Source organism: Nicotiana tabacum, chromosome 6, assembly GCF_000715075.1.
Source record: "Nicotiana tabacum cultivar K326 chromosome 6, ASM71507v2, whole genome shotgun sequence".
Lineage (NCBI taxonomy): Eukaryota > Viridiplantae > Streptophyta > Magnoliopsida > Solanales > Solanaceae > Nicotiana > Nicotiana tabacum.
Window position 1 is genome coordinate 7951464 of NC_134085.1, and position 52314 is coordinate 8003777.

Genomic DNA, 52314 nt, shown 5'->3' on the forward strand with positions numbered 1-52314 from the left:
GTAATTGAGATCAGTCCCGACGGCTAGTTTCCTGAAGCAAGGGTTCGTCAAATTTGGAGCCAATGTCAATACTTAGAAGCCAATACTTGTGTAATGAATCAGGCAAAAGGGGAAGTTTCGCCCGGGTATCAGGCCTGGTACAAAGGGGAGACATCATCTGGAAGACCGACCAAAAGACCTCACCTGCAAGAATTTGCCAAATCTTCACAAGAACAGTGGGGCTGGTTGGCCAAAGAGTAGGAATATCTTGTCAAAGCAGGCAAACTGAAGCAACAAGTTCAGGATATGAAGTTTGAGTGCCAATTACAGTCTGCTGCCCACAAGGGAGAAAAGAACAAGTTAATCAGAGAAGGCGAGATCCTCAAAGCTCAGATCCGGAGAATGAAAAAAGAGGCTAATAGCCAGCTGAGAAGCCGAGCAGATAAAAGATTGATAGCAGGGTTAAAGGATCAGGTTGCGGAATGCCAGGAAGATTTGGAAAAAGCCAGGGCCAGCACAGCAAAATTGCGAACCAAGTGGGCAAAGGGTGCGATGGCTCGGAGGCAGCGCCTGCAACAAGTCATAAGGGAGTATGAACTGAGCATCGGGACATTAAGGGAAACGAAGGCCTCTCTTCGAGAAAGGATCCTCAAGCAAACACGAGATGCCCAAGCCGACAGAAGGCAATATTACGATGCAATGACCAGAATGGAAAGGCAAATGGAGATGTTCCAGGATCAGCTTGCCAACAATGCGCAAACACTGGGATTGAAGAACCAACAGATAAGGCATTTGTTCGCAGAAAGGGACAACATCCGGGGAAAGATCGACGAGATTGGGCATTACATCTACATGAGATGCCTGGCATGCGAGCAAAAGCCTCGAAAGACCCTCCTTGTTTCCATCATGGGTTGCGTCCACCGAATCATGAGTGAGTTGAAAAACTTGCAGAGGGACCTCACACCAAGGGCCGCGGAAAGGCCGAATGATGCCTCGCGGGTCCCTAAGTTGGAAAATTAATCTTTGGTTGAGTCCTGTTTATTTGGCTTTGTCGCTTTTCCATATGTTGTTTTCCTTTCTTTTAGTCAAAACGGGTTAAGAACTGTGGAGTCTGTACTATTGCTATTCCTTGCTTGATGTAATTTGTAATAGCAAAATTTTGAGAATGAATTTAATGATTTCACAAGAATTGTGTGTTTCTTTACTTTAAGGCAGAACTACGCCTGGTCTGATTCACGCGGGGACGTGATACGTAGGCAATCCCCATAAGATTCGACCGCTTTTAATAAATAAAGAAAAGAAAATGTAAATAGAATAAAATGCAGGGTTTCGCAAAATACTTTAAAGAGACGAATGAGCAAACCGGGATGACGCATGTTGATTGAAGCAAAGCATGTAGAAACGGTTAACTGCCTAGGTGCATCACATCCTCTATGTGTTATGATCAAATCTGTTAAACTCTAACACTAACAAAGTTTGTTGTTGTCTGACGTCAGACAGTTAGTTGTTAAAGAATTCTGGCAACACATTCATACCAAACCAGATCCAAAGGACCGGTAGCAACGAGCATGACTACTTCGGAGAATAGCAATGAGGAAGAAAGGCCGATGAGCCAGTTGTTAAAAGAAGCGATGGAAAAGATTGAAAGGATGGGACTAGAAATGAATGCAATGCAACTAGCCCTAGCCAAAACGCAAAAGAGTCCTGAAACACTGGGACACATGCCGGAGTACCCTCACTCTGGCCCTTCCACAAGCCGCCCAAATCCCCTCTATCATCAAGAAAGAAGCCCTCATGATTCCCAAGCTCCACAACCCCATCAACCTCTCCCAACACTCAATATTCCCATTTTTGTGGGACCTACATCAGCCCCTTTGTAGCGAACGACCAGTGAGCCATTGTTTCAGGCTCACGATACCCAATACTATCCCCCTGAGCCTACATTCCATGCACCCGAACCACAGGCTTACAATCCACATTTGGAAGTACCGGCAGAAGTTGAGAAGCCGGTAAAGGCCCCTGAACAGGATGAAGTGTTGAGAAAGTTCAAAAGCCTGGAGCAATCCTTCAGGAACTTGCACGGGCTGGGCAATCAAGTCAGCGTGGCATACAAAGATCTGTGCCCTTTCCCGGATGTCCAACTCCCGGCTGGGTTCAAGATGCCCAAGTTTGATTTATATGAAGGGCACGGTGATCCTATGGCACATTTACGGGGATTCTGTAGCAAAATGAGAGGGGCATGAGGCAAGGATGAGCTTTTGATAGCTTATTTCGGCCAAAGTCTGAGTGGATCTGCGCTGGAATGGTATACCGGGCAAGATTTCAGCAGGTGGTACACGTGGGATGATCTAGTGCAGGCTTTTGCAGGTCATTTCCAGTACAATCTGGAGATAGTCCCTGACCGTCTCACGTTATTGAGAACCGGGAAGAAACCCGCGGAAAGTTTTCGCGAGTTCGGGTTCCGCTGGAGAGAACAAGCATCTAGAGTCGATCCTCCCATGAGAGAGGGAAAGATGGTGGACTATTTTTTGCAGACATTGGATCCAACCTACTTTGGTCACTTGGTGACAACGGTTGGAAAATCTTTCAACGAGGTGGTCAAAATAGGGGTCATGATAGAAGAAGGTTTGAGGTCGGACAAGATTTTGAACTATTCGGCACTCAAGGCCACAACCCAGGCTATTCAAAGCGGCACGGGAGGTGCATTGAGAAGAAAGAAAGAAGAGGTTGCCACGATCGAGGCAGGCAGTTGGTCCCGGGCTGGCAGGCCGCATTACAACCAACCCAGACCTCACAGGTCAAACTACCCATACTACCCACCACAAAATTTCTATCCACCTCGAGAACCACATTGTTCCGTACACCAAGCCCAGGTATACACTCAGCCTCCGGTTCGCCCACAATGGCGCGCACTGGCTCCCCAGAACATATATACACCACCACAAAACACCTACCCTCCACCAAGGGCATATAGAAACCCTTCAGGGGCAGGTTTCCGGGGAAATCTAGATGCTAGGAATGATAGGTTGCGGAAGCAAAGAACCTTCACCGAACTAGGAGAAACCTACACCGCTGTGTTCCACAAGCTGCGGCAATTGGGTTTGGTTAGTCCTGTCCAGACTCAGGAACCAAATCCCCCACCTCAGAATGTAGATCGATCGATCAGTTGTGAATACTGTTCAGGGATGCTCGGGCACGATACCGAGAAGTGCTGGAAGTTAAGGCATGCCATACAGGATCTTATTGACACCAATAAGATCGAGGTCCAGACACCGGAGGCTCCTAACATCAACCAAAACCCACTGCCAGTGCACCACGAAACTCACATGATTGAGTTGGTGTGTGAGGGAAGAGAATTAAGAAAACCCTCACAAACAGTGATGATGATCCAATCCGCCCCGAAAGAAGTCTTAACCAGTGGAGGAACAAGTGTACAGTCGCAGGGAGAAGGCGTCAAGCCGGTAGTGATATTGGGGAAGAGCCCGTCCATCATAGCAAGCAAACCCGAGCCAAGCAAGTTGGTAATACCAGGGATCCTGCCCACACCGACAGTCGTGTTGAAAGGGGTATGTAGAGAACGGGTGACCATAAAGCCTGTGGTCCAACTGCCGATGATTGACAGCAGGGCGGTGCCTTGGAAATATGAAAAGGCAGTGGTGACGTACCAAGGAAAACAGGTGGAAGAAGTCAGTTGTGAAGCGCAAGGGCTGACTCGATCAGGTCGATGTTTTGCTCCGGTGGAGCTAAGAAAAACCAACCCAGTGGCAACCAAGAAGCCAGTATCCGAAGAAGAGGCTGAAGAATTTCTGAGGAAGATGAAAGTACATGACTATTCTGTGGTCGAACAGCTGAGAAAAACACCAGCCCAGATCTCACTGTTGTCGTTGCTGATCCATTCTGAGGAGCATCGTCGGGCCCTGTTGAAGATATTGAACGAGGCTCATGTACCCAGGGAGATTTCTGTAAACCACCTGGAAACCATTGCCAGCAAGATTTTCGAGGTAAACAGGGTAACATTCTCAGATGATGACCTGCCGGTGGAAGGTACGGAGCACAATAAAGCTCTATACCTAGCTGTCAAATGTGAAGACTCGGTGGTAACCCGAGTATTGGTGGATAACGGCTCAAGCGCCAATATTTGTCCATTATCCACCCTGGACCAGTTAAAGATTGACCGTGGAAGAATCCGGGAGAATAGCATCTGTGTCCGGGGGTTTGACGGAAACGGAACAGCCACTGTGTGGGATGTTGTACTTGAACTGACCATTGGGCCAGTCCTATTTACCATGGAATTCCAGGTGTTGGATGCCACAGTTTCTTATAACCTGTTGTTAGGACGACCCTGGATTCATGCAGCTAAAGCGGTGCCTTCCACCCTACATCAGACAGTGAAGTTCGAGTGGGAGAGACAAGAGGTCGTGTTACATGGCGAGGATACAACATGCACCATGGGCGGAACCATTGTGCCTTTCATAGAGACCGCTGCTGACAAAGGTCCTTGGGTCTACCAGATTCTCGATACGGGGTCGGCCAACAAAATTTCTGAAGGAGAAATCATCCCGTACCCTAGGGTAGCTGCCGCAACAGTCATGATGGTCTCAGAAATGCTGGGTAATGGATTTGTGCCGGGAAAAGGCCTGGGAGTCGAGCTTCAAGGGATAGTCCAACCTGTCTCCCTTCCTACAAATCTGGAAAAATTTGGATTGGGGTTCAAACCAACCGCAGCAGACAGGAAGCAAGCGCGAAAAATGAAGAAGAGGGTCTGGTTTTTGCCTAAACCAGTACCACGCCTCTCAAGGTCTTTTGTTAAAGCAAGTGCCAAGGGGTCAGCGATCCCGAAGATTCGAGGACCTTTGATCGGTATAAATGAAGAACTGAATCAGAGTTTTGAGAGGCTATTCGCGGATGTCAGTATGGTGGAAGCTGGAGAAGGTTCCAGCAAAGCAGAGATACAATTTGTGGGGCCTGAGGCCAAGACCAACAATTGGACGGTTACTCCTCTTCCTGTCCGAGGGGAGTCTTAGTAGTAGGCTTTGATTAATGTTTTGTTTGTGTGTTTTGTTTTGTCCGGATTATTCAAGGGTGTAATCCAAATTTTTACTTTCGTTTTTGTAAAAGTGTGAACCCTTTTATCCCGCAATGTTTAATAAAGTTCTTTTCTTTTGTTCCATTTTAATTTTGTTTTGTTCTTTTCTTTCTGAACAGTTCTCTTTTTACTGGTCCTAATGACATGGCATGCACAGCGGATCTTCGACCTAGTCTAATAAATCAATCTGAAACCGACTCAATGATGTAAAAGGTCGTTTGTGACGATGAATCTGAATGTGACGAAGGTGAAGCCTTCGAAGAAATAAACAGAGAACTGTGCCAATTTGAAGAGAAACCCAAGCCTAACCTAAATGACACCGAGGTTGTGAATTTAGGAGACGCTGATAACGCCCAAGAGACCAAAATTAGTATCCACATTGAACCGAATGTCAGAGAAGAATTGATCAAAACCCTCATGGAATTCAAAGATATTTTTGCATGGTCATATGATGATATGCCTGGATTAAGCACCAATTTAGTGGTTCACAAACTACCCACTGACCCGGCATACCCTCCGGTCAAGCAAAAACTAAGGAAATTTAAAACAGAAATGAGTGTAAAGATCAAAGAAGAAGTGATTAAGCAGTTGCAATCAAAGGTCATTCGGGTCACTCGATATCCCGAGTGGTTGGCCAATGTGGTACCAGTCCCAAAGAAGGATGGAAAAATCAGGGTGTGCGTCGACTACCGCAACCTCAACAAAGCAAGTCCCAAGGACAATTTTCCGCTACCTAACATTCATATCCTTATCGACAATTGCGCTGGGCGCGAGATCGGATCCTTTGTGGATTGTTACGTGGGTTATCATCAGATCCTAATGGACGAAGAGGATGCTGAGAAGACAGCGTTTATTACGCCATGGGGAACCTAATGCTATCGGGTAATGCCGTCCGGGTTAAAGAACGCTGGGGCAACGTACATGCGAGCAATGACTGTTGTATTTCATGACATGATACACAAAGAAATAGAGGTGTACGTCGATGATATAATCATCAAATCTTGGCGTCAGGAGGACCATGTAGCAGACCTGAGGAGATTTTTCCAAAGACTCCGCAGGTATGATATGAAGCTTAACCCGGCCAAATGCGCATTCGAGGTTCCATCAGGAAAGTTGCTGGGATTCATCGTCAGTCGACGGGGGATTGAGTTAGACCCATCCAAAATTGAATCCATCCGAGATTTGCCACCGCCAAGGAACAAAACAGAGGTAATGAGTTTGCTGGGTAGACTCAATTACATCAGCAGGTTCATCGCTCAACTCACAGCAATCTGTGAGCCCATATTTCGGCTGTTGAAAAAGGATGCTGCGGTAAGTTGGACGGCAGAATGTCAGGAGGCTTTTGATAAAATCAAAGGGTATCTGTCTAATCCACCCGTATTGGTCCCGCCTAAGCCCGGGAAGCCTTTAATTCTTTACCTAAGGGTCTTGGAAAATTCATTTGGTTGTGTACTGGGGCAACATGATGACACATGAAGGAAAGAGCAAGCCATCTACTATCTTAGCAAGAAATTCACAGTGCATGAGGTCAAGTACACTCAACTCGAGAAAACATGCTGCACCTTAACTTGGGTAGCTTAGAAGTTGAAGCACTACCTGTCTTCATATACTACTTATCTCATATCCCGCTTGGACCCACTGAAGTATATCTTTTAGAAACCTATGCCCACGGGAAGGTTGGCAAAATGGCAAATTCTGCTCACAGAATTTGATATCATCTACGTAACGAGGACGGCCATGAAAGCCCAGGCACTGGCAGATCATTTGGCAGAGAATCCCATTGATGAAAAATACGAGCCCTTAAGAACGTATTTTCCTGACGAAGAGGTAATGCACACGAATGATTTGGAATTACCTGAGGAACCAGGTTGGAAGCTTTTCTTCGATGGAGCTGCAAACGCAAAAGGGGTTGGAATAGGAGCAGTACTCATTTCTGAAACAGGACGGCATTATCCTGTTACGGCTCAACTACGCTTCTATTGCACCAACAATATGGCCGAGTATGAGGCTTGCATTCTGGGTCTGCGCCTGGCTGCCGACATGGATGTCCAAGACGTCTTGGTCTTGGGAGACTCGGACCTCTTGATACATCAAATTCAGGGAGAATGGGAAACACGAGATCTAAAACTCGTACCATACCGACAATGCTTGCATGATCTGAGCAAGCAATTTCGATCGGTGAAGTTCAAACACATCCCTAGAGTTCACAACGAGGTTGCGGATGCTTTGGCCACCTTAGCATCAATGCTGCACCATCCTGACAAAATATATGTTGATCCTCTACACATCCAGGTCCGTGATCAGCACGCCTACTGCAATGCCATAGAAGAAAAAGCAGATGGCAAACCCTGGTTTCATGATATCAAGGAATACCTCAGAATGGGGATATATCCAGAACATGCCTCCGGAGACCAAAAAAGAGCCCTTCGGCGTTTGTCGAATGGTTTCTTCCTCAGTGGAGGAGTATTGTACAAAAGAGCCCCGGATTTGGCATTGTTGAGATGCATAGATGCCAGTCAAGCAACGACGGTTATGGCAGAGGTAGATGCGGGAGTTTGCGGACCGCACATGAGCGGATATGTATTGGCAAGAAAGATCCTTCGAACAGGGTGTTATTGGCTCACCATGGAACACGATTGCATCACTTTTGTGAGGAAATGCCATCAATGCCAGATACATGGGGATTTGATTCATTCTCCACCAACAGAGTTACATACGATGTCAGCACCTTGGCCGTTTGTAGCATGGGGCATGGATGTCATTGGGCCCATCGAGCCAGCAGCGTCCAACGGTCATAGGTTCATCCTAGTGACCATTGATTACTTCACCAAATGGGTTGAGGCTAAAACCTTCAAATCGGTAACCAAGAAGGCGGTGGTGGACTTTGTTCACTCCCATATCATCTGCAGATTTGGGATCCCAAAAGTGATCATTACGGATAACGGTGCGAATCTTAATAGCAGCCTGATGAGAGAGGTATGCCAACAATTCAAGATTACACACCGCAATTCCACCCCATATCGTCCCAAGGCGAATGGAGCAGTCGAAGCAGCCAATAAGAATATCAAGAAGATACTGCGGAAAATGGTGGAAGGGTCCAGACAATGGCACGAGAGATTACCCTTTGCTTTGTTGGGCTACCGCACTACGGTTTGAACTTCCATAGGCACAACTCCTTATTTGTTGGTGTACGGAACTGAGGCCGTGATACCAGCGAAGGTCGAAATTCCGTCCCTCCGAATTGTCGCTGAAGCCGGGATTGATGATTATGAATGGGTAAAAGCTTGATTGGAACAGTTGAGCCTGATAGATGAGAAAAGATTGGCAGCAGTGTGCCATGGTCAACTGTATCAGAAGAGAATGGCAAGAGCATATAATAAGAAGGTGCACCCCAGGAAGTTTGAGGTAGGGCAGCAGGTATTAAAGAAGATCCTCCCACATCAGGTCGAGGCAAAAGGCAAATTCGCCCCAAATTGGTAAGGGCCTTATATCGTGACCAGAGTATTGTCCAACGGCGCTCTGTGTTTGACAGATGTCGAGGGTAGATGTGTCGACATGGCTATCAATTCAGATGCAGTCAAGAGATATTATGCGTAATATTTTAATTATGGCAATTTTTGGTTTATTTGTTTGTATTTGGCATTTGTTGAATAATGAGATGACGGAGGCAATTCTTTCTTCTATCCAAACACTTTTAACCTTTGCTTCCCCCTTCGAGCCTAAGTAATTCTTTCATACCCCTCTTTTGGAATCACTAATGGAAAAGACATGAAAAAAAAAGAGAAAGAAAATGAAAAGAAGGAAAAGAAAAAAAAGAAGAAGATAAAATCATAAGAAATACAAAACCGTGGGAACTACATTTGACCTGATTCCTCGAAGAGGATACGTAGGCGCCTCACGGCTCGGTCATAGTATGCATCATAGTGAATATAGGATGCATAATGTACATAGTGTGCGTAATAGGCACAGTGTGTGTAACGCACATAGCACAGCGTAAGTGTAAAAAATAAATTCCCCAAGCAAGAAAACTAGGGCAGAGGTTATGTTTTAAGTTCCAACAAGGGGTTGATTCCAAAAGTTGTAACACATCACCCATCAAATTATTTTCATTTTTATAGCCTTTCTTTAACTCCACACCAAAACCAACATCAACGTCCAAAAGACCTCCCGATCAATGTTCAAGAGATGTCGAGTCAGGCAAATGAGGCCGAGAATAATACACCGATCCCCAGCAAAGAAGAAGATCGTAAGACGAGGAATGAATTGATAGTCAAAGGAATCTCCAGAAGAGAGGGTCGTATCTACAACGCCCCGATTCCTAGAAAGAAATAAAATGAGAGAGTCTTATCGGTGAAAACCTTCACAGGCGCCGAGAGGCGATGTAAGATGAGGGATATGAAATGAGAGAGTCTTATTGGTGAAAACCTTCACAGGCACCATAAGGCGCCGGGAGATGAGAGAAAAGAGAGAGTCTCATTAGTGAAAACCCCTCGAAGGGCACTATGAGGCGACAAGACAGATCAACAAAAAGCGACCACATTTGCAAAGAAACGGACAATCGTTTATCATCCCAGCAAGTCAGACCATCGGGCAAATCGATTGATACAAATAGACTGGGTCGGGAATCTATGGCGCACGTCATGATCACGGGGACCAGTCATATCCTCCAGATAAGTTCTTTTGAGTTTCTTCTCCCACCAAAATATTGGTTCAGAAAGATCTTCTCCTTCTTCTACCTTTTGCTTCTTTTCCTAAAATGTGTCTTGAAAGGATTTTTCAAAGCTTACTACCAGAAACTGGAGGGGAATTCATCCAATGCAGGATAATACAAACAGTCCTAAAGGCCGATCCCAGGCAATGCAGTGATCATGCCCGGCAAATTTGGAGGAAGTAAGCTCATAAAGGGAGTGGTTTCAGGAGTTAAGAGCAGACTCCCACAGCATGTGCTTAAAGAGAAAGCAGAAAAGGGGATTAATCGAAAGCCAATCCCCAGCAGGCTAGCGACCCCCAGCAGGCAACTCTGCCCACTAATCAATTACGGGACATAGAGCAAGAAAAGAGAAGAAAGAAAAATCATCCGCCAGAAAGGCACCCTCTACTACCACGATGAAAACTAATTAAATCCCTTTGTCTGCTGCAGGAAAACAAAGGATTGATGATGGCAGCAAGATGCAACGCTAGGGAAGTCACCAAAAACCGGGGCAGAAAATTTTCTGCCGATTGTCGAAAATTTTCTCGGAAGAACGTGGAAGCAATTTTAATACATTTAAGTTCTAGGTCGCCCACCAGTATAATGCGGGAATACATTTAAGTTCTAGGTCACCCACCAGTATAATGCGGGAATACTTTTAAGTTCTAGGTCGCCCACCAGTATAATGCGGGAATACATTTAAGTTCTAGGTCGCCCACCAGTATAATGCGGGAATACATTTAAGTTCTAGGTCTCCCACCAGTATAATGCGGGAATACATTTAAGTTCTAGGTCGCCCACCAGTATAATGCGGGAATACTTTTAAGTTCTAGGTCGCCCACCAGTATAATGCGGGAATACATTTAAGTTCTAGGTCACCCACCAGTATAATGCGGGAATACATTTAAGTTCTAGGTCACCCACCAGTATAATGCGGGAATACATTTAAGTTCTAGGTCGCCCACCAGTATAATGCGGGAATACATTTAAGTTCTAGGTCGCCCACCAGTATAATGCGGGAATACATTTAAGTTCTAGGTCGCCCACCAGTATAATGCGGGAATACATTTAAGTTCTAGGTCGCCCCCCAGTATAATGCGGGAATACATTTAAGTTCTAGGTCGCCCACCAGTATAATGCGGGAATACATTTAAGTTCTAAGTCGCCCACCAGTATAATGCGGGAATACATTTAAGTTCTAGGTCGCCCACCAGTATAATGCGGGAATACATTTAAGTTCTAGGTCGCCCACCAGCATAATGCGGGAATACTTTTAAGTTCTAGGTCGCCCACCAGCATAATGCGGGAATACATTTAAGTTCTAGGTCGCCCACCAGCATAATGCGGGAATACATTTAAGTTCTAGGTCGCCCACCAGCATAATGCGGGAATACATTTAAGTTCTAGGTCGCCCACCAGTATAATGCGGGAATACATTTAAGTTCTAGGTCGCCCACCAGTATAATGCGGGAATACATTTAAGTTCTAGGTCGCCCACCAGTATAATGCGGGAATACATTTAAGTTCTAGGTCGCCCACCAGTATAATGCGGGAATACATTTAAGTTCTAGGTCGCCCACCAGTATAATGCGGGAATACATTTAAGTTCTAGGTCGCCCACCAGTATAATGCGGGAATACATTTAAGTTCTAGGTCGCCCACCAGTATAATGCGGGAACACATTTAAGTTCTAGGTCGCCCACCAGTATAATGCGGGAACACATTTAAGTTCTAGGTCGCCCACCAGTATAATGCGGGAACACATTTAAGTTCTAGGTCGCCCACCAGTATAATGCGGGAATACATTTAAGTTCTAGGTCGCCCACCAGTATAATGCGGGAATACTTTTAAGTTCTAGGTCGCCCACCAGTATAATGCGGGAATACATTTAAGTTCTAGGTCGCCCACCAGTATAATGCGGGAATACATTTAAGTTCTAGGTCGCCCACCAGTATAATGCGGGAATACATTTAAGTTCTAGGTCGCCCACCAGTATAATGCGGGAATACATTTAAGTTCTAGGTCGCCCACCAGTATAATGCGGGAATACATTTAAGTTCTAGGTCACCCACCAGTATAATGCGGGAATACATTTAAGTTCTAGGTCGCCCACCAGTATAATGCGGGAATACATTTAAGTTCTAGGTCGCCCACCAGTATAATGCGGGAATACATTTAAGTTCTAGGTCACCCACCAGTATAATGCGGGAATACATTTAAGTTCTAGGTCGCCCACCAGTATAATGCGGGAATACTTTTAAGTTCTAGGTCGCCCACCAGTATAATGCGGGAATTCTTTTTAGCTCTAGATTTTGGAATCAGTAACCCCACCTGAAGACGGACAGTTACAACAGAGATCCCCCAAGCAGGAAACAATAAAATCCCCCAGCACCAAGAAGCAGAAGGTTGCAAAGGCAAGGGCGCGATTCAAAAGGAAGAAGGAACGCATCTCAAAAGAAGCAATTTGGGAACGTCATAGCACGCCCAACATAACAAACTGTGATACCACTGAAGAAACCATTGGAAGAATTAAAGAAGAGGTCCATGTTCCCAGCAGATCAAGCAAAGTGATGAAAACTGGCATTCAGAAAAGGCGAAGGACCAGCATCATCTCCCAAGCTCGCAGAATAAAAGCATCAGAGGAAAGCATTAGCCGACAAGAAAGCAAGGCAACAAGAACAAGTTGAAGATAGATGAGATCTCACACTCTAGCTTAGCTTCTTGTTTTTCCTTTCAAGAACAATGTAACAAGGAGATCAGTGAGCAGTAGCATCCTACAGCAGCATGCAACAGCGCACAACAACAGCAAACACTACAGTCACACGGTAGTCCCAGCTACCAAAATTTCCCGAACTACATTGACCTGATTCCTGTTCAGCCCAGGATATGTAGGAAACCTCTGAAGCAAAGGTTCGGTCAAATCTTTTTCAAAAAATGCTTCACACGGAGTATTCGGACAGGCAAAAATCGCTTGCTTTATCTTTGCACGAAAACCCTTCGTGTCTTCATCACATGTATATAGTGTAAGCACGTGATTTTTGCTTTACGAGCAATCGCTCCAAAAGAAAATAAAAATAGTGACAAATGACTTCGCTATACAATGTTTCGAGTTTTCTGTGACATGTGTTGTTAATCATTTGCGGGTCTGTCCATTTTGCATCTAATCTTACCGATCAAAATACAAAGCATGTATGTCAGGGTAATTAAAATCATAATTCGGTCGTTAAAAGAAAATCCACAAAAATATGAAATACATCTAGGTGGTGATTTAAACCTACTTGAATATTTCAATACGTGAGTGATAACTGTATTAAAGGTTTAAATTAATGATTGTTTTAATGTCATTTTTTTATTATTTCTATTTATTTAATTTTAAAATTAGGAAAAGGAACAAAAAGAAAAGAGTGCAAGATTAACCGGACTTGGGCCTGTTTGTTTTGAATATTCTAAGCCCAAAAGCAGCCCAAATCAGCAGCCCAAGCAACCCATTCCCCAGGCCATCAAAACGACGTAGTTCAACACCAAAACTACGTCGTTTCAGGGATGATTAATCTGAGCCGTTCATTTCCCGTGATCCGATGGCCCTTATTAGCCCTCATGACCCGACCCACTCCCATTTTTACTGACCCTCTACTTAACCAAAACGGCACCGTATTGATAAGCCTCCCCAATCCTGACCATCAATTGTGATCAATCCAACGGCCAGGATTGAGTCACCCTTCCCGTATATAAACCTGACCCCTTACCCCACGCCCCGAGCCACACCCCCCCTTCAGCCACTGTTTACCATCTTCCCCAAGACCCCTATCCTCTCAAACCCCTAGCAGCCTAGGTTTTTTCCCCATGAACCCGGTAACTACAGTTCCGATGACCACCAAAATAACATCCCCGATGCACCCAGCCACCCTGAACACAAATCCGTTAACCGCTTACCTCGAATCAACCCGTAGCTTCTCGAATCTTCAAACGAAGATTCGAGCAAAAACTAGATCTACACCGATTGACCCCAAACTCACACCACAGCCCCTCCTGACCCCCCTCACCCCCTGAGTGGCTTTGGTTCCGTTCGAATCTGACTGGAATTGAACGGTTCCCAAATCGAACCTCAAGAGCCCTAGGATTCAGATCTATGGGTTTTGTTCGAATCAGTGGCAGGATCAGGGTCTAGCAGACTTTTACCAAAGTGTTCTCGCTTGAGAACACTTCGGTTAAATTCCATTAGACCCCAAATAACTTGGTCCAAGTTTGAGCTTGTGTCGATCTTAGTTTCATTCCCCTGAGGTACTTTTCCTTTTTCTTTTGTCCTCCTAAAATCTATCTGTCTTCATGTTCTGGTCTGTTTTGTTTTGTGACTCATCTGTCCATGTTTGTGTCCATTTTAAGTTAATGATGAGTTTGTTTGTTGGTTTTATTGGTTGTTTTCCTTATATTATAGTTTGTATAGTCATCTAAATAAGTGTCGTCAACTGAATTCACTTGAAAGATTGAAAATCAGGAGTCTACATTTCAGTACAATTACTGTGCCTGTTTCTTTATTTTATGATGTTGTTTGTAAGCCTGATATAGTAGCACGTCGATTATAGTTTACACCCTTGACTGCATATTGGATCAATTGGCTGTGAGTTGGCCAGGCTTGGCTCCCAATGTGGCCAACTCATACCATTTGATTGGCACCCCTGTTTGCTTAAAATTTTGAATCATTGCCTGAACTCAGGCAGAGAGTTGGCAATTAGCTTTAGGGATCTAACAAACCAGCCTGAAAGCAGTTTGAGTTTAATTAGCTAGTATTCAGGTATTGGCTGAAATCAGAAAGGCTTATATACTAACTATTAAGAGTTAGGGTAATACAGTAATATGCAAGGTTAAGGGTAATCTTGGCATAAGGCAGGGTCTGATTAGGGATAATTTCAGAATATGTCAAGTGGTAATTAAAATATGATTAACCTAGTGACAATGGGGAACAAAACATGAAGGCATGGGTTTAAAAGGAATACTAAAATAAGCCCATAATCCTGGATTAAAGAATAAACCAGGCATGGGGAGCAAATGGCTGGCAGAAAAAGATGTTAGGCATGGGCTTAAAGGGTATGGGCAGTCTGCCAATTGGCAGGGGAGGCAGCTTAGCTGCACTAGGTCGATTAGCCTATAAAGAAGCTGTTTCAGAACATAAAAGGGGATTTTTTTTTGGGAGTCTGGAGGCTGGAATTTTTAGTCTTGAGAAAGGTTTTGTGAGTTTAAAGAAAAGATTGAAAACAGAAGAGAATTTCAGTAAAACATTGTAACAAAACACTGTCTGAGAGCTATATAAGAGTTCATATTGGTCAAGCTGTCTTGGCCAAGTTCAGTTTCTTTAGCACTGACTGAGCTGCTTCTGGTTGTTGAATTGGTAGTGTTGCTGCATTGAATACTCTATTATTGCTGTGTATTTCATCACTCTTTCCTGGGATTTGCTCGTTTGGTACACAACTATCTGTTGGTTCTTTTGTTCTGGGAAATACTGCTGGTTGTCTGTGGACAGTTAGAAAGCACTTGTGGTTGTTGGTTGTTGCTGTGTGTTTGTTGCTGCTGTTGTTTGTGGCACACTACTCGATTGATTATTCCCTTTCTTCCTTTCCTTTCTATACCAGGTACACACCCAATACACTGTCAGATGTAGCTGGAAATTTGAGCATGAATGTAAATGAAAGACCTGAAGAATTTTGTTTATATACATAGTTTGCTACTTTAAATATCATGTAGTGTAGAAAATTTTATGCTTGTTTTGGATGCTGGAGATAGCCTTCAGGCCTAACAACTGTCAAATGAAGGGTAGTTGAATGCTAGAATGTGCATATAGGTTGGTGATGAGAGTATGCCCAAGGCAATAGTTTGTATCTCATATTTAGTTCAAAGGTGTATTATAAGCCTGTAATGTATGCCAAGCATGAAATTCGTACACTAAATAAGTTCTTTCCTTTCCAATAAATTGCTATATATAACTCTTAAAACCATGTTTTAAGATCAGGAACAAATTCAGGGCCTCAACCTCACAAAGGTCGAGTTCAGGCCAAAACAGGCCAAGCCGGCCTGCTCCGAACAAGCAGTGGCCCAGGTCTGGCCAATCACGCTTGGGCTGGATTCGGGCCCGTGATTATTTGTTCAGACAGCCTCGTTTCTGATTTTAGGCATTTCTGAGTGTTGTTGCAAACAACTTACAAGCATGTAATTAATTAGGACTATCTACTGTTTTCAATTGATAAGGACAAACGCGATAAGAAACGTAGTTGCTATAGGATATCCTTTTAAAATAAGAACAAGATGAGCCTCGATGAAAATAAACAAAACGTGCAGATGCGGGGCCCTTGTTTAAATGTATATTATCGAAGCATTTAGGTTCCAGGACGGGTTGTTTAGCAAATCTCACAACCTTCCTAAAATAAAAATACGTTAGACTCTTTAGGACGCGCTTTAATAAACCTTACCTTCTTAAACTCGGGTGCGCATTTATGTGACCCAAATCCAATTCTCAATGGAGTCGAAATGTGTTTCTAATCACGGGTACATTGATTGTGACGTGGTTCGAGATGCATGTCCATGATGTTGCAAATTCATTAAAAAATAAAGAACGAGATGAGCCTCGCCAAATAAAAATACAAATTGCGGGGCCCTCACAAAAAATATGTATTAAATACTTAGATTCCGGGATGGGTCGTTTAGCAAATTTCACGGCCCTACCCCAAAATAATAATGCGCTAGTTGCTTTAGGCGCGCCTTTAATAATGTTATCTCCCTAAACTCGGGTGCACATTTATGTGACCCAAATCAAAATCTCAACAGAGTCGAAATATGTCTCTAGTCACGGGCGCCTTGATTGTGGCGTGGCCTGAGATGCATTTCCCTGACGTTGCAAATTCTTTAAAGAACAAGAATGAGATGAGCCTCGCCGAATAAAGATACAAATTGCGGGGCCCTCAGTAAATACCTGTTTAAAATTACTTAGAATTCAGGAGGGTTGTTTAGCGAATTTCACGGCCTCCGCAAAAATAATAATGCGCTAGTTGCTTTAGGCGCGTCTTTAATAATTTAATTTTCTTAAACTCGGGTGTGCATTTCATGCGACCCAAATCCAAATCCTAAAACATCAAATAAAATATGTTTCGGATTGTGGGTGCATTTCATGTGACACAGTCCAAAGATATATTTTAAGCGATGTTCACATTCTTGTAAAAACAATAATAATAAAAGCGGTTAAAAGTTAAAATTTGCACATAAGTTCATACTTGTATAAAATCAGATAATTAAGCCGAATATAACAATTGAGCGACCGTGCTAGAACCACGGAACTCGGGAATGCCTAACACCTTCTCCCGGGTTAACAGAATTCCTTATCCGGATTTCTGGTACGCAGACTATAATATAGAGTCATTATTTTCCTCGATTCGGGATTAAAATTGGTGACTTGGGACACCCTAAATCTCCCAAGTGGCAACTCTGAAATAATTAAACCAATCCCGTTTCGATTGTCCTTTAATTGGAAAAAACTCCCCTTGCGCCCCTCGGGTGCGGAAAAAGGAGGTGTGACATATAGCACAAGTGAAAAGCCAAAGAGCACTGAGCCATTCATATTACCTTGAACAGAGAAGCCATTCTGTTTTGCTCCCAACTATATTTCCCACTTTGGATCTTTTGCGCCGCCTAAAAACTGCAAAATTCTACTTTCGGTTAACAACCAGCATTATGATTAGACTGATTCGAAGTTAAACATTAGTTCAAAAAAAATATTACCAAATTATAAATGAAACTGGTAATAAGAATATACAGTAAAACGAGAGCAAATGAAAAATTTACCCAAATCATAAATTCATATTTCGCGATAAAGAACCATTGGTAAACCAAACAAAAAGCTAAGATTTATGCACTGCCCGTAAAATCTTGATATTTTCATTTCATGAGAGGGGGAGGGGGGGAAGCGGAAAACTTACAAATTGATTTCGCCGGAGTCTCTCAGCCGAAGAAGTGGAAGTTAAAATATATTGGGGCCCAGGCCCGAACAAAACTTAAGTCTGTTGTCCACCTTCCACTTTATTGGGCCGGCCCAATATTGTTTTAGCGGTAGAGATTGAGAGGAATGCGCCGCAAGGGGCTGGTCTTAGCTGAATGTCCCCAAAATTGGTGGTACTTAAAAAATAGCTTTTGGATCTGCACACATCTTTTTAGGAGTTTTTCTATCGGATTAGATTGTTCATCGAAGTCTACTCGAATATTATATTTTTGCTCTTCAAGATTTCTCTACTGGATTGGTAGAGTTGATGTTATTGTTGAAAATGGCAAACTCCCACATCGGTGGAAGACTTAATTTGGGAAGAATTTCTCCCTATAAAAGGAGGCCTAATGTTTAGGATTTAAACACATCTCTCATTTGCCTTCTTATCTTCTTAAGGCATTTTTTATTCTCTTTTTAGTATTATTTCACTTGTATTTTTGGAGTGGAATAAAATATTGGTTGTGTCCGAGGAAGTATGCAAAATTGGCCGAACCTCGTAAATTTTGGTGTTTATTTTATTGTTGCTTTATTGTCTTATTTATTATTTGGTGGCTATCATAATTTTTGGTATAGTAGTTGTGACTCATTCACTATATACATTTGGCTTCCGCAACAATTGGTATCAGAGCTAAGGTATTGTCTAAGTATGCTCTGTGGTTGCAGCATATTCTGATCTTCCATATCAGAAAAGATTTATCTTGGTAACTGAGTCAATGTTCTGTCTGAGTATGCTCTGTGGTTACAGCTTAGTCTGATCTTCCACACCAGAAAGGAAATAATCTTAATTTATGTCGTCAGCTATTAAATAATATTTGTGTCAAAGATGGGAGACAATAATCAAGAAGAATCTACATCAAGTGTCAACAATACGTCATCATTGGCATCTTCGCTTATGACAAGAATTGTATCAAATGCGAAATTTGCGGTAGAAATTTTTGACGGGTCGGGACATTTTGGGATGTGGCAAGGCGAGGTTCTAGATGTCCTTTTTCAACAAGGGCTAGATCTGGCCATTGAAGAAAAGAAACCAGATGTTATTGGAGAAGAAGATTGGAGAATTATCAACCGTATTGCTTGCGGTACCATTCGATCCTACCTTGCTAGAGAGCAGAAATATCCATACACAAAGGAAACTTCTGCAAGTAAATTATGGAAAGCACTGGAGGATAAATTTTTGAAGAATAATAGTCAAAATAAATTGTACGTGAAGAAGAGACTATTTCGCTTCACCTATGTTCCTGGTACCACGATGAATGAACATATCACTAGTTTCAATAAGTTGGTCACAGATTTGCAAAATATGGATGCAACTTTTGATGATGGTGACTGGCCTTAATGTTGTTGGGGTCACTTTCTGATGAGTACGAGCACCTTGAAACTACTCTACTCTATGGAAATGACAAAATTTCTCTCAGAGAAGTTTGTTCGGCTTTGTACCGCTATGAACAAAGAAAAGAGAAAAACATAAGGGTGGAGAAGGAGAAGCACTGGTTGTGAGGGGTCGTCTTCAAAATCAAACAAGGAAAAAGAAAGGAAGATCCAAGTCAAGATCTAGACCCAGCAAAGATGAATGTGCCTTTTGTCAAGAAAAGGGGTACTGGTAGAAAGATTGTCCGAAGTTGAAGAATAAGGCCAAACATAACAATGGAAAGGCCATTATGGATTCAAATGTAGCTGATGGTGATGATTCAGACTTCTCATTAATTACAATAGAGCCATCAACATTATCAGATATATGGTTGATGGACTCGGCTTGTAGCTATCATATGTGTCCCAACAGGGACTGGTTCGTGGATTTTCAAGAAGGAGAATATGGAGTTGTCCACACAGCGGATAACAACCCTCTTACCTCATATGTCATTAGTTTAATACGATTAAGGAACCATGATGGAATGATCAGAACATTAACAGATGTTTGATATGTACCGGGTTTGAAGAAAAATCTCATCTTTGTGGGAGCCCTAGAATCAAAAGGGTTAAAAATCATTGCAGAAAATAGAGTGATGAGAGTATGCTCTGGTGCACTAGTGGTAATGAAGGCCAATCGGAAGAACAATAACATGTACCGTTATCACGGTAGTACAGTTATTGGGACAACGACAGTGACATCCAGTGACGAAAAAGAGGCAGAAACAACCAGGCTATGGCACATGCGCTTGGGACATACTGGAGGAAAATCCTTGAAAACTCTATCAGATCAAGGATTGTTAAAAGGAGGAAAGGCTTGCAACTTGGAGTTTTGCAAGCATTGTGTCAAAGGGAAACAGACAAGGGTTAAATTTGGTACAGCGATCCATAATACTAAAGGTATTTTGGATTATGTACACTCTGATGTTTGGGGTCCTTCTAAAACACCTTCATTGGGTGGGAAGCACTATTTTGTAACCTTTGTTGATGATTTTTCTCGAAGAGTATGGGTGTATACAATGAAGAGCAAAGATGAAGTGTTGGGAATTTTTCTCAAATGGAAGACAATGGTGGAGAATCAAACAGGCAGGAGGATCAAGTGTATTCGCACGGACAATGGAGGTGAATACAAAAATGATCATTTCAATAAGGTCTGTGAAAATGATGGCATCATCCGACACTTCACTGTCAGACATACACCGCAATAGAATGGAGTGGCAGAACGTATGAATCGGACCTTGCTGGAGAAGGTACGGTGTATGTTGTCCAATGCTGGCTTGGACAAAGAATTTTGAGCTGAGGCACTTACATATGCATTCCACCTCATTAATCGCTTAACATCTGCTGTTATTGATGGCAAGACACCATTTGAAAAATGGTATGGAAAGCTTGCTGTAGATTATGACTCTTTGCACATATTCTAATCAAGTGATTTATAAACTCAAAAACAAAAGGCTAACTCCCTTTCTCTGTTCGACAAATGCAACCAAACGGTTATTTTTGCAAATGTGGCCCCTTCCAAATTTCACATGAATTTTGGGGCCGGGGAGGATTATTTTATGACACTTTACAAACTTGTCCGTTCTTTTACGAAAATAGCCTTTCGACAACTGAAAGATACTCTAAGGCTATTTCGGCAAGAACAATTTAAGACGCGGCCAAAGCTGGCTCGACTTATTTTCGACTAAAAATTCAAACGGTATTCACCTAACCGCTGACTCTTTGTTTTTTTTTCAAATTACAATGAAAACGTGGTGTTGCAAACACGGCTCTTCAGCGCCTCGGGGACGAAGATTTTAAGGCTATGTGGGTCAAGTGGACCAAAATCCTAAACATGACCCAAAAGTCGGTTGTTTTATGCGAAGTCAGCCTTCCGGCGTCCCTTTCGGGAACATTCGGCTATTTTTGTCAAAAACAGCATCACCCTGACTTATTTGTGACTCTTTTTATCATTTTTCAAAAATAGAAAACTCAACATTACAAGTCGCCACTTGGGAGATTTAGGGTGTCCCAAGTCACCAATTTTAATCCCGAATCGAGGAAAAAATGACTCCATACTACAGTCTGCGTACCAGAAATCCGGATAAGGAATTCTGTTAACTCGGGAGAAGGTGTTAGGCATTCCCGGGTTCCGTGGATCTAGCACGGTCGCTCAACTGTTATATTCGGCTTGGTTATCTGATTTTACACAAATGTGAACTTATGTGCCGATTTTATCTTTTTACCGCTTTTATCATTTACCGTTATTTTTATCAAGAATTGCAACATAGTGGAAAACATACCTCGAATCACGTCACAATCAATGTACCCGTGGTTAGAGCTACATTTCAACTCTGTTGAAATTTGGATTTGGGTCACATAAATGTACACCCGAGTTAAGGAAAATAAATTATTAAAGGCGCGCCTAAAGCAACTAGCGTCTTGTTATTTTGGGGAAGGCCGTAAAATTCGCTAAACAACCTGTCCTCGAATTCTAAGTATTTTAATATATACATTTAGAGGGCCCCGTAGCTTGTGCACTTTTTTTTTGTCGAGTCTCGTCTCATTCATTATTAAAAAAGGAATTTGCAACGTCATGGAAATGCATCTCAGACCACGCCACAATCAATGTACCCGCGATTAGAGACACATTTCGATTCCGTTGAGATTTGGATTTGGGTCACATAAATGTGCACCCGAGTTTAAGGAGATAAAATTATTAAATGCGCGCCTAAAGCAACTAGCGTATTGTTATTTTGGGAAGGCCATAAAATTCGCTAAAATGGCATGTCCCGAATTCTAAGAATTTTAGTAAGGCTCCTATTAGTCCCAACTTTGCTAACGTATTGTTATTGTTATTAAACCCAACTTCTATTACTAAAGAATGAGAAATAAGGCTTAAACGCTAGTAGTCATGATTTTTCATTCGGGTGTTCACATACCTATTACAGTGAGAGTACATAATATACGCGAGTACATATGTTCGCAACAATTCACTGGATGTCAAATTGTTCCCTTAATAAACACAAATATATGTATAGAAGTAGACATTCTCGTAAAAACTTAAGCTCACGATATGTTCTCACATTTACTTTAAGCATATGCAGTAACTAACCATAAGATAAACATTTTTTAACAAAACGACAAAAAATTGCATTGTTGACATTCACCTTGAACCATAATATGCGAAACAAACGAAATGAAACAAAGGACGAAGAACACTAACCTTCGAACCTCGACAATCCTAGAACGACAAACAGTGCCCCCGACGGAACTCGAACCTGACCTCACTCAACGAGAAACAATGACGAAACCTCGGACAAACACCTCGACGTACCGGACCTCGACGAACCAAAGACGACCTCGATGGAAAGCTCGGACCCAAAACTGTCAACGCCCAGAGATGTGGGCTGTTGTTGATTGTTTTTCGACGCAGCAGGCCAATACGAGGGGATGGAGCAGAAAGGGTCGAGGGATAGTAACGACGCAGCAGTGGTTCCGACGAGGAAGCAGCAGCAGCTGCTGCTTGATAGCAGCTGAGGCTTGGGGCGGTCGTCTGTGGGTTTGGCTAGTGAGGAAGACGATGGGGAGTTGGTTGCGTTTGGACGTGGAGATGGGACGATAAGGCTGGACGATGCAACAACAATAGCTGCTGCTTGACAGGTGGTTGCTGGAGGTGGAAGGGTCTGTTTGGTGGTGGTGTTTGGGTGGTGGTGTCTGGGTGGTGGTGTTTGGTAATGGTCGCTGGAGGCGTGAGGATGGCGAAGGCGATGGTTATGGCGGGGAGCTGGTGGTTTGATTCACCGCTGGGGATGCGAGGAGTTGTTTGGGCAGTGGTCGACGGGCGGTGACGGGTGGTGAACGTGAGGGAGTCCGGATTGGTCGGAAGGTGACGGACTGGTTGCGATGGAGTTTGGGTGGTGGTTATGGCTGGTTTCCGTTTTGGAGTAGTAGGGTTTTCTGTTTGTTCTTCTCTTTGAAGAAGATCCACAGTGCTCGTTTTTTTTCCACAGTAGGGTTTTCCTTCCTTCTTTTGAAGTAAGATGATGAATAGTGCTTCCTCCAAAATTTTCAAAGTCCCCCCTTCAAACAAAATTCTGTCCGTGTATAATGTAGCCTTTGCCAAGGAATGGACCCCACGTGTGTAGGGGTCCAAGGTTTGTGTCCCCCATGCGCGGTGGAGTTACCCGTGTACGGTGTTCCGTCCGTGTTCCCCACGCGTGTCCCCCATATGCGGTGGACTCGGATTATTATGGGCTAGGTCCGAAAATTAGGCCTAAATCGAGTAGTTTGAACCCGAATATTATTCTTTTGCCCGGACCAGAAAATAAGAACACGACGTTGTTCGACTAATCCTATGTAAGCAAAATAACTACCAAAAATAAGACTAAAATTTAAAACAAAACTATATCTTTTTTAATATTTTTTCGAGATTAAAATAGCTACAAAATATTAATAAAACTATTTTTTTTTAATTTTTGTTTTTATATAAAGATAAAATATAAAGTAATATTTTTTGTATTTTTTTCAAAATTAAAATAACTACAAAACATTAATAGAACTATATTTTTTGGTAATTTTCGAAATTATATAAAGTACAAAATAAGGTACTATTTTTTGTATTTTTCAAGTTTATGAGAAATACATAAACTAAATATTTATATATATATTTTTGTAATTTTTCTTTTTTGCAATGAAATAAAGCAAAAATAGTCAAAATAGGTATATTAGACCTAAATTACATATTTATGCTAAAAATGTGAAAATTCTCGGGGAGGGTCAAAAATCACGTGTCTACACCGATCCAGCATAATATGCTGGAGTTCATACACAGGTGCACCGAACTCCAGTATATTATGATGGACCGGTCTCTGTTAAAGCAAAATAGTGACTATTTTTTATTGACTTCGTAAACGCTGGCTATTTTTGAATGACCAGTCCGAAAACTGGCTATAGCATGCTATTTTTACAATCAAACCGGCTATGTGTTTCTAAAAAATTTATAGTCAAAATAAGGTATGCATTAAAGGAAATGTGGCACCACCTTCAATTCCTAGATTACACATTTGGAGTAATAAAATCCCAGTACTGCGACTTCTATGCTGGTTCCATGATGGCATTTCATAAAGAAGATTGTGATCCAATAATTAGAACTTAAAAAAAATCCTGATTAGACCTTAATTACCATATTATGAATTATTTGAAACACTACAAACATTTTTTTTTGGGATTCGTCTCTAATAATAATGGATCGAAGTCCTCCTTTTCCTTCCAATTAGTGAGAGACTACAAGCCCTCCCTTCATTACTCGGAATTGAGCGGGCAACAAGAATTAGAATCAAATCTTCCCATGTAGTCGGTATTCTAGAAGCAAAATTTCCCGATCACCTGCCTCCTTGTGTGAAAATGCTTTTCATGATCTCCAGCTCTTTCCCATGTTCTTTTCCAAGCATTTAGGCAAACCTGTCAGGTTTGTTAACTCAACGTAAAGAAAGCTTATCAGATCAAAACTAGGGGAGCGCTTACTGATAATGAAAGATTAACATCTCTCTGCCTTCGTCAGTCAGCTAGAGTATAAAAACAACATTGAATAACATTACTTGTTTTTCATTTTTAGGGTACATCAACTTCATCAATGACACCATCAGAAATACAAACAAAAGAAGGTAAAAATAAAAAGTTGAAGAAGCAACGATTACTCAAATGCAAATACGTTTTGACATACATTCTGACGTAAAACATTTTAATTACGTAAGCACAAGTTACAAAGGAAGTTGCTGAGAGCAGGTCTTACAACTCTTTTTAAGTAACACACTCTTCTCCTAGCAATCTACATCTGGAAATAAAACTAAGTACGCCGCTTCCTATCATCATCTTCCTCTTCATCAGAATCACCACTCTCACGGAAACGTGGATTCTTCTCCTGCAGCAAAAGAAAATGTCACATTGCAACAACAAATTTCACTAAAACCGAAGACGGGACAAAACTTAGACATAAAAGATTTGAAGCTCAAGCTCTTATTCGTTGAATCACAAGCTAAAATCAGGGAACCTCTTTCTTTGATATCGATACAAACTTTGTTTCATTGTCCAATTATTATTTCAATTTAAATGGTGGCGAGCACAGACTACATATGAAAAGATGGAACAGAACATGCTGGTGAAAAAGACCAAAGCAATAAAAGATGTAGCTTAGGTATAAAAGAGAATACCGGTCTAGATTCATGATTAGAGATTCTTCGAGATTCACGGTCATAACTCCTCTTTGGATAATCTGACCGATGGTGGTCATCTTCCCTGTGTCGCTTGCGATGATAGTCTGTTTTCCTCATAAGATAGAGTTGTTTGTTAGATCTATTATACTGAAACAGTAGACAGAAAAATACAATGTTGTAGAGCATTAGAACTGAATCAAAAGCTTTGAAAAACATACCTCTACCTTGCCGATAAGAACCTCCATGACCATGATTTCCACCACGTCTATAGGTCTATAGACACAGTAAAAGGTCTATAGGTGTAACTCTTTTTATTAACATATCGCATTGCAAAACCTAAGGCATAACCAAGTTTGAGCATGGCAGATAAATTTTGATGATGAGAAGTTATTGGAAGTGCAAGAAAAACTCAGTGAAGGTCCAGTGAATCAGCTATTTGAAGCTTAATTTGAAATCCTAAAGGGGTTGTTTCAATCTCTTCCATTCCTTTTTCCTTATTAGAGAAATCTCAAGTTTTTCCTTGTTAAATCTGATTTTCAACAGATTAATGAAGCATAGCATTAATTTGGAAAAAGAACAGTTTAATTATGGGGAAGAATATGGCTAGCTCTAAATTTAGAACTGGAACAAAACCAAAATCGTTAACATCCAGAAGTTGCCATTCAACCTGCGCTCAAACTTATAAAATTCTTCTAGTCTGTCTGATTTCATTTACAATGGAGCATTCAGAATGCAGACATTATGCTTACAGCATTAGTTGATATCAAAACCACCAATCCTCTGACAGCTTAGTTATAATCCATTAAATAAAAGGCACATATATTCAAACTAGTGAGTGTCATGCAACAAATAGACAGGGTCTGGAATCGACATTGACACACGCAGTTAATAACAACTCACAAGAACTTCACCACCGAACCAATAATTAATATACACTAGCTTTACTTATAGGGGTCAGTTGTACCCCCAGCTAAAATCAGAAGTTTTCTACTGCATCAAAGCACACACAAGTCCTGGAGTAGTAAAATCTAAATCCACAGTTAAGAGGCGCTTTAAGTTGACTCTTCAATCAAAGGCACAGCCAGTTCCTTTTTGAAAAGGAAAAAAAAAGAGGATGAAAAATAATTGCACTCTTTACATTTTACATTTCACATTCCACATATTACCAAATTAATTTGAGAGGATGAAGCTCTTTGCTAAGACGCAAGAAATAGTCAATATTATCAAAGAAACTACTGATGTCGAAGTTAAGAGCCCTTAAACTTACATGGAGGTGGAGGCATAACTGGTGGGTAAGCGCCCAATGATCCTGTACCATAATCCACAAGCTGCCTTTGTGCTTCCAATTCCTTTTGGACCAATTTTCCATAACCACCTCGACGTATAACTAGTTAAGGTATAAAAAGACAGTCCAAAATTCTTAAATATAAATGGAGAAAGAATAATTTCTCAAACCCTGTTGCATGGACTATCATGCAAGAGTTTCAACCATTTGACAGATAAGGTGATGAAAACTTACTTGATTGATTAACCATAAAGTATAGCATTTCTGTGCACATTCATGGATTACACCATTAGTCTTTATTTGAACTAAACCATAATTCTTCAAATGCATACATTAGAAACCCATGCAAACAATATCAACCATCTTTCCTATCCTTGATAAACATATCTATGATCCAATATTCACCTCCACAAAAGGATGGACACTTGCACTAAAAAGTGTACTGCTACTTCGCATCATAGAAGTTCTGATTCCTCATAAACAATTCATGACAAAAGATTTAAATGAAGATCTACTTTGAGGTATTTCCTTGTAACATAAATAACAAAGAAAACCATTGCCTTGTTTAAAACTTTGCAATCATTCCATTGGCCACAAAATGAAATTTTCACGTCATCAAGTTGATTGTCCTACAACCACAGGGGATGTAGAAAATTGAAGCTTTTGAGACCACTAGGTTCATTCACTCAAAGCAAAACACAATAAAAGAAAAATCAAGGTCACTAATTCCTTCAGAAAGAATGCTCTAGAATCTTATGATCACAAGAGGTTAAAAGCTTTTTTTAATGCACTATCTTATCTACTAACTAGATGCTGAGGGTTGTGGTTCTTGTAGATGGTGACATAGAACCTAAAAAGACAACTAGATGCTGATGCACCAGCCTTTTAATGCCCCACAACTACTTCTAGGGTAAGTGCTTACTGAACAAATACTATAGAAATACTTCCTAACAAGCACTTGAGTAACTTATGATGTTGCATCAAGAAAGAATAACTGAAACTCAAGCATTATTGTGTATGGAGGAATAATTTACGCAATTACAAATATTACATTGTCAAGTACCACTTTAGTTAACTTGCCATATAGACAAGTTACACACATATCTACATAAAATGTTTCTTAATAAGTATATACATAATATTAGAACGTGTAAGAAATTAAACTATATCCTTTTTCTCAATTTACTTACACCATACTGGCATAAATCTTTCAAGATGAAAGCATACCAAGTTTGAACAGATTCCTTTTTTTCAATCAAAATGTACCAAGTTTTAGCAGATTTTACACACTTGCCTACTTTTTTGTTGACAATGGTAGAGAGCATTTGCAGAAACTTCACTACTTAAAAGTACTTAGTTAGACATTCTTCTGCATACATGAAGTATCTTTGACTAACTTTGTCCTAATAGTTCCATACCCTTTTTATTTGCAATGTTCATCAAATTTGCCCATTATAAGACCAAAACAATTTTTCCCGAGAAAAAGATAGCTAAAAGAATTGAAAGAAACTGTAACGCATTCTTATCAATCAAAGAGAAGGATATCTGGATCATAGTCGGTACGATATTCGTCGCGCACCTGGGAAATAAAGATGTAAATCAGATGATATGCTGGCATAAATCTCAAGATAAAAGAATAACCACTGAGGAGATTACCTATCCACCACTCCTACCGCGGCCCCATTGTCTACCTTCTTGAAATCCCCAATCAAAATCCACACGAATCGGGCGATCATCAAGAATTGTCCCACTGATGTATTTGACAGAATCTTCAGTGTCGTCCCTAGAGTAGAACCTGAAAAAAGTTTCACAGTTGTTACAAATGCAAATGATATTCTCCATTCCTTCTTTATTTTCCTTCTTCCGCTTTTTCCCGTTGAACGGGAAAAGGGTTGAATGGGAGATAAACGCAAAAGTATACATGTAACAAACTATAAAGTACACCTAACACCATCTTGGTGTTTATAATAGAATTGACTTCAGCTGTCAAAAAAAATTATGAGCAAATAGGTGTTTGCATATAACTGCAAAAACAGTGACAGCACTAAAGAGATAAAAGCTCGTCATACACTCCTTCCATTCCATTTCCATTGATCTGCTATTTGTGTACACATCCCAAAGGTACATGTCTTTCCTAATGGCAATTTTTTCCCCGGCATACATATATACTACTTATTCATTTGACCTCATTTCAACAATTCATCTCCTTTTTGCAGTTCAAAATATTATTTGAACTCCTTGCCATCAAACCTAATATATTCATTCAAACATAAGCTTAGTCAGTGTCAACCCAAGTCAATTAAAATGGCAGAAAGGGAGTACATCAATACGAATTCTACTAGCAAAAGCAACGCAGACCTAAAAGTGGCAAAAGTTTGACATGCTTGGAACAGGTCAACAAGACAGAGAATGCAAGAAACATATATTACTTCCCAAATACAAATCCGATGACCACCCACTACCTACCACACAGGAATCCCAAAGAAATAAAACCTAAACAAACACCACAACCTATAAAAAGTTTTCTTGAAACATTGGTAAAAATGTTCGACAAGTAATCAAAGAACCATACAGTAGCTTCTGGGCAAATGGTGTGGCAGGAAATTGCAAATACATAAATAGTACATAGCGCTTTTAAAGCAAGAACTGGGATCTATTTTTTACGTTGAGAAACATTAATTGGTCGATTCACTATTGTAAGGAATCTATTTTATCTTTCTCTGAATTTCAGACTAGAGACTCTCTTTCCTCATTAATGAACTTGTCTTCCATCATTAAGAAGGCAACCAATGAGCGACAACTGAGTGGAACAAGAGATAACATCAAAGACGGCACAGCCAAACTACTCCAATTTTTTGTTGCGACCTGTTAGACTAGGACAAAGATAAACCAACCCTCGATTTGAAAAAAGGGACAAAAAGGATTAAGACAAAAATAGGAGGGAAATTTTCTTTTTCTTTTCTACCAAGTAGGAGGGAGATTTCCTTTTCAGTTAAAGTAGAGGAAACATGGAGAACTGACACCCCATTTAACTAAACGTTTTTTGTAATATAATAAGGACCTTCAAGATTAAGAACAAAATAACTACACATCAGGCTATTAGTGTCGAATAACAGTTGCACCTTCCATTTTCTCCAATAGATGCAGAAGTAATACTAGTAAATGCTCCCCTTCCTCTCCTCTCCTCTCCTCTCTCTATTCTTTTCTCCTGCATATACCTTCCGTTTCTAGTAGGAGTCTTTAAAACCAAAAAATCCATAACAAAGTTTAACATTGATCATTATGTGAGAATTATATAGATAATTGCAATAGGGTTGAATCCATGAAAGAAGTGGAAGTGCTTTCAAATTTTGGAAGTCCCTGCTTTTTCCTACCTAGACTTCGGGGACATTTTGACAGAATTAGATCAAACGATTGTGGTATAAGCCTCTTTACAAATCTTTCCAATACTTCTTAAGTTAATAAGTTCCTTGTATTAATAGTCGGGACTGTAAAACGTGTCATCTAATTCTTAAGACACAGCGAAAAAGAGTTGATTGATACTTGTAGGAGTAGAGACGGAGAACATGATTCTTATATTTACCGGGCAGCATGAACAAATGCCAAATACATAATATCAATATCCTTATTGAACAAGTAGACAAAAACAGAACTAGAGGGAAATAATTAAAGCTGCAGCAGGCATACCGTAATTGGAGAAGAAACTATACAGTCAAAAGTTAGCGACACAAAATGAAAGAAATTGGAGATTGAAAGCAAAGTTCAGGCCATACATTACAAAGCAGAACCCACAAGGAGTTTTGGAATTCTTATCCAATCCCATCACTATCTTTTTAATCTCTCCAGCACGAGAGAACAACTCATACACTTGTTCCTCTGTTGTGTAGAAGGACATGTTCCCCGCATAAACAGTAGTCGACTTCAGCAAAGCATCTTCAAATTCTTCCTGGGTTCCTGAAAACCTTCTATCCCTATATGCTGAAATCTTGGCTAAATCCTAAAAGAAAAAAAACAGATAAAATATTAAAAGATAAAAGCAAATAAAACCTAGATTAAGAAAGGTAGGACACCTCGGACACCACAATCTCTTTATGTTAAAAATTCATGAAATGCCATTGGATATGCAGGAAAATGCACTTCAGTGTTGTTAAAGGCTCTCTTAAAGCGCGCTTAAGCCCTGAAGCTCGGTGAAGCCCAGGTTGTGCTCACTTAATTGGCACTTTAGTGTAGGCGTCAAGGTGTTAGGCATGTGCACCTTCACCAATGGGCTCTGTCTTTAAGGGAAGAACATTATATATATATAGCTCGATTATAGTTTTCCATTCTTTTGTCCAAATAATTATTATTTGTGTTTATAGTTGCATGTTTTTGCACTACATTTCTGTTTTTAATTTTTTTCCCCACACTTCAATTGCGCTTTGCACTTAAAACTCCAATAGACTTTGGAGCTTTTTACGCTTTTTGCTTTTGACTACTCTGCTGCACTTTGCTAACATTATACTAAATAAAGAAAGGCATAGATTAGGAACGACACTCAGTCCTCAAACAGCGGCACAAAAAACTCCGGACAGCCATTTCTTCGGAACCTTTCAGGTTTCCAAGGGCAGTAGCTGTCAGGCATCATCGTCGGGACAATAGGAAGAAAACAGAGGCGCCAACTTCGGTTTTTCACAGGATCAGGAATATACCAAGACAAAAGCCCAGGTTGTATTTGCAGGAATTGGTACCTCCCGCCTCCTATTTCTCTCCTTCTTGTGTTTGTTGATTTGTTGCGGTAGTAGTACGTAATTACTATAGTCATTTTGGTAGTGGACCTATATTCCTATTTTTTCATAGACTTCGGTAGGTATAGCGGTTGTGGTCTGTAATGGCAGTGTAGGGTCATGTCCTCGGGGAGGGAGGGTGGCGAGGTGGGTTAAGGCAAGGGTCAGGGGGTGGGACGGGGCACATAGGGGGTAAGGGGAGCAAGGGTGCATATAGGTTGAGAATTGGATCATGGAGTATAGGGACTTTGATGGATAAGTCTATAGAGCTGGCGAAGATTCTCCAGAAAAGGAAGGTTAGTATAGCTTGTGTTCGGAGACTAGGTGGGCAGGATCGAAGGCGAGGAATGCCGACGGGTATAAGTTGTGGTACTCCGGAGGCGTGAAGGGCAAGAACGGAGTGGGTATTTTGATGGATAAGGATCTTAGAGAGTTAGTGGTAGAGGTTAGGCGGGTGAGTGACAGATTGATGACGATTAAGTTAGTAGTTGGAGGAAGCACTCTGAATGTCATTAGCGCATACGCGCCGCAAGCGGGCTTGGACGAGGAGGTTAAAAGGCGCTTTTGGGAGGCGTTGGATGAGGTGGTGCGGGGTATTCTGCCTACGGATAAGTTATTTATAGGAGGGGATTTCAGTGGGCATATTGGGTCGTCTGTTGATGGCTATGGTGAGGTGCACGGTGGCTTCGGCTTTGGGGTTAGGAATGGAGGACGTACGTCACTGTTGGATTTCGCTAGAACTTTTAAGTTGGTGATCGTGAACTCTATTTATCCGAAGAAAGAGGTGCATTTGATTACTTTCCGGAGTATGGTGGCTAAGACTCAAATTGATTATCTTCTCCTCAGGAGGTGTGATAAGGGGTTGTGCGAGGATAGTAAGGTGATCCCGAGTGAAAACCTCGCGACACAGCATAGGCTTCTGGTGATGGACGTCGGTATCTTGATAAAGAGGAAGAAGAGGTTTGTACGGGGGCAATCGAGGATCAGGTGGGGAGTCTTAACTAAGGAAAATGCGCAGGAGTTGGAGGGAAGGTTGGCCGCTATGGGAGCTTGGAAGAGTGGTGGGTATGCTAGCGGTATGTGGACGGCGACATCGAGCTGTATAAGGGAGGCAGTGAGAGAGGTGTTAGGGGTCTCGACGGAGTACTCAGGCGGGCATCGAGGCGACTGATAGTGGAATGACGTGGTCCAGAGTAAAGTGGAAGCAAAGAAAGCGGCTTACCATAAGTTATTGGAGAGCACTGGCGAGGAGCAGAGGAGAGCAAATAGAGAAAGATATAAGGAAGTTATGAGGGAAGCGAAGCTAGCGGTCACGGAGGCTAAGACTACTGCGTTTGGGTGGTTGTATGAGGAACTGGGGGTAAAGGTGAGGACAAGAAGTTATTTCGGCTGGCTAAAGCGAGAGAGAGGAAGGCTCGTGATCTGGATCAAGAGAGATGCATCAAAGACGAGGAAGGTCGGGTATTGATGGAAGAGGCCCAAATTAAGCAGAGGTGGCAGTCGTACTTTCTTAGACTTCTGAATGAAGAGGGGGACAGAAACATCATGTTAGGGGAGTTGGGGCACTCCGAAAGTCACCAAGACTTTAGGTACTGTAGGCGTATTAAGGTGGAGGAGGTCATGGGAGCAATGCGTAAGATTAGTCGGGGCAAAGTGATCGGACCAGACGAGATTCCAGTTGAATTATGGAGGTATATGCGTAAAGCAGGCTAGGAGTGGCTGACTGAGCTGTTTAATGTTATTTTCAAGACGGAGAGGATGTCAGATGAGTGGAGGTGGAGTACGATGATTCCGTTGTACAAAACCAAAGGGGACATCCAGAATTGTAACAACTATAGGGGTATAAAGTTACTAAGTCATACCATGAAAGTTTGGGAGAGGGTGGTGGAAGGGAGGGTAAGGAGGGCGGTGTCCATATCAGAAAACCAGTTTGGGTTCATGCCTGGTCGTTCTACTACAGAAGTTATCCATCTTATCAGGAGGTTGATGGAACTAGGAAGAGGGATCTGCACATGGTGTTCATTGATCTAGAGAAGGCGTATGACAAGGTCCCTAAGGACGTTCTTTGGAGATGCCGGGAGGTGAAGGGTGTGCCGGTAGCTTATATTAGGGTGATAAAGGATTTATATAATGGAGCTAGGACTCGGGTAAGGACTATAGGAGATGATTCGAAGCCCTTTCTAGTAGTTATGGGGTTATACCAAGGATCTGCGCTCAGCCCGTTCTTATTTGCCCTAGTAATGTGCATTGACACACCATATTCAAGGGTAGGTGCCATGGTGTATGTTGTTCGCTGATGATATAGTTCTGATTGATGAGATGAGAGGCAGTGTTAATGAAAGACTAGAGGTATAGAGACAGGTCCTGGAGTCTAAAGGTTTCAAGTTGAGTAGGACCAAGACGGAATATTTGGAGTGCAAATTTAGCGATGTGTCGGGGGAAACGAGCGGGGAGGTGAGACTTTACTCGGAAGTCATCCCTAAGAGAGAGAGTTTCAAGTACCTAGGGTCTATTATCCAAGGAGATGGGGAGATCGACAGAGATGTCACGCACCGTATCGGGGTGGGATAGATGAAATGGAGGTTAGCGTCTGGAGTCCTGTGTGACAAGAAGGTTCCACTGAAACTTAAAGGTAAGTTCTATAGAGCGATGATTAGACCGGCCATGCTGTATGGGGCGGAGTGTTGGCCAATCAAGAATTCTCATATCCAGAAGATGAAAGTAGCCGAAATGAGGATGTTGAGATGGATGTGCGGGCACACTAGGCTGGATAAGATTATGAATGAAGAAATTCGGGAGAAGGTGGCGTGGCTCCCATGGAGGACAAGATGCGAGAAGCGAGACTTAGATGGTTCGGGCATGTGCGGAGGAGGAGCCCAGATGCCCCGGTTAGGAGGTGTGAACGGTTGGCTTTGACAGGTACAAGGAGAGGTAGAGGACAGCCTAAAAAATATTGGGGCGAGGTGATAAGGCAAGACATGGCGCAGCATCAGATTTCTGAGGACATGGCCCTGGATAGGGAGGTGTGGAGGTCGAGCATTAGGGTTGTAGATTAGGGGGTGGTTGAGCGTTTTTCTTCGTTGTTCCGGCTAGTCTAATAGTGTTTTATATAGGACAGCTAGCGGTTATTGTTCCATTACACTTTCTATTTTTTGTTTATTATTATTATTAATTTTTTACTTTTATTTTATATTTTTTTTTCAATTTTTATTATTGCCATAGTTATTGTCCTTCCCACTTATTTGTTGTCACTTACGGTGCTGATCTTATTTGTATGTTTTCTGCTGTTGTTACAGATCTTTCGTTTTTGAGCAGAGGGTCTCCCGGAAACATCCTCTACCCTCATGGGTAGGGGTAAGGTCTGCGTACACTCTACCCTCCCCAGATCCCACTAGTGGGATTATTACTGAGTTGTTGTTGTTGTATAGATCTTTCGAGTTAAATCAGGAAACCATGACTGACTGAGATGTTAGCTCCTCATAACACCAGGGTTTATACGAGTTACTCGTCAAAGTGTCCATGCAAAAGGTGTGTTTGATTCTCACTGCACCCTTCCCGAATCACCCTCTATAACAGAGAAAGTCTAAGAATAAAAAAGGTGTTACCTCCTTTGGATGAGAAGCTATACAAAGATTAAAGCATTAGTAACTAGTGCATATAGTTATAACATTGTTCTTTAAATGCTCCTTCAGAGGTTGTTCTTTTCACGGGTGGGAGAGGCCCACAGCCCCCTAAACCCTTCCCCCACTCCCACCCCCACCCCTACCCCCACACACCGACCAGAATTAGCACAATCCATCAAAACACAAACAAAGATACAACATAAAACATTAAATCAATAGAAAAATTGCTCATTGAACAACCATCACATGTATATAGCACAAGTGAAAAGCCAAAGAGCACTGAGGCATTCATATTACCTTGAACAGAGAAGCCATTCCGTTTTGCTCCCAACTATTTTCCCACTTTGGATCTTTTGCGCCGCCTAAAAACTGCAAAATTCTACTTTCGGTTAACAACCAGCATTATGATTAGATTGATTCGAAGTTAAACATTAGTTCAAAAAAATATTACCAAATTATAAATGAAACTGGTAATAAGAATATACAGTAAAACGAGAGCAAATGAAAAAATTACCCAAATCATAAATTCATATTTCGCGATAAAGAACCATTGGTAAACCAAACAAAAAGCTAAGATTTATGCACTGCCCGTAAAATCTTGATATTTTCATTTTATGAGAGGGGGAGGGGGGGAAGCGGAAAACTTACAAATTGATTTCGCCGGAATCTCTCGGCCGAAGAAGTGGAAGTTAAAATATATTGGGGCCCAGGCCCGAACCAAACTTAAGTCTGCTGTCCACCTTCCACTTTATTGGGCCGGCCCAATATTATTTTAGCGGGAGAGATTGAGAGGAATGCGCCGCAAGGGGCTGGTCTTAGCTGAATGTCCCCAAAATTGGTGGTACTTAAAAAATAGCTTTTGGATCTGCACACATCTTTTTAGGAGTTTTTCTATCGGATTAGATTGTTCATCGAAGTCTACTCGAATATTATATTTTTGCTCTTCAAGATTTCTCTACTGGATTGGTAGAGTTGATGTTATTGTTGAAAATGGCAAACTCCCACATCGGTGGGAGACTTAATTTGGGAAGAATTTCTCCCTATAAAAGGAGGCCTAATGTTTAGGATTTAAACACACCTCTCATTTGCCTTCTTATCTTCTTAAGGCATTTGTTATTCTCTCTTTAGTATTATTTCACTTGTATTTTTGGAGTGGAATAAAATATTGGTTGTGTCCGAGGAAGTATGCAAAATTGGCCGAACCTCGTAAATTCTGGTGTTTATTTTATTGTTGCTTTATTGTCTTATTTATTATTTGGTGGCTGTCATAATTTTTGGTATAGTAGTTGTGACTCATTCACTATATACATTTGGCTTCCGCAACAATTGGTATCAGAGCTAAGGTATTGTCTAAGTATGCTCTGTGGTTGCAGCATATTCTGATCTTCCACATCAGAAAAAATTTATCTTGGTAACTGAGTCAAGGTTCTGTCTGAGTATGCCCTGTGGTTGCAGCTTAGTCTGATCTTCCACACCAGAAAGGAAATAATCTTAATTTATGTCGTCAGTTATTAAATAATATTTGTGTCAAAGATGGGAGACAATAAACAAGAAGAATCTACATCAAGTGTCAACAGTACGTCATCATTGGCATCTTCGCTTATGACAAGAATTGTGTCAAATGCGAAATTTGCGGTAGAAATTTTTTACGGGTCGGGACATTTTGGGATGTGGCAAGGCGAGGTTCTAGATGTCCTTTTTCAATAAGGGCGATATCTTGCTATTGAAGAAAAGAGACCAGATGTTATTGGAGAAGAAGATTGGAGAATTATCAACAGTGTTGTTTGCGGTACCATTCGATCCTACCTTGCTAGAGAGCAGAAATATCCATACACAAAGGAAACTGCTGCAAGTAAATTATGGAAAGCACTGGAGGATAAATTTTTGAAGAAAAATAGTCAAAATAAATTGTACGTGAAGAAGAGACTATTTCGCTTCACCTATGTTCCTGGTACCACGATGAATGAACATATCACTAGTTTCAATAAGTTGGTCACAGATTTGCAAAATATGGATGCAACTTTTGATGATGGTGACTGGCCTTAATGTTGTTGGGGTCACTTTCTGATGAGTACGAGCACCTTGAAACTACTCTACTCCATGGAAATGACAAAATTTCTCTCAGAGAAGTTTGTTCGGCTTTGTACAGCTATGAACAAAGAAAGGGAGAAAAACAGAAGGGTGGAGAAGGAGAAGCACTGGTTGTGAGGGGTCGTCTTCAAAATCAAACAAGGAAAAGGAAAGGAAGATCCAAGTCAAGATCTAGACCCAGCAAAGATGAATGTGCCTTTTGTCAAGAAAAGGGGCACTGAAAGAAAGACTGTCCGAAGTTGAAGAATAAGGCCAAACATAACAATGGAAAGGCCATTATGGATTCAAATGTAGCTGATGGTGATGATTCAGACTTCTCATTAGTTACAATAGAGGCATCAACATTATCAGATATATGGTTGATGGACTCGGCTTGTAGCTATCATATGTGTCCCAACAGGGACTGGTTCGTGGATTTTCAAGAAGGAGAATATGGAGTTGTCCACACAGCGGATAACAGCCCTCTTACCTCATATGGCATTAGTTCAATACGATTAAGGAACCATGATGGAATGATCAGAACATTAACAGATGTTCGATATGTACCGGGTTTGAAGAAAAATCTCATCTCTGTGGGAGCCCTAGAATCAAAAGGGTTAAAAATCATTGCAGAAAATAGAGTGATGAGAGTATGCTCTGGTGCACTAGTGGTAATGAAGGCCAATCGGAAGAACAATAACATGTACCGTTATCGCGGTAGTACAGTTATTGGGACAACGACAGTGACATCCAGTGACGAAAAAGAGGCAGAAACAACCAGGCTATGGCACATGCGCTTGGGACATACTGGAGAAAAATCCTTGAAAACTCTATCAGATCAAGGATTGTTAAAAGGAGTAAAGGCTTGCAACTTGGAGTTTTGCAAGCATTGTGTCAAAGGGAAACAGACAAGGGTTAAATTTGGTACAGCGATCCATAATACTAAAGGTATTTTGGATTATGTACACTCTGATGTTTGGGGTCCTTCTAAAACACCTTCATTGGGTGGGAAGCACTATTTTGTAACCTTTGTTGATGATTTTTCTCGAAGAGTATGGGTGTATACAATGAAGAGCAAAGATGAAGTGTTGGGAATTTTTCTCAAATGGAAGACAATGGTGGAGAATCAAACAGGCAGGAGGATCAAGTGTATTCGCACGGAAAATAGAGGTGAATACAAAAATGATCATTTCAATAAGGTCTGTGAAAATGATGGCATCATCCGACACTTCACTGTCAGACATACACCGCAATAGAATGGAGTGGCAGAACGTATGAATCGGACCTTGCTGGAGAAGGTACGGTGTATGTTGTCCAATGCTGGCTTGGACAAAGAATTTTGAGCTGAGGCACTTACATATGCATTCCACCTCATTAATCGCTTACCATCTGCTGCTATTGATGGCAAGACACCATTTGAAAAATGGTATGGAAAGCTTGCTGTAGATTATGACTCTTTGCACGTATTCTAATCAACTGCATATTATCATGTGACAACGTCAATATTGGATCCAAGGGCAAAGAAGGCTATTTTTATGGGGATTACTTCTGGAGTCAAAGGATATCGCTTATGGTGTCCTATGACAAAGAAAGTAATATTCAGTAGGGATGTTACCTTTGATGAATCTGCTATGGTAAATAAAGTAATAGAATATACCAAACAAAATGAGGGTGCTTCTAAGCAGGTGGAGTTTGAGGGAAAATTTATTTTTCCTACACAAGAAGCAGAGGAGGAAACAAATGAAGATTATCCTCTGGAAAAAGAGCCAGTAGAGAGGGAGATTCCAACTCAGGAAACTGAACAACAACTTGAATCAATAGCAACCAGCAGGCCAAAAAAGACAATAACAAAACCTGTTCGTCTTATAGAGACGGTTGCTTGTGCTGCCTCAATTGTAGCTGATGATGTTCCTACCACTTATAAAAACGCAGTCTAAAGTTCAGAAGAATATAAGTGGAGGATTGCCATGAATGATGAAATACAGTCCATTCATCAGAATCATACATGGAGATTAGTCAATCTCCCGAAGGAAAAGAAAGCAATTGGGTGCAAATGAGTATTTGCAAAGAAAGAAGGATTTCCTAACCAAAAAGATGTTCGCTACAAAGCAAGATTGGTGTCCAAAGGATATGCTCAAAAGGAGGGAATTGATTACAATGAAGTATTTTTTCCAGTTGTAAAACATTCCTCCATTAGAATTATGTTGGCTTTGGTAGCACAGTTGGATTTGGAACTAGTTCAGATGGATGTAAAAACTGCGTTTTTACATGGAAACTTGGAGGAGGAAATCTACATGACTCAGCTGGAAGGATTCAAAGTTGCTAGAAAAGAAAATATGGTATGCAAACTTGAAAAATGATTGTACAAATTGAAACAATCTTCTAGACAATAGTACAAGCGATTTGACAAGTTTATGTTGCGGCAAGGGTACAAGAGAAGCAAATACGATCATTGTGTGTATTTGCGCAGGCTTGAAGATGTTTTTTTTGTATATCTTCTCCTATATGTTGATAGCTTCCAAGAACTCGGAAGAAATTGATAAGTTGAAGATTCAATTGAAAAAGGAGTTCGAGATGAAGGATCTGGGTAAGGCAAAGAAAATTCTTGGCATGAAGATAATAAGAGATAGACGTTCAAAGAAACTCTGTTTATCTCAGAAAGAATATTTGAAAAGAGTACTACAACGTTTTGGCATAGATAAAAAGACTAAGCCAGTTAGTACTCCACTTGCTCCCCATTTTAAGCTAAGTACTACTATGTCACCGAAAGATGAAGCTGAACGAGGGTATATGTCAAAGGTACCATACACAAATGCTATTGGTAGATTGATGTATGCAATGGTCTATACGAGACCTGACATTTCACAAGCTATTGGAGTTATTAGCAGATATATGCATAATCCAGGAAAGGAGCATTGGCAAGCTGTGAAGTAGATTCTACGGTATATTCATAATACTGTAGATGTTGGGTTAGTTTTTGAGCAGGAAGGCAATCAGTCTGTAGTTAGATATTGTGACTCAGATTTTGCGGGTGATCTGGACAAACGAAGATCAACTACTGGTTATGTGTTTACTTTTGCAAAGGCACCAGTTAGTTGGAAGTCTACTTTGCAGTCAACAGCTACTTTGTCTACAACAGAGGCAGAGTACATGGCTATTACAGAGGCTGTGAAGGAGGCAATTTGGCTTCAGGGATTGCTAAAAGAGTTTGGCGTTGGACAAAAAAGTATCACAATTTTTTGTGATAGTCAAAGTACTATTCAATTAGCGAAGAACCAAGTTTATCATTCAAGGACGAAGCACATTGATGTTCGGTATCATTTCGTACAAGAAATCATAGAAGAAGGTGGAGTCACGGTGAAGAAAATTCATACTACAGAGAATCCTGTTGATATGCTGACAAAAGCGGTGACTGCGGTCAAGTTTCAACATTGTTTGGATTTGATCAACATTGTTGAACACTGAAGATTGAAGATGAAGACACAACCAAAATTTGTTACCGAGAGAAAGTTGAAGATGTGAAATTTTGCCAAGGTGGAGATTTGTTGAAAATGGCAAACTCCCATATCGGTGGGAGACTTAATTTGGGAAGAATTTCTCCCTATAAAAGGAGGCCTAATATTTAGGATTTAAACACACCTCTCATTTGCCTTCTTATCTTCTTAAGGCATTTGTATCTTCTCTCTTTAGTATTATTTCACATGTATTATTGGAGTGGAATAAAATATTGGTTGTGTCCGAGGAAGTAGGCAAAATTGGCTGAACCTCGTAAATTCTGGTATTCATTTTATTGTTGCTTTATTGTCTTATTTATTATTTGGTGGCTGCCATAATTTTTGGTATAGTAGTTGTGACTCATTCACACTATATACATTTGACTTCCGCAACAGTTATATTATCTCTACATATCTGTTAAGTTGTTCATCGAAGTCTACCCGATTATTATACTCTTTCTCTTTAGGATTTCTCTACCAAAGTGGTAGAGTTTTTACTATATTACCTGAACCTATCTGTTAAGTTGATCATTGAAGTCTACCTAATTGGTATATTTTTTCTAGGTTGTTTTAATAAAGTGTTTTTCGAATTTGCAACTTCAGATTCGATCAAACAACTTTAAATCTTGTCTAAATAATCTCAAATTTGAAATAAAGCTTCCAAATACCAGCACAAACAATCCACAATCACAAATTTAATCAAATAACACTAAATCAAAAAGATTCATTTTCTCTTCTTCAATAAAATTAAAGAAGATAACAACAACAACAACAACAACAATAACAACAACAGCAACAACAACATACACATTATAGTCCCGCAAGTAGATTTGGGGAGGGTAATATGTATGCAGACCACTTTTTTAAAAGGCGTGGGCATAAGGCGAGATATTTTACATATGCTTCAGCGAGACGTAAGGCCCGAGGTACGGGACGTAAGCCCCATAGGTATTTTTAATATTTTATAAAATAATATAATTATAATAAATATTTATAAACAGATAAAATTGCATAAAAATTAAAGAAAACTAAAAGTATGTGAATATTTATATACACTTTTTCTTTAGGATTTCTCTACCAAAGCGGCAGAGTTGTTACTATATTACCTGAACCTATCTATTAAGTTGCTCATTGAAGTCTACCTAATTGATATATTTTTTCTAGGTTGTTTTAATGAAGTGTTCTTCGAATTAGCAACTTCAGATTCGATCAAACAACCCTAAATCTGATCTAAATAATCTCAAATTTAAAATAAAGCTTCCAATTACCAGCACAAACAATCCACAATCACAAATTTAATCAAATAACACTAAATCAAAAAGATTCATTTTATCTTCTTCAATAAAATTGAAGAAGATAAAAACAACAGCAACAACAACGACAACATACCCATTAATAGTCCCGCAAGTAGATTTGGGGAGGGTAATATATATGCAGACCAGTGTTTTAAAAGGCGTGGGCGTAAGGCGAGGTGTTTTACATATGCTTCAGCGAGACGTAATTCCCGAGGCACGAGACGTAAGCCCCATAGGTATTTTTAATATTTTATAAAATAATATAATTATAATAAATATTTATAAACAAATAAAATTGCATAAAATTAAAGAAAACTAAAAGTATGTGAATATATATATATATATACTCTTTTTCTTTAGGATTTCTCTACCAAAGTGGTAGAGTTGTTACTATATTACCTGAACCTATCTGTTAAGTTGCTCATTGAAGTCTACCTAATTGGTATATTTTTTCTAGGTTGTTTTAATAAAGTGTTATTCGAATTTGCAACTTCAAATTCGATCAAACAACCTTAAATCTTATCTAAATAATCTCAAATTTGAAATAAAGCTTCCAAATACCAGCACAAACAATCCACAATCACAAATTTAATCAAATAACACTAAATCAAAAAGATTCATTTTATCTTCTTATAACAACAACAACAACAACAACAATAACAACAACATCAACAACAACATACCCATTATAGTCCCGCGAGTAGATTTAGGGAGGGTAATATGTATGCAGACTAGTATATTAAACGGTGTGGGCGTAAGGCGAGGTGTTTTACATATGCTTCAGCGAGACGTAAGCCCCGAGGCACGGGACGTAAGCCCCATAGGTATTTTTAATATTTTATAAAATAATATAACTATAATAAATATTTAAAAACAGATAAAATTGCATAAAAATTAAAGAAAACTAAAAGTATGTGAATATATATGTTCCATCATATATATATATATATATATATATATATATATATATATATATATATATATATATATATATATGTTCCATCCCATAAAAAACTAGTCAAAACAATATTATACGCTACTTAGAAGCACAAGTAACTTGAATCGAAAAGAATAAAAAAATTTACATGGAGGAACAAAAAGGATGACTAAACTGCAATTTGAACTTTGAACTTGCTGCTATGAAGGAGAATGAAGTTCTCTTTGTATTTGTAAAAAAAATTGAATATTCGCTGCTTTTGGGAGATATTAACAGATTAACGAACAAGATAAAAAATTGAAAAAGACCATGAATTAGGCCTTTAATTAATAAAAGAGGTCTTGACTTTTTAATACATTTGATTTCCTTTTAAAACTTTTGAGTAATTACCTAGCTGAATTTTGAGAATTTGGGTATTATATGAAGGACTTATTCAACAAATTTTGTTTTAATTTAAAAACGTCTCTGGGGCTTACGCCTCACAAAAACAATGTGCCTCGAATTCCCGGACGTACACCTCAAATTGTTGGGCGTACATCTCTTGAGACTTCCGCCACACACCATCGCCTCGGGGCATTTTTGGTGCGCCTCGCCCCAGGGCTCGCCCCAAAATTGCCTTTAAAACACTAATGCAAACCTTACCCCTACCTTGTGAGTAGGGGTGTACAAAGAAAATCGATAACCGCACCAAACTGATAGTCTGAGTCAAACTGGGGAAAAAATCTGATTTTCGTTTGGTTTGATTTGGTTTGGTATTGAAAAAAACCCGACCATAATTGGTTTAGTTTGATTTTAACTAAAAATATTCAACTCACAACTAAACCAACCCGATTGTACATTTATATAATTTTTAAAAATATTTTATACATATAAATATTTATTGTAATATAATTTATAAATATTTCTTAAACTTTTTCACAGTTTTATCTTTTAACGTATTATTTCAAGTTTGGACTTAACATTCTTGAATAGTAAATAAATTTATAGCCCAAAAATATAGTAACTCAAATAAAGTTCAAATCAATAATAATGCCAACAAAAAAATTTAATTCAACACTACGAATGATGATAGTGTTGGATATGTATTTCTTAGTTTTATATATTGGTTTATAATGAAAAATCATAACTTAGTTTATCTTTTTCTCTAGTGCTTATTTATGTAACTAATAGTACTTATTAGCTATACTTATTTTAACATGACCTATATCGAACTTTTAGATTATGTTAATTTTTTATTATGGCTTATTAATCACCAATATTTTCTTTATGTAATTTTTTTATCATTGTTATTGAATATTTTAGTATATTGCTATGACTTATCTCATATTATTGTATTATTTTATTGAAAAATATATTATATAGTTGTATCTTACTAAGACTAGAGAAATATTTGGAGCACAAGTTACATATTTTGTTTTATGAAGACTTTACCGAGGAAAAAATCCGAACACCCGAAAAAATTGAAAAATCTGAAGAAAAAAAATCAAGATTGAAAACAACGAATTTGTTGGTTTGGTTTTGCAACGACCTGGCCAGTTGTTTTGAGTATTTTAGTCCCGATCCCCTATTTATTTCTTCTATTATGTTATACTGTGGTTTCAGAATGAGCCGGGGTGTTTGGTTTTCGTTTCAGAGTAAAATGGAACACATGGTCTCTGAGTTGAAGGTTTAAATTGTGAGAGTTGGCCATAGTTTGACTTTTATGTAGACGACTCCGGAATGGAGTTTTGATGATTCCTATAGCTCCGTATGGTAATTTTTGACTTAGGAGCGCGACTGGATGTTGATTTAGAGGTCCGTAGGTTGTTTTGGCGTAAATTGGTGAAAATTGGAAAATAAAAGGTTTGGAAGTTTGACTAGGAGTTGACTTTATTGACATCGGGGTCGAAATCCGATTTCGGAAGTTGGAATAGGTCCTTAATATCATTTATGACTTGTGTTCAAAATTTAAAATCAATCGGAGTTATTTTGGTATGAATCGACATTAGTTTTGGAAATCGGAAGTTATAAGTTTCTTAGGCTTGAATCGATGCACAATTCGTGGTTTTAGTGTTTTTTGATCTAATGTGACGCTTCGAGCGTGTTGGTATGGTGTTCTAAGACTTGTTGGTATGTTTGGTTGAGGTTCCGGGGGGCCTCGGGTGTAATTCGGACTATATTCGGTGTATTTCGGAACTTTGAAAAACTCTGAACCTACTGTAACTAGTTTCCTTCTTCGTGTTCGCGAGAGAGGTCTCGCGTTCGCGAAGGGTTACTGGGGAGGCAGGTGAGATCGTTCTTCGAGTTTGCGAAAGAGAGGCTGCATTCACGAAGGTTTGGCTCGGTGTGCATCGCGTTCGCATGGGCTATCTCGCGTTCACAAAGAAGATTCTAGTAGCTTGTCACGACCCCAAATACCCCCGGTCGTGATGGTGCCTATCACAGTACTAGGTAAGCCAATCCAATATTTAACCACAGTGAATTCATTTATAAAACTATTTTTCTAAAACCGATTAAGTCTCAATTTCTCATATGAAATATATAAATCAACGAAAAATGCAAAAATTAGTAATATACCAACACAGCCCAACAATCCGGTGTCACAAGTCAAGAGCCTCTAAATGCAACCCAAACTGACTGAATAATACATCATAGGTCTGAAATAATAGAAAACTAAGATAGAAAGGAGGAAAGCAGGGCTGCGGACGCCGTGCAGCTACCTTGCAGTCTCCGGTAAAGCTCTGAGAGTGCTGGAAGCTCCCACTCTGATGTCCGGGCACCTGGATCTGCACACAAGGTGTAGGGAGTAACGTGAGTACGCCAACTCAGTAAGTAACTAAAGTAAATAAGGTCTGAGTGCAGTGCCGAGTAGTTAAAACATCATATAAGAGTGTTCAACAGAATATCAAGTCAAACTCAACAGTTTAATAGCCAGTTACTTCATAAAAACTTCAGTTTCAATTTAAATACTTTGAAATCATTTATTCAACATCTTTCAACAGAGGCTCAGTATAAAGAAGAGTGAAAACAAGAAAATATCATAAGTGGGCCCCTCGGGCAAGGTATCACTCACAGTATAGCTTCTCGGGCAAGCCTCTCAGTCACTCGTGACTCAACTCTCGTCAACAGTACTCACACTCAGCACTTCGGCTCAATAATATCTCATAATAGTAATAATCATAATAACCATTGCAGCGTGCAGCCCGATCCATAGTTTATAGTAGACTACACTCACTGGGGGTGTACAGACTCCGGAGGGGCTTCTACAACCCAAGCGTCATATCGCTGCGGCGCGCAGCCTGATCCTATATATATCGCTGCGACGTGCAGCCCGATCCATATAAGTATCGTTGCGGTGTGCAACCTGATCTATAATATATATAATATTGCTTCGGCGTACATCATCACCATTAGGTCCTCAACCTCTCTCAGTTATTGACCTCACAGCCACTCGGGCATATCAATGGAAATCAGGGAACTTAGCCCAAATAGATTTCATATATTAAGAAGTAGAGTGATAAAATCGGATTTAAATAATAAACAGATAAAACATGACTGAGGATATACTTTCAAAACAGATAGAGTGAGGAAAGTAGTAAAAATTACCCCTAAAGGTCTAAACGGGTCGGCACAAGGCCCCAAACATGACGTACAACCCAAAATATAGTACAATCTCTAAAATATGGAATATCATAAGATTTCAAATTAAATACGTGGCTTAATAGTCGCTACGGGACGAACCAAGTCACAATCCCTACCGGTGCATGCCCATACACTTGTCACCTAGCATGTGTGTCACCTCATTTATCAAAACAATACGAAATACCAGGGTTCCATACCTTAGGTCCAGATTTACAATGGTTACTACCTCAAACGGGAAGAAATACTACTTTGCGACGCCCTTGCCTCTCGCTCGGCCTCAACTCGCGTCGAATCTACCCAAATCAGAATCATAACATTAGAATATACTAAGGAAACGAAGTCCATTGAAAATAATCAAATTATACCAAAAATCCCGAAATTGATCCAACCCGACCCGCGAGCCCACATCTCGAAGTTCGATAAAGGTCACATCAATGGAATCCTTATCCTCTCATGAGTTCATGCATACCAAGAATACCAAAATCCGAACACAAAATGACCCCTCAAATCCCTAGATTAAGGTCTCCAATTTTTAAGCCCTAACTCCCCAAATTTTAGGCTTCAAATTCCCCAAATTTCATGTTTAATTAGGTAGAAATCACAATAGGATCGAGTATTAAGTCCATAAATCTTACCTCCAAGAATTTCTCTCGAATTCCCTCTTCAATATCCCTCAAAAAGCTCCAAAACCGACTCAATAATGGTGAACTATGGCCAAAAATTGCGAAAATGGCCTTTTAAACATTTTGCCAAGCGATTTAAATTCCTTCTTCGCGAACGCGGTCAAAGCCTTGCGTTCGCGAAGCACAAAATTTCCTTTGACCAAAATCCTCTTACGCCAACACGGAAGACCCCTCGCGAACGCGATGCCTCAGCTGACCATACCTTTGTGAACACGGCTACTACTACGCGAATGCGAAGCATAGAGCTCCCCGGATCCCAGCTACCCCAAATACTTTACGCGAACGTGGGATACTCATCACGTTCGTGATGAACACTGCACCTAACCCTTCACGAATGTGGGACACCCATCGCGAATACGAAGGCCAAACTTCCTACCTCACATCCTAACCCTTCGTGAACGTGAGGGTCCTCTCGTGAACGCGAAGGCCAAATGTCTGCAACACCAACAACAAAAGTTCTACAACTTTTCCAACATGAATTTGATCTGTTCAACCACCCGAAACTTACCCGAGGCCTTCGGGACCTCAAATAAACATGCCAACATATTCCATATCCTCATTCAAACTTATTCCAACATTCAGAACACTCAAAATAACATCAAAACACCAAATTGACATCAGATTTAAGCCTAAGAATTCCAAAAACTTCCAAATTCCGCTTTCGATCAAAAAGTCTATCAAACCTCATCCGAATGACCTGAAATTTCGCACACGCATCAAAAATGACACAACGGACCTACTCCAACTTCTGGAATTCCATTCCAACCCCTATATCAAAATCTCACCTAACAACCGAAAAATGCCAAAATTCCAATTTTGCCAATTCAAGCCTAAATCTACTCCGAACCTCCAAAACATATTCCGATCATGCTCCTAAGTCCCAAACCACCTCCCGAAGCTATCCAAACCATTGGAATTCACATCCCAGCCCTCTTTCACATAAGTCAACATCTGGTTGACTTTCCAACCTAACCTTACTCAAAAGAGACTAAGTGTCTCATTCCTTTCCAAAACCTCTCTGAACCCGAACCAACCAACCCGATATCACATAATACATCTGAACAAGACAATAAGATGCAGAAATGGGGGAAACAGAGTGGTAACTCATGAAACAACCGGTCGGAACATTATATAGCCGTGCACTCTTTTGCATCGCGAACGCGAGGTTCATCGTACTTCGAGAATGCGAGGCATTTTCCGCGCTCGCGAAGAAGGGATCTCTGGTGTCACGCTCCAAACTAGGGGAGGCACGACTGGCACTTGATACTGTATTCAATCAAGTTAGCCACTAAACATACTAGCTAACTAAACTGGGGGCCCAACAGATCGGGCAACACAACATCTGAAATACTAAGCCTGGACCATTAAGGTTATGACTTGAATAACAATAAGCCATATAAACAAAGGTAGACGAGCCAAAATAATAAAGTACTAGTGACCGTAGAGGCCGCGATTAGAGACATACATGCCTACACACATATATACATGCCGAGCCTATGGGCTGGAGACTGAAAGCTGCAAAAAGAAACCTAGAATACTGTGTCCACAATAGCCTCTAAGAGTATCATAAGCACTGTAGGGACAAGGCCCTGACTATACCCAAACTATACAACAAAAGTAACCATCCTATGAAAGCTCCAGGAAAAGGTGGAGTTTACCAACTCATAGCTGAACCCCGAAATCCTAGCGGAGGGGTCGATTAGAGTCCTTACCTGGACCTGCACGCATGAAACAAAAATGCAGTTTCCCCAGGCAACGAGACATCAGTATGAATAAAAATGTACGAGTATGTAAGGAATAAAGTAAAATCATACATAGATCATGTAAAAAAAAGTAATAGAGATACCACCTGACACTGAAACTCTGATAGCCTCCATGGCCGACATCCGACCTCATAGTAATCAAATATGCATGGTATGCTCGTGTAATCGTATGTCGTGAATACATATATATTGATGCAAATGCATGATATACCTAACCAAATGCTAGCAATGGCGGCCTCTCCCGGTAGCTAACCGGTATCATATTGCCAACCTGTGGCCATCTGTACAATATATATAGTTTTTCGGGCAAATAGGCCCTTTACCTCCGATTATATCTCTAAGTCCATGCATAATATGTCATGTATGATATGAACTTTGAATGAACATAATAGTCCATAACAAGAACTTAGCCAATCTTGGCTCATTGGTACTCTTATTCTCATAATCTCATAATTACCTTCATATCGCATACAATTGTCTCGTGGAACCTTATATGTTTTTTTTAATAAGCTTGAAAACTTAACTCGACTTTTTGAAAGAGAACTTAACTCTGCAGATGTTCATAAAAAACTTAAAGTGCTTCACTTAGTCTTTATACCTGATTTCTTGATATTTAGTAAAAGAAAGAATTTCAAAAATCAAGTGTTTTAGTAGTTTAAACATAAAAATTATATTTGAGATTTTTGGAAATCGTCGTGTCACTTTAGAGATTTTAAAATAAACTTTAACAAGGAAGAAGGACTGACCGCAAATACTAAATGCCTTTATTTTTTTTAGTCACACAACCCAAAGATGAATAAGAATTCATATATATAGACATATAGTTAAGAAAGCCAACAAAATGACATATATAGATGTCAAATACCATATTTAATCGAATGAGTGAAATATCAACCTAATAGCATCATGAAAATACTTCAGCTACGATCCTAATGCCTTTCATAGAAGGTCTTTCTAGCAATAGAATAGTAAAATATCACATTTTACGTCTTAGGAATTTCCCAGAATTCGTGCTAAAAGGAAGGACGAAGCTTAGCATTAACATACCTTTCCAACAAACGTCCGAATGCCAGTACTTCCTTCACGAAAGTTGTTCCTTACGTCCTAAGCTTCGCAAAAACTATATCTATGCAGCTTATATGCACCTATATAAACAGTTCATAATTGAGTTTAAATCGGCAGATTTGCCATATGACCCTAACTTGACGAAACGTCCGTAGAACTTTGTAAAAACGATCATAAAAGAGTCCCAAGATGATTACCTTGGAAAATCAAGTATAAAGCCTGAAGAACCAGCAAGAACAACAAATTCCTATCTTCCAAAAATAGCTCCAAACACAGCTAATAGAAGGGGGAAACGATTGCAAAGCGTAGAGATTGAGTTTCTAGGCACGGGGACAAACTTTAACGGTAGAAATCGTTAAAAACGTACCTTAATCACTCAAGAACACCATGGAACCCTCTCTTCAGCTTGCTCACCGTTTTGGGACTAAAATGAAATGTTTTGAGGTCTTAAAAGTCGAATTTGCCAACTTATACCACTTGTTTGACCCGATCCGGTTCGCGACCCGGTTTCAGCCCGGACAGTCCGCGGTAAAACAGTTATAACCTTTTACTCCGATATTGGTTTGATGTGAGGTTTTTTGGTTGCGAACTAGACTTGTAGAACTTCGATTTGGTAGGTTGTGGGTCCCATAAATCTTTATATATTGGGAGAAATGGTCTGATACATTTGACCCAAAGTTTAGAAAATTTATTAGAGAAGTTTACGATAACTTTTGCCGACCTTTATTTCGCAACTTGTTTGACTCCAAAACTTAACATGTGACCAGTATGATATTATAATACCTCATAACACATTATTCTTAGCATATTAGACACTCTTAGTCTTATCTCACAGGTGCAAGTTAACTTAAACCTTCCGAACGCGGGGGGTGCTACCCAAGCCATTTCTTTAACCACGAACCTTTGTTTGAGGGATTCCTTTGACCTAAAGCTTTAGTTTAGTTCCTTGATATTACCACACATTTTCAGTCTTATTCTCCCAATGTGTCATACCCAATCATATATACCTAATATAACCACGCCACGTTACGTATATTACGTAAGAGAAGAGAGAAATAAATCACATGGGGTCTCATAGTCTCCCCCCTTAAGAACATTCGTCCGCGAATGGGCCAAGTCAATTCCTTGGTTTCATTTCTTTTCTGCTAATATGTTATTCGCGAGGCTATATTTGTTACATTTACCAAGCATAAATCAAATTCTGAAGATTCCAACTACTAGGCTTCGTATAGCATCTCGCAATAAGAAATTTAAATTCCACTTTCAAGTCATTTAAAATCCAATTAATTTGCTATAAAGAAATAATTGGCAATTATTTAAATGCGACTCACCTTAAGTCGTAAATATGTGGGGGTACTTCTTCCTCATTTCCTCCTCCGCTTCCCAGGTCATTTCCTCGATGTTGTTATTTCGCCATAACACTTTCACGGAAGCCACTTCTTTAGTTCGAAGCTTTCTTACTTGCCGATCTAAAATAGCCACTGGTACCTCTACATAAAATAAGTCTTCAGCAATGTGAATATCCTCAATGGGCGTAATATGTGAAGGATCTCCAATGCACTTCCGCAACATAGATACATGAAACACAGGATGGACTGCTTCTAATTCTAAAGGCAAATCAACTCGTACGCCACACCGAATAATCTTATACGGTCCAACATACCTGGGGCTGAGCTTCCCCTTCTTTCCAAATCGCATGACGCCCTTCATAGGCGATACTTTTAGGAAAACCCAACCTTCTTCATCAAATTCTAAGTCTCGTCGTCGAACATCTGCATAAGACTTCTGCCAACTTTGTGCTGTACGCAGCCGGTCTCTAATAAGTTTTACCTTTTCCATTACTTGCCGGACTAAATTAGGACCTAGAAACTCTGCTTCCCCGACCTCAAACTAACCGATCGGCGACCTACACTCCGCCCATATAGTGCTTCGTAAGGAGCCATCTGAATACTAGCTTAAAAGCTGTTATTATAAGAAAACTCAATAAGAGGTAGATGATCATCCCAACTTCCTTTAAAATCTAGAATGCAGGCACGTAACATATCCCCAACTGTCTGAATAGTACGCTTTGCCTGTCCATCAGTTTGCGGATGAAAAGTGGTGCTAAGATTTACCTGCGTGCCTAGACCCTTCTGAAAAGATTTCCAAAAATGTACTATAAATTGAGCCCCTCGATCAGAGATAATAGATAATAGCACTCCGTGAAGGTAAACAATCTCTCGAATGTAAAGCTTGGCATAATCCTCGGCTGAATGTGTCGTCCTGACTGGCAGGAAATGAGCAGAATTTTTAAGCCTATCAATAATTACACAAATAGCATCATACCTCCGTGGAGT

The 52314-nt window shown here is 40.3% G+C and overlaps 1 protein-coding gene across 7 annotated transcripts; it reads right to left on the reverse strand.

Moving 5' to 3' along the window:
• Positions 1–24180: 24180 nt before the first annotated feature.
• On the reverse strand, positions 24181–30580 carry LOC107777914 (uncharacterized). 7 transcript variants are annotated; one of them, XM_075254536.1, is made up of 7 exons: positions 28734–29677; positions 28321–28459; positions 28210–28243; positions 26647–26760; positions 25377–25483; positions 24959–25087; positions 24181–24627 (listed from the first exon to the last, which is right to left on the reverse strand). In XM_075254536.1, exons 1-6 carry the CDS (start codon positions 28825–28827, stop codon positions 24967–24969), a joined length of 609 nt encoding a protein of 202 aa, XP_075110637.1. In that variant the 5' UTR covers positions 28828–29677; the 3' UTR covers positions 24181–24627; positions 24959–24966. The 7 variants fall into 7 exon arrangements, 6 of the variants coding, with proteins under 6 accessions (XP_075110637.1, XP_075110635.1, XP_075110633.1 ...); XR_012710222.1 differs by having other exon boundaries at positions 24247–24627; positions 25377–25652; positions 28734–29665; XM_075254534.1 differs by lacking the exon at positions 24181–24627 and adding an exon at positions 25598–25652 and having other exon boundaries at positions 24753–25087; positions 28734–29659.
• Positions 30581–52314: the final 21734 nt, after the last annotated feature.

Bases quoted from the DNA above. Each gene is read 5' to 3' on its own strand.
- LOC107777914 (XM_075254532.1), bottom strand. From the start codon at position 28,827: ATGTATGCCGGGGAAAAAATTGCCATTAGGAAAGACATGTACCTTTGG. The intron at 26,761-28,209 runs ATATCCTTCTCT...AACTAGTTATAC, and splicing joins TCGTACCGACTATGATCCAG to GTCGAGGTGGTTATGGAAAA. The intron at 25,653-26,646 runs GTAAGTTTAAGG...CTGTGTCTATAG, and splicing joins AGTTATGCCTCCACCTCCAT to ACCTATAGACGTGGTGGAAA.